We start from the raw sequence: 72,089 nt of genomic DNA, 5'->3' as shown, positions 1-72,089 counted from the left end.
AGTTTAAAGAAATTAGAACAACTTGTATAAATTTATCTTTCAAAGCACTATAATAAAAGTAAACATGCATTTATTTATTATATATATTATAATAGAAAAATAAGGTCAAAGATATATCTTGTAGACTGTGTCATTATCCAAAACGTCAATTAAAATAAAACTGGAGGGAGTATATGAAAATATGCACATGCCTTTTTGTAATTATGAAAATAGTAATGTAGCATATTGAAATACGTTCGAATTTCTTATTAATGATCTAAAATCTTGACATAACCTATTTACCTTTAAAAAGATTGTTTCTTTGCTGATTTGGGTGCTACCTAGTGATGAAGCTAGTGACCGTTACAAAATAAATGTAATCTTGTGCGCATTGTCCTTTTATTTCTGTTATTTATCTTGCATTAACGTAGAAGTAGCTATGCATGTTAAACTTTGGGATCCTTTGCATGCTTCGGCTAGGAAGTAAGCAGAACTAGAAGCGATGGAACTGAAATCGGATCGTGGGGGTGGTGCGGTCTCGCTCTGCTCTGTCTTGTTCTTCAGATATTCATTCCACTGTTCACAAACGTTCAAGCGTCAGACCTTGTGAGTTGAGCGATTTCTTCAGGGTTCAATCTTGTGTGTTTTATTGACAGTAACATCAATCTTGTGTGTTCAATCTTGTCTGATGGAGTAGTAATTTATTTTTTAGCATTTGCTTCTAAATTTGTGTGTAAGCAAAACAAAGTCATATAAAAAATGACCAAAACAAAAGTTGTAGATCTTGATGAGTTATACAAATTTGTTGTTGGCAATTTTTTTCATTTCAAATCATTTACTACCCGAAAAATTATTTGAATTTCTTATATTTTAAAATTTAAATTTTATATAGTCCAATCAAACTTGGATGGCGAAATGACCAAAAGAAAAATGGTATATCTCAATGAGTTCTACAACTTTGCTTTTGACAACTTTTTCACATGAGTTCATTTAGCATCTTAAAATTCGACTCGAAGTTCATTTAGTACTAAATTAATATTTTTAATAATCTATTTTCGCATGCGGATGGTTAAGTGGACCGCATGTAAAAATACCGCCATTTTTTCAATCCTCCTCTCTCTCTTTCCCTCCTCACCATTTCAAAATTTTTCAACCACCCCATTTAATTTCTCTCTTTATCTTCTCTCTCCCTCTCTCTTTCTCTCCTCTCCTCTCCTATCTCTTTCTTCTCTCCTCTCTTCTCGCCGACAGCGGGCATGGGTGCATGGCGATGACAGCGGCGGGTGGCGAGGGCGGCGGATCCGGCGGCGCCGTCCTCGGGAGGGCCGGATCCGTCACCCTAGGGAGGAGCTCGGCGCTCGGCACTCGGCGGCGGATCGGGGGCGGGGGTGGCAGTGGCGGTCTCTGGCGGCGGCGGCAGTGGATCTAGAAGTGGCAGCGGTGGTCTCGGGCGGTAGCGGCGGCGGTCTCAGACGACGGCGGATCCGGCGGCACCGTCCTCGGGAGGGCCGGATCCGCCGCCCTACGGTGGAGCTCGGCGCTCGGCGGCGGATCTGGGGGCGGCGGCGGCGGTCTCGGGCGGTGGCGGTGGACCACTTAAGCAAAACTAAGATGTGTCTCATTCAACCAAAAAATCTAATTTACTTCATCCGTTCCAAAATATATTGGATTTTGGACAGATGGAACATTTAATATCTTAGTACTATGAATCTGGACAGACTTTGTACTAGGAAGTGTCCCATTTATTTAAAATCTCTTATATTTTGGGACGGATGGAGTAATTTTTTAACATTTGCTTCTAAATTTGTGTACATAAGCAAAATTAATCATGACATCAAATGGAGGAGCTCTCTCAAATATATTCAGCCCCTACTGATCATGACTGGACTCCAAAACTCTAATGATACTCAAAAAAAAATTTAACCAAACCCAATTAGTACTCAGGCCTGGTTTAGTTTCTAACTTTTTCTTCAAACTTTCAACTTTTCCATCACATCAAAACTTTTCTACACACGTAAACTTCCAACTTTTCCATCACATCGTTTCAATTTCAATCAAACTTATAATTTTGGCGTGAACTAAAAACACCCTCGTTACTACAGCAGATTAAAACCTGCCAAGGTTGACCTTTCACACTGGTCCGTGCAAAGCCAAACAACAGGGTCCTGCACTGCACCCATGTGAGCAAAAGGCCAGTCAGCCAGCCCAGCCGCGGGCCCACTGCTCAGTGGCAGACCCCACCCCATTTCCTTCGTGGGTCCCTCACGTGTGGATTTTTTTTACCATTTCGGGAAAACCCAAGCGCAGTCGCGGCGGATTCCGTCCAGGCTGGATCCGATCGACGTGGCGGCCACTGCAGGTACAGGTGGCAGCGTCTGACTGGTCTGACAGTGGGCCAGCCCTCTCTGTGCAGGGAGGGGATTTTCAGGCTGAATAATTCTGTCAGATCCTGCCTGCCAGTAGTGCAAGTACTAGCTGGAGTAGATGAAAACAAAAGACAAGATTTACAATAAACGTTTCCATTGTTGGCAAACTTTTTCCCTCGTTATCATGTAATCCATCCGCTCTAAAATACAGCAATCCAGAATTAGATGCGACACATTCTCGCCAAACATATTTGGAAAGATAAAGATATGTCACAACTAGTTCTAGTTTGCTATATTTTGAGACGAAGATAGTAGAATTTAATAAACATTCGACCCCGTGGAATTTAATGGATATTTAGGGTTCATTTGGGACACATGACTGTAAAAACATAGAAGTAGAAAAATAACATCAATAAAATAAAAAATGCGTAGAACAGAGGATTTAAAAACACATGAATCCAACGCATGCGGGAGGTGGAGGCCAGCGGGAACGATGTGGGTGATGGAGGCGATGCATGCCGGAGTGAACGGCATGGACAGTGGAGGACGGAGGGAGCGATGTGATGAAGCCACGGGAGTAGCGCGGGCTGTGGAGGTCGGTGGGAGCGATATGATGAGGCAACGGGAGCAACGTGGGCTGTGGAGGTCGCCGATTTGGCTCGATGCGTGCTGATGGGAGCGTATGGGGTGCGGAGACAGTGGAGTCGATGGGAGCGATGACCAATGAGGCGGTTGCCACCTAGCCTGCTCCCGAGCCCACGCTAGCTTTTTCCAGCCACAAGGTCCTACTCGAGCACCCCTGGCTTTCCTCGAGGCCAATGCAAGGGGAGAAGGGGTGGGCGGCAAATAACGGTGGCATGGATGGCGGCGGAAGACGACGATGCTTCGATATGACTGATTGGGACAGTGGTGACCACCTACGACCTGTAGAAGAGAGAGAGAGAGAGAGAGAGAGAGAGAGAGAGAGAGAGAGAGAGTGCGAAGATGCGAAAGAGAGAAGGGGGAATAGGTGGGACCCACGGATGACAAGTGAGTTTGGCTAGTGAGGGGAGGGGTTTGGCAATCCGGATAGTTTGGGAAGTCAGATGGAGAAGATGTTGGAGTATGTTTTTTTTCAAGAATTTTCAAAAATTAGTTTCGAGAGTTATTTGGAGAGGCTATTGGAGTTGCTTTAATTAGGAGGTGAATAATGAATCGATAATCTCACTAAGTTCCTAATACAAACATATTCATATGTGTTCAGTGTAGGATTCAAGAATTTTCATCATCCTAGACAAGCCTAGCAACAAGTGAAGCATATATAAGTCTATATATGTTTCATAGATCATTTTAGCCGGAGTATTTGCTTTAAAAGTTTGTGTTAAGCACGTTTTCTGCTGTGGTGTTGCTTCATACGGCCTTGCCGGTGACTAAGCATGGTAGTTAGGCATTAATTCTTTGGTAAATTGTTGCATGTGTCTGATGGAGCCCGGGCCATTGCCCATGGTAGCCGGGCCTTGCCTCCGCCACTGTGTGTAGTCCCGTGAAATTCTTGAGCCGAAAGATGGATTCCCAAATCAAAGTATAACAAAGAGAAGAAAAAAACCACTCGATTCAAAAGTGGTTGCGAATTGTAAGAGTTTCCATGGTAATGAGGACATGCAAACCTTTTACATGTTCTCAAATGCTAATACATATTTCAGTTATGTCTAGTTTATATATTCTATAGTTTACCTTGTCATGTTTTAGGTACACTCAAATAATCACAAAAGTGCCACTATGTTTCAACAGCACATATATATATATGTCACCTACGCCAATAATGTGCATGGAGAGAGCATGGATCTCAAGTCCTCAACTCTCAATGCGACTTGGTTGTACTGTGTCCGAGTGGTTGCAATTGTAAAGCTAGCTAAGTGCACTACGAAAGAAAGTAGGGTAAAACAAACTACACTGGTGTAGTTTGTGCACTAGAAATGAAGCTGAGATGACAAATCAACTGGCTTTACTCCCTGGTTTCCCGGACAATGATGAAGGTAGTAAGGCATATGAGTGTTCCATTATCTGCTCGTTAATTAGCTTATCAGTTGTAACAAAAATTTAAATTTTAAACCTTATTTTTGAATTAATCTAGATGTTAATTATTTTTACCGTTTTATACTTTCTAGGCTTTTTTAAGCCGCGCGCGCTAACTAAAAATGCAAGTGCAAAATTCCTACCCTAAGATTATTCTTTGATGGATTATCACCCCTAGGTCAACAATCATCAGTTTTTTTCCGAATCAAGGACCAAGTTGGCATTGCGGGATATATATTGCTTATAATAAATAGTGCTACAAAATTGGTTATGGGAACATATCTTAGTTGGAATATAGTGGTAGCATGTTTCTTTGAGTTTAAGTAATTGTGTTTTGAGTTTGGAAAATTTCGAAACAAAAGTTTCAGCTAGAATCTCACAAAACCTGGAACGATTGTGAGTTCCTTCAAGTTCAGATCAAGGTGTCCTTCTGAACAACTGTGACGAGGTTTTGAATCCGGTGGATGGCCTTTTTCTCATCTTTAAATATTGCTAAAAGGTGCTGTAAATTGATTCTTAGGTATATTTAGGCTGCGGCAGTGCAGGATGGGAACCTATCCCACTTGCACCTAAAACAGAGCGGTCTATTATCACATGATTAATTAAATATTAGCAATTTTTTTAAAAAATAGATTAATATAATTTTTTTAAAGTCACTTTCATATAGAATTTTTTTTTTAAAAAAACACATTGTTTAGTAGTTTGAAAAGCGTGCATGCAGAAAATAAGAGAGGTGGGCTGGGAAGATGAAGTTTCGAACTCAGCCTTAAGGATAACTTTGGAAACCTTAACACTCGTGTGATGGGATCCAAAATTTGAGACCGGTGGACATAGGTTTCACTACCCTTTTTTAAATAAAAAACTAATCTTGAATACTCCCTCCATACTCGTAAAGGAAGTCGTTTTGTACAGTGACACGGTTTACAAAACACAACTTTAACTTATTATTTCTATAAAAGTATTTATTGAAAAGTGATATATGTATATTTTTATGAAAGTATTTTTAAGATAAATCTATTCATATAATTTTTACATTTTCAAACTCAACAATTTAACAGTTATCCATGATTTATATTTCCAGGTTTAACTTATTAAACATTGTTCTAAATAATTTTCTTTACGAGTACGAGTAAGTACTCGTTCAAGTGAATAAACTAGTATAATTTTAGCTGCAATAATAGCATGGATTGGCATGAGAGGTGACTACTGACTACACTATAGCTATGCAAATCACTGTCAGCACATTAGAGATAATTGTGTCCATCGTTCCTAGGAGTATTGTTCATGGTTGCGTGGACTAACCTCCTTCCTCAATTTCCATCGACCGGTGATGCGCATTGTCGATCTCTACTCCGACAATACCAAATTAATGACCACTGAACCACTAATTAATCCTACAGAACGATTAACAAAGATGCAGGGCATAATGTTTGATTCAATGCCATTATTAGCCTTGCCAATATTTTTTGGAGCAATGGTAAGATTTGGCCATTACAATTTTTTTTAGCAAATTTTTTGTTTGGATTGGTGGACAAAATATTTCGCAGGATTGACAAGGCTTTTAAACTTGTATTGCTATGTGCAAAATAGGAGTAATACCTTTTGTGTTTAAACCAAATAAGTGATAGAGAAAATTTCTAACGTACACATGAGTTTTCGTGCAATCCCTTCTATTATAATGAATTTTGTACCATCCACTACATGCTCCTGAGACTATTAATTTCAATATCTTTATTACCCATTTTGTTAGTTGACAATGAGTTACCCTTAATATTTCAAAATGAATATATCACCCCTTTTCTCATATTTATGTGCTAGCTTACTGAGAAAAAATATTTCAACGTGAAAAAATATTCATTCATAAGAAAAATGGTTATAGAACTTTTTTTTACCACAAATTTGAAAACTGAAATTTAAAATTTTTAAATAAATTTCAAATCAAATTCGATGGAATCTACATAACAATATCAAAAATTTTAAATCCAACAAAATCATTGAGGTTCATGTTTTTAAGTAGGTAGCATATAAGTATGAGAAATGAGTAATATAGTCATTTTAATAAATCTAACGACCAACTAATGCAATGGGTACATAGGAACTAAAATAAAAACTCAAAGGCATATAGGTGATGAGACAAAATTTGGTAACGCAAGATGTGTTATATTTGGCTAAACCCAGGGCGTTTAGTTTGAGAATATGTGGAATTAGATGATCCTTGAAAATAATATTTTCTCTATGTCAGGATTAGCTCCATCCTTAAGAAAATTGACCAATTAAACTTACTTTCTATTTCATTGATACGTGGGCCCCACTCTCCTGACAACGTAGAAGGACTCTTTCTATTCCAAATAGTTAGGATTGGCCAAACCCATCATACTTTATCCCTAAACCGAACACACGACAAAAGATTATGAAAAATTTAAGGACATACCTAAGCGTCAACATATTTGGCATGAGAATTATTTGACATGGTTGATTCGGGTTGCTATTAAAACAGACCCATAGTACCTAGTTGCACAAAGTTTATCGTGTCGTGCATATTGTCCCTGCAACATGGCGAAAAGCCATTTTCCCACAATGTGTACTTGATAAAAAAGGAAATAGGAAAATATAACTAAATTCCACGCTCCAAGTCTCCAACCACCTTCAAAAAGGTTAATCTAAGCTGGCAATGGTGGCTGATCCCTCCCCTTATAAAAGCCCATGCACTCACTCCCCTCCCTCCACAGGGTGTGTGTCCCAACTGGCCAACCCAAGTACACCTCTCCAGTCTCCAACCTTTCAGCTCACCTCTCCTCTGCTCTCGTCTTCTGCTCCTACCTCGCTAGCCAACTACATCTCCTCACAATCATAATCAAAGTGCGCGATCGATGTGCACTACCACATCTGCACCGTCCGTGCCGGAGGTGGCGACTCCGGCAGACGGCGGTGGTCACCACGTCTACGTGTCGCTGCCTCAGTGCACGGACGGCGGTGATGTGGAAGGCGGGCATTGTCGCCCCGTCGTCCACCAGGTCAAGTGTCGTGGCGGCGACGACGACGGTGGTGGAGGAGGAAGAGGGGGAGGTGTGGTCATGCCGGCGGCTGGGGAGACGGTGCGGGAGGCGGCGGCGCTGTGCCGGCTGGCGTGCCCGATCGCGCTGACGGCGCTGATGCTCTACTCGCGGTCGGCGCTGTCGATGCTGTTCCTCGGCTCCCTCGGCGACCTCCCGCTGGCGGCGGGCTCGCTCGCCGTCGCGTTCGCCAACATCACCGGCTACTCGGTGCTCTCCGGCTTGTCGCTCGGCATGGACCCGCTCTGCTCCCAGGCGTTCGGCGCGCGGCAGCCGCGCCTGCTCGGCCTCACGCTCTACCGCTCCGTCCTCTTCCTCCTCTGCTGCTCCCTCCCGCTCTCCGCGCTCTGGCTCAACATGGCCAAGATCCTCCTCTTCCTCGGCCAGGACCGCGACATCACCGCCATGGCGCAGGACTACCTCCTCTTCTCCCTCCCCGACCTCTTCTCCTTCTCCCTGATACATCCGTTACGGGTGTACCTCCGCTCGCAAGGGATCACCCAGCCGCTCGCCGTCGCCGCGGCCGCCGCCGTGGTGTTCCACGTGCCGGCGAACTACGTGCTCGTGGGGCGCCTCCGGCTCGGCGCCCCCGGCGTGGCGGCCGCGGCGTCGGCGTCCAACTTCGTCCTCCTCGCCGTCCTGCTCGCGTACGTCGCGCGGCGGGACGAGGCGCTGAGGGAGGCGGGGGGTCCCACGGCGGAGTGGCTCGCCGGATGGGGCCCGCTCGCGCGGCTCGCCGCGCCGAGCTGCGTGTCGGTGTGCCTCGAGTGGTGGTGGTACGAGGTGATGATCCTGCTGTGCGGCCTCCTGCCGGAGCCGAGGCCGGCGGTGGCGTCGATGGGGGTGCTCATGCAGACGACGGCGCTGGTGTACGTGTTCCCGTCGTCGCTGGGGTTCGGCGTGTCGACGCGGGTGGGGAACGAGCTGGGCGCGAACCGCCCCGGGCGCGCGCGCGCCGCGGCGCACGTGGCCGTGGCGGGGGCCGCCGCGATGGGGCTCGCCGCCATGGCGTTCGCGACGGGGATGCGGCACGCGTGGGGGCGGCTGTTCACCGCCGACGCCGACATCCTCCGCCTCACCGCGGCGGCGCTCCCCGTCGTGGGCCTCTGCGAGCTCGGCAACTGCCCGCAGACCGTCGGCTGCGGCGTGCTCCGCGGGACCGCGCGGCCGGCGCGCGCCGCGCACGTCAACCTCGGCGCGTTCTACCTCGTCGGCATGCCGGTGGCGGTGGTGCTCGCGTTCGGCCTCGGCGTGGGGTTCGTCGGCCTCTGGGTGGGGCTCCTCGCCGCCCAGGTGTGCTGCGCCGGCCTCATGCTCTGCGTCGTCGGCTCCACCGACTGGGAGGCGCAGGCGCGCCGCGCCCAGGCGCTGACGTCATCGGCCGCCGTCTCCGGCAAGGCCGACGCGGCGGAGGGAGGCGGGAGATGGCCGGAGAAAGGGGAGCATCAGGAGTGGGAGAAGAGGCGGCACGTGGCGTTGATCTCGAGCGAGGAGGCCGATCCCGAGACGGCCGAGGTGCTTTGAGATTGGTGAAAAAGACACGTAGCCCGTCGTAATTTTTTTCCACTGTTTTTTACCTCTGATTAATTAATTGGACAGTTGGACTACCTGAGTCCAAACTGCAACTAAGAATTGCTAATACAAAACCATCTCTCCTTTCTCATCTCATTGTGTATTATCAATGCTATTAATTCAGTCTGCAGCTCCACCAAACTACACCAAGGGTGTGTCTAGTTCACGCTAAAATTAAAAGTTTGGTTAAAATTTAAACGATGTAACGGAAAAGTTGGAAGTTTGTGTGCGTAGAAAAATTTGATGTGATGGAAAAGTTGAAAGATTGAAAAAAAATTAGAAACTAAACAAGTGCCAAAAATGTATCCCTAATTTCGACCGGCATGGCTGCGACAAGTGCAGCCATTTTTTTTCTCTTACCTTACCTCACAGATAAAAATAGATGATAACAAGTGTACAATAATAGATACGAGAGAAATAAAAACGTGATAACTTTTGGTCGAAACTCGAAAAGAATCGTAATCATGTGACCGTGGAATATTAACTCTAAAAATACTAGTAAAAGTTAGTGGGGGTGGGAAAAAAAAAGAGAGAGAATCCAAGAGGCCATAATTATCAAAGCGACGTGGTGGAGAAGGTGGATGGATGGGGAGGGAGGGAGCCGTGCCTCCCGGGAGGGATGCAAAGCTGGGCCTTGGGAGGGAAACACAACAAAAAGCTTGACTACTCCAACACATTGTTTCATCATCCATATCATCAGTGCCAAAAGGGACACATGCTCTTCTTTTCCTTTCTCCTTTTCATCATCTGTCTAATACACTCTTCGTCCTAAAAACAATCAAATCCTGCTTATAAATCTTGATATGTGCATGTGTATATATTCATAGCAAAGATCTATTTATTTATTCATTTATTTTAGAAGGAGGGAGCACATTATGGATGCAGCTTTGCAGCTGCAAACATGAAACACCCTGGATGAGTGAAGTGCACTGGTTGGTCACAGGGATGTGCAGGGTGCGTACAGGGATGGATCTCTCGAGGCTGTGGGCTTTACATTCAGGGAGCCCACCACAGACAAACACATGCATATCTGAATGCTGCCTATTGTCTCAAAGAAAAAGATCTGAATGTTGGCTCCCTAGCTACCAACCTGACCGCTTTCTCTCCTTATTTATCTCTCTGTCTCTGTGTTTGTGTGAAGTAAAATTAGCCATCTCGTTCTTTCGTTAGCAACTTTAAAGAATTACCTACTCTATCTCAAAATAACTTAACTTTAAGAATTACACTATTTTCATAAAAAAATTGGCTAGAATTTGATATTAATAGGAACATTCAAAGTGGATTGGAAGGTTAATTAAACGCCCTTTCTGGCAAACAAGGCCTGTTTTCAAATAAAGAAATTTTATAACTTCATATAAAATCGGGAATGGATTACCATGTTTGAAAGGACCTCTAAGGTGCTGGCATTTTTTATATTTATGGGAAGTAACTATGCAATATTCTATAGAAAAACTTTCAAAATGTAAGAATAGTTAGGGTGTAGTTTACATTGTAAGAATACTTTTTTTGTAGTCATTTGTCAAAGGGCGAGAAGGATCAAGAAATATTAAACATCGAAAAATAAGTGGATATTAAGTGAACTTGTCCATGAGAACATGACAAGAGAAGATCGATAAATAAAGGTGATTAAGTGCCTGCTCGTTTAGAGATTAAGAACGATATTCAATGAAACACATGTGAAAGTAGTTAAATACATTGTTTATTCTTGCTAGACTTGTCAAACCCAAATTTTCTTGATAGATATGATGAGCTCGTCACGAGTAACCTGGGAGAGCAAACCCTTACTTTTCGTAAAAGCAAAAGTGGCCCAACAGATTTAGATATTATAATTAAGCTAGCTAGGAAAGTGGCAAGCATCTTTTTCCACTGCTTAATTGCATGTTGAAACAAATTAAGAAGGCACAGAAGTAGAATTCATATTTTGTTTTGACAGCCACACATCTTGCATATATATCCATGCCTGCCTCCACTGAATGGGAAAAGTATAGCGTGCATATTTATTCTCTAAGTTAGGAGAAAGTAGCCAGATTATCCTATTTAGCTAATTAATTACGTACTCCCTCTTGTTTTAATTATACGACACTGTTGATTTTGAAAAATATTATTAATTATTTGTTTATAAAAAATATGTGTATTATGTATTTTCTTTGTTGTATCTTTTTTTAATTGTTAGAGGTGCTTTAAGCATCACTAATATATTTCATATTTATACTAAATCTTTTAATAATAGAAATGATCAACATATACCAAGAATAAACAATCTAATATATTTAAAAACATGTAAATATGTGGTGGAAACTCAACTTAGGTGAATACTCAGGTGAGGTAAACCTCGATAAAAAGTTATCTAAACTCATCGAAAAAATCACACACATAATGTTACACGACCATGTAATAAATCTTATTCAAACTTAGCGTCATTTGTGAGATATAAAATATCAAATTTCAACGCTGATAACTTTCGATTTCTCCGAAATTTGTTATTTTTATATCCCACTAATATATTTAAATGAAGTCTAGTTAATTTGGACAAGATATTTTATAACATCATCTACATGCACGTGTGATCAAATTCAGACGACTAGCTTGTTGTTTGGGTTTATACGAGTTTTCATCTAGGTTGGGTTTTCACCACATGTTTACCTTTATAAAAATGGAGGTAGTATATTCTTGAGTATATATTATATGAAAATGCGAGTAAGGGATTTGCTACTTCCCAATAGTGGTGACGGAGAAATTGTCACAGAATTTTGCTATATGAGGGGCTGAAATTCCTTGGCATTATTGAAGTAACTTTTCTATCAATATTATTCCCTACGCTCTGTTTTTGCATGATCTTGGATTTATAACATGGCTATATATAATTTTATATTGTAGTAAGTTTATAAAATCTAATAAGCTTAAGAAATTATGGAAGTATATATTTTTCAAGGAAAATCTATAGATATTATTTTTTATGCCTACTATGTATTTTAAATTTTAAAACTTTGACCGAATCTAACCCAAAGTATCATACACAAGGTTCGCAATACGAGCACGGGCTCGATCGGTTTTTCTTAAACAACTGGAGATCGATTTGTGAAAACTAGTGGTTTCAGCTGAATTTTGTAGAGTTAACCAATGGTCATCAGTTTTACTAGCTTTTGGCAAACTGGTCATTAACAATTTTCACCTAAAATGGTAATGTAAACTCTGGTCAATTACTTTTGACCAAAATGAGTTAGAAATTAAAGTCATGCATGAGTTATATATGTATGACAAAAAGGTCTGTTGTCTCTCTGTATGTAGTGATTTCAACTCTTAGGAAATCCTCTTATTGTCTGTTTCTTTTAATTTTGATCTTCTAAAACAAATTAACTACTCCCCTTCCTCAAGATTCTTTCTTTTGATCAACGGTTCCCATTGCCTCTACTCATTCGATCCTCTTATTTTGTTTCAACCAAGATAATTCAACCATCGTCAACGATAATTTGTTGTCTCACTCTTGAGAGTAAGGAGTGAAAACGGAGTGGATTTGGATATATAGTGATCATAACATATTCTAAAGGGTATTTTTTAAGCGGATTTAGAGCGAGGTGTAGATAGTGTGCAGAAGCGAATGTGGAGCAGATTGTTTCGGATGTCGGAAAGGTGCGGAGTCGATACAGACTTGGTTCGGAAACCGATTAAATTTATCAGATGTTACGTGTGTATGCAATTAATACAACATCAAGTTAGAAACGCAAGCTACAACAATATAGTAATCAATGAACGATCCATCGTAATAATTATAGGCTTAAGTGCTAAACAACATGAATACTCGATGTCCATAATAGAAAAATGTAGCTAAACAAGTGTGAGATGAGATGGTGAAAGCCTCGAACTAAGGAATCTATGTTAATGATGAAATAGGCCATTGGATGGGCCAACTCTTGTTATATGCAATAGATAAAGTGGTTACATGGGTTGATAATTTCGGATTATCCCGTAAACAACCTATTGAATAATCAACATTTGCTAGATTTTAGAGATACCATATCCGCATCCATATCTGTCTGATTTCAAAAAACTCATACCATTATCCGATCCGTTTTCGCCCATAACTGAGAGTAAACATGCCTCAAGCGATGTGTTGCCATGACGAATGTGGTTTTCAAGCAAGGCATGGCTAACCTGAGGCCAAATATGCTATGCTTCCTGAATTAATGTGCAGGTTTGGGTTGTTGTTATTTCAAGTGTAGTAATATAATGAACAAACACGTACTAAACACGCTATATTAAAACTGTTGAAGCACAAGTGATTTATGTACCTTTCCCTGTCATCTTAAGTTCTTGGTTGAATTGGCTGGTGTATGGAACTAATCAATATTATATCAGAGTTAGAGGTGTTAGTTCAAATACTTACTGACCGGCCGGAACAGTTAAATAGAAAAATTATATGTCCAAATTGTTTGAAGTGTTAACTCTAGCTAAATTGGTTGGTGCATGCAACAACTAAATAAAAACTTATTTCGATTGATTAGGTGACTCTCTAATTCAAGATCTTCTGAGAAAAAAACATGAATATGAAATTAATTTTCGTTTTCAAACTTAAATTGGAGTCATGTGTAAACAAGTAAAATAGCATGCATATATACTCCCAGTAAACTGAACAAAAATATATATGGATGGCCTGTTGATAAGAGTTTGTAAGTTAATTTATTAAGGTATGGTGCGGTTTGGCTTGGGGTTAAAACGCAAATGGCAGGAGAACTAGCTAGAAATCGGTGTGAATATGTGAAATTAATTTTATTTAACCAAAAGCCGAGTCTGTTAATTGTGATTTTGTCATTTCCATTAGACGTACGTACTGGACCACCCAATTGGGATAGATGCATGAAAAAAGGCCGGTTTAAGTTGCAAATAATTGAATGCCTGCTAGCTAGCTAGTAGATGTACAAATAATTGCAGTGAGTTGAGTCAATGAATGATCCTTGAGTGCAAGTGAGGGTGCACTTTCACGACCTGGTGTGCCCATGTGCTGATGGAACTATGAAACAGACCCCTCGTTTGGATGCAACCTGCTGCATGCTTCAATTCTTCCAACGAGATATATATATATATTCCATCTGTTCGATGTTAATCTACCGAGTTACAACGGGTTCAGGAAGAAATATGATTCAGTTTTAATTCATGCCAGTTTTTCATGATAGGTTAGTTTTTTTTTCCTTTTTAGAGCGACTTTTTTGGAGAGAAAGATGACGACTGTGTTTTTAAAGTAGTTAAAATAATTATCACAGTTTGTCTCATTTTGAATGTAAAAAATACTTTTAAATGATTATATTATGAATAACGAAAGTTGTATGGTTATATTTGTGAGGCTGTGCACATCGATAATATAATATACTTTTAAGTATTTATATATTTCTTTAAAAGGCAAGAAGTAGCAAAACTTAAACTTAAATAGTGCCAGCGTCACTTATTCCAAAATGAAGGGAGTGCAAACGATCTGCAACACATGGGTGTGCTGGCGGATCCAGAAAATTAGTTCGTTAGTGTATAACATATATCTATCAGTCTTATAGTATGCTAATTATACTTAGACCATAGTGTTATAATACATGAACAAGCAGTTTAATCATAAGTTTTGCTAAAAGTTGTCACTGTCGCCTGTCACCGGCGTTTGCACTGTAGATCCATCGGGTGTGCAGGAATAGATAACTGTATTTTTCATCTATGCAAAAAATATCTTTATCTATTATGTGATATATTAAAGCGAAGTTTTGGTACCACATAAGGAGGATCAATATCATCGTCAGACTTATACTATAAGGTTGTTTGAGAGTAGTATAGCATAAATTACAAGTATTACATACCATCCATTGTACCGAAAACGTGGGGAATATATAATTGAATGGGAATTTGTAGGATTTGATGAATTTTATAGGTAATTTCCTATTAGGCCATTTGAAAGGAACTCTAACAATGCCATGAATTCTTATATTTGAAATGGCACAAGAAAGGTTGATTTTGGTGGAAACTTTCTATTGAGTCTCTCTCTCCTCTAGTTTATGTGTTTTTCCTATAATCTACTCAAATGATCATTCTTTTTTTGTTTTTTAATTGTATGTTTTACAATTGTGTTCTTATTAAAATCATATGTTCTCAATCCTGAGCTTCAAAAGGCCCCTATATTGGATTTATGGCAATCATATTTTTAAACTAATATTTCAATAAAGTATTTAGCATCCGTATGTCTGGGTATTTGTATTATTAAAACTAGATGAAAACTCCTTGCATTATATTGTAGAAATTTTGTACAACGAAATGCTAAACATAAGATAACTAATAGGGCATGCCTATGTACAATATGCACATTTAATTAATTTACATCAAAACCATACATGCATCCAAACAAAAGAATTTAATAATTCAGATAGCATGGCTTCACAAGAGAAAGGAGAATTAGAAATAACTACATTGCTTTTGTGTAACAAGATAACATACATACTCCATATTCATAACCAATTATTAAATTATAAAATATCTATATATGTAAAATCAATAGACATCTATGGACACCTTACCGATTAGTACTGTAATATAATTTGGTTACAGGTCAACAGCTTGGGTTTTTTTTTTCTTTAAAAACACAGGACAAATGCACATATGTTCACAACGTGTGCACACCCACCTCTATGAACATATACACTATCCTTATAAGCACATCAAAAAGACTGAGCCGACAGTTTCTATTGATTCTAAGTTCTAATTATTGCTCCAGTACTGAAGTTATTTTTAGTAACTAAACGAAGATTAATAAAATAATTAATGCTATCAAAGATATAGTTGGCACTCAATTTTGTCAAGTGTCCATATGCATGTCAACGTCTTCTTTCGGACCAGAACAACCCTAGATGCATCGAATGAAAGCCTATTGCCTACACCTCAGCGCTATCGATTGCATTCAATAATCAAATTTCTGTTCACTTCGAATTGCCCAGAGCTATATATATATATTTACATATATTGATATATATGCTAGCCGGCAATTAACTACAATCACAACATGCATCACACAAAAGCTAGGGAATCTTTGTTTGGGACAGCGATAGTGTTTCTCGCGATCCATTGCCATGCTGATCCAAGATCCCAACTTAATTCCAACATATTAATTGTCACATCCATTTTGCACCATGACGTTCATAATATTTTTATTTTTATCTGCAAAGATGTAAAAGAATATATATATATATATATATAGTGCATTCTAGATCGGTCAACAAATAGATAAGAATCTTAAATCACTAATATTTGTAAAAATATTATTATTTGTTTGATCCATAAAAATGATATTACAATCTCACTATATTTATCCTATAAAAGGGATGGAACTTTATCTGTAATTGGAAAACAATTTTAAACCGTTACATTTTTATTTTTTTATAAAATTACAATGAAATATATTATTAAAAATTTTATTAATTAGAGACTGAACCAGGAGTAGAAGAAAAAAATACTCTCTCTCCATCTAAAACGTATAAAAATTTCTACTATTCTGCACAATGGTTATTTAAAAAGTACGTGAAATTAAATGAGATATGATTGCGATTAGCTGAGCTGAGGAAATAAGTAGACAAATTAAATGATAGAAAATTATGATCGTCTGAAATAAGAAAAAGCTGGCATATTTTAAAATAAAATTTAAAAGTGGTTACTCCCTTCGTCCAAAAACACATTTATTTTTTCTACCCATTCTACATATGTCAATACAAAACAAAAGAAGGACTAGAATGAATATCCTCACTCTCTTCTTTATCTACTCCTAATACTGCCATATACTTCGGTCTAATGATTACTTAAAAAAATAAGCTTATTTTGAATAAAAAGAAAGAGCTAAAAATGTACTCCATCTGTCCTAAAACATAAGCATTTTTAACATAATATCAAGTCAAATATTTATAACTTTATCAATTAATAGCCAAAAAATAAAAAAATAATAATTATGTAAAATTGATATTACTAGATTTATTATTAAACAAACTATCACAATATACAACTCTTTTTATTTAAAACATTTTACTTTGATAGATATTGTTGGTCAAAGTAGTATATCGAAGACCATGTCGAAGTTTAAAAATGTTTATATTTTAGAACGGAGGGGGTAGAAGGATGGGGGAGCATTTTACAAAAGAGAGGGCAATGGATATGTGTATATGCATGTGCCAGGTGAAGAGGAGGCTAGGACGTCCATTTCGGGAAAGGGGAGAGCAGTCTATGGAGGGCGATGGGTGCACGTGACTTGGCTTCCCCTCCTACCGGCAAAGACCCCCGGCCCCCAGCCCCAACCTTCTTGCTAGCTAATTAATCAGGTCACCTCCTACCTTACACCCGTCTCCATCTCCAATTCTAATTCCATTTCTCTACCTCCTGCAACTTACTGCACACACGGCCACACGCAGATAAGTTTTTACGACTTATTAATATTTAGGTCGAAAGGATTGAAAAAGTCAGCCATTCACAACCACTGACGAAGGATTCCTCGAAAACGCTTATATATGTATTATTACCTTTGTTTTTTTAATGCATGACCACTACTATAAGATTGATTTTTCTGGACGCCACCCTATTTTGTTTTTATGCAGTCCATAAGTTAGACCGCATGGCAAAATAGGGGGAGCGAAGCCAGGTCATCGCCCGCACACGAAAATCAATTTTTATGTGCGAATCACTTAACAGGCCCGCACACGAAAATAACCCTATTTTCACGTGCGGGCCTCCTAATCCACCCGCACAGGAAAATGGCCTTCCCTCCCATCCTATTAAAAAAAATTGACTTCCTTTTCTCTCTCCCCCCGGAACCCTTCTCTCCTCTCTCTCTCCCTTATCTTCTCACATTCCTTCTCCTCTCATTTTCCTCTCTTTCTCTCTCTCTCACCTTCTACTTCTCACCAAATATTATTATTTGTTTTCGGGCTCGACGGCGGGTGGCGGGAGAGGCGGGCTTGCGGCGGCGGTGGGTGGGAGCGGCGTGCGCGCAGCAGCGAGCTCATGGCAGCGGGCTCGCGGTGGGCGGACGTGGGGAGGCGGCAGCGGGCGAGCAGCATCTGCCGCCGATGACGACAACAACGACGCGGCGGCCGGGAGCGGCGTGCGCGCGGCAGCGAGCTCATGGCAGCGGGCTCGCGGCGGGCGAACGTGGGTAAGCGGCGGCGGGCGCCCATCCGCTGCCGATGACGACGACGAGGCGGCCGGGAGCGGCGTGCGCGCGGCGGTGAGCTCTGCAGTGGCAGGCAAACGTGGGGAGGCGGTGGCGGGCGCAAGCGGTGGCGACGACGGGCAGCCCGTGGCTCCTCCCCTCCCTGGCGGCGACGGGAGCGCGCGGGTGGTGGATTCGGCATCGGCGACAGTAGCGGGCGACGGATCCATCGCCGACGACGGCAGGGGCAATGGCGGCAGGCCTCGGCTAGGGTGGCGGTGCCGGCGGCGGCGGTGGCTGGATTAGGGTTAGGGTTTGATTTTTCTTTTTTTTTGTTTCGATTTTTCATTTTCCCGTGCGGGCAGCTTAAGCGCCCGCACGAAAAAATCGAGATTTTCGCAAGCGATTTCTTCCAGACGGTCGAAACCTCCGCACGCATAAATTGAATTCATCCGCACGGGAAAATGCTTATTGTAGTAGTGGACATATTTAACTTTTTAACCAACGTTTGGCCATTCACCTTATTCAAAATTTTATGTGAAAATAAAAAAAATCTTAATTTATGCTTAAAGAACATTTGGCGATAAATCAAAGAACATTTGACGATAAATCAAGTAATGATTAAATAAATAATAATTGTATAAATTTTTTAAACAAAATAAATGGGCAAACTTATCTTAAAAAGTCAATAGCGTTATACATTATTAAAAAATGGATGGAGTGATAATTAGTGATTTAAAATCGAATGTTTAAAAATAAAATATGAGAAAAATGTCTGAAAACTAACTACAAAGTTAAATTTTAAATTTTAACTACGAGTGATATATATAGAAAAGCCAACGAGCAAATCCATAATCGTTAGTACGTTCTAGCTAGCACCTAGCAGCTTGTTGGCGGTTGTTAAATGCCGATTCTATACCGCCAACATCTGTATAAAGTTTAGATAATAAAACATCCAACATAGTGATAGGTGTTTAATCTCACATATTCCACAAGTGTTGGTGTATAGTTGTATGCAGATGATAAACCCTGAAGTTGGGAGGCAAATCAGACTAAAGTGAGGAAAATTATGTATCCATATAAGGAGGGGTTGTGAACTTCATCGAAACATCAGTAAATCAACCCAAAACTCCGAGAAATGGATGGAGGAAGGTCCAGGGAGTCCACCGACCGAAGGCCAGAAGGGCCCAGCCCAGGTTCGGCCGAACCCTGGTGATCGCCGTTGATCCCATATTTTGGCATGGACGTCCCAGATCACTCCCTGATGGCGGTTACGGGGCAGTTCGGACATTTCCCCTTCTCACAACCGTCATAACTGCCCTATAAAAGGACCTCACTTCATTCACTCTCACACACACTTCCAAGCTTGAGCTGAATTATAAGAGGCTCTATTGTACTATATTGTATACTAGAATAGGAAGAGAGTAGAGTAGAAAAAGTTGGAAGAATTCCGGAGTTGTCGGTAATCTTTTCCTATTTTTTTTATTCTGTTTATTACTCTGAATTCAATATAATATTCTTCTTGAGTAATTTAGATTTATCTTGTGAGAATTATCTCTTGGTTAGTTCCTAAATAGCATACAGGATTATTGTTTACTCTAATCAACTAACATATAGTGATTGTTTTGGTGAGTTATAAACACTAAAGTAGATATTAACTGCATAGACGTGGTGTTTAGGTAATTATTATCCAGTAATTGCTGCGTATCCCGCAGTACGTTTGAGGTGGGTGTAGAGGTGGTGACAGCCCTCGAGATACGTAGTAGAGCGACATCTGGGAACAACGAGTTGCTAGTGCCTGAAGTATTGCTTTAGGATTAAAGTTAAGCTTTCTCTAGACACTGTTTCTCACTGGTGAATCCTCTCTATCCTGGCCTATCTTTTACTTAGTGTTCTTGGATGAACCAGAGGAAAATCTGACCACACACGTTCCCTTGGATTCGATATCCTTGGAATACTCCGTAGGAGAAGTGCTACATTGGTACATCCGTACGCTTACAGATTTTATCTGTAACCGTATCAAATACCAACACAGCTGCCTCTCGGCACACATGTACAACTTGGATGATGATCGATCGATCGACTTGTCGTCTTTAGTTAGCTCAGCATGTTTGGTTTCGATCAGATCATCACATGCGTGCGGCCCTTTTTCTGTACTTTCCCCAAAACGTAATGATAATTAAGAGTTGATCGATCTGTCTAACTAATTAAGCTTTTATGTATGGAGAAGTGTTAATTAATTAATTAGGATCAGTTTGGTCTGCTGCCGTATGTTGCCACACTTGAGCTGGCCAAATTTGATTATTTGTTTATTACCTCCATCTGTAAAACTATGTCCTTTTTAGCCACTTAAATGCTAGGTACGCACTACTACATGATTGATTTTCCTGAACACCACCCTATTTTGTTTCCATGCGGTTCATAAGTTGGATCGCACCGAAAAATGGGGGAGCATCGCCCGCACACGAAAATCAATTTTCATGTGCGGATCACTTAACAGGCCCGCACGCAAAAATAATTCTATTTTCGCGTGCGGGCCTCCTAATCTAACCGCACAGGAAAATAGCACTTCCCTCCCATCCTATTCAAAAAAAAATTTGGACTTTTCTTCTCTCTCCCCCCGCCCCCCTCTCTCCTCTCTCTCCCCCTTATCTTCTCAGTTTCCTCTCCTCTCATTTTCCTCTCTCTCTCTCTCTCACCTTCTCCTCCTCTCCTCCGGGCGCATGGCGCTGACGCCTCCTCTCCTCCGGTCGGCTCTCAGCGGAGGGGTCGACGGCGGCTGGCGGGCACGGAGGGCTTGCGGCGGCGGCGAGCGGACATGGGGAGGCAGTCGGGAGCAGCGTGCGCGCGGCTGACGACGACGATGACGGCGAGGCGGCGGCTCAGGAGCAGCGTGTATGCGGCGGCCGACGACGACGAGGTGGCGTCCGGAAGTGGTGTGCGCATGACGACGACGGCAAGGCGGCGGCCGGGAGCGGGCTGACGACATGTGCCGGGAGCGGAAGGAGGCCGCGGCCAGTGGCATGCGCGCGGCCGACGACGACGACGACGGCCAGGTAACGGCCGGGAGCAGCGCCGCCCTCCCCATGCCTAGATCCGGCGACGGCGGCTGCCCCCGGCTGGATCTGGCGGCAGTGGTGGCTGGCGTGGCGGTGGGGTGCCGGATCCGGATTTAGGGTTAGGGTTTGTGGTTTTTGAAAATTTAGTTTTTTTCGGATTTTTATTTTCCCGTGCGGTTATGCAGCCGCACGCGAAAATCGTATTTTCGCGTGCGGTTGCGCCACCCGTACAAAAAAATCATGATTTTCCCAGACGAAATGTTCCAGACGGGCAAAACAACCGCACGGAAAAATAGCTATTGTAATAGTGACATGTGCCCAGAAGTGGTTCCATTATAAAATTCATTATTTATAGCATCACCTTCTTTTTAAAATGTATGACGTCGTTGACTTTTCACACGTTTGACCATTCGTTTTATTAAAAAATAGTATAAAATGTAAAAGTATAAGTTAAGATTATAATTTATTTGATGATAAAAAATCACAATGATATCTATATAAATTTTTAAATAAGATAAAAAATTTAAGTAATTATTTATTCTTTTCATATCATTTGATTCATTTTTAAATATACTTTCCTGTACACATATAGTTTTACATATTTCACAATTTTTTTAATAAGATGAATAGTCAAACATGTGTTAAAAAATCAACGGTGTCAAATATTTTCAAATGGAGGGAGTAGTTGACATGGACCCCAACCAGGCTTTCCGGCTTTAGACAGAGAAGCTTCCTCTAGTTAGCGGCAGATGCCAGCGGGAGGCGGCCTTGGATATACAACAATTCTGTGATTTAAAGTCTCAGCGGCGATGGAGAGGAGATTGACGCATTTCGGTTAGTCGCCGGCGGCCCTTATTGGCTCTAGGCCTTCTTTGTTTCCCTCTGTTCGATCGTGGCACAATCGCCATTATGAAGATAGCATGGATCGGTATGACTAGCTATGGGACGACGATAGTGTGTCTGACCGACACCGGTGAACATGTGGGTGTTACATATCTTCCTATGCCACGATGTTCGACCTCACTTTCTTACGTTCTTATGGGTGGACTCTTCCGGCGGAAAACATAGTCCTAAATGTCCAAAATAGCAACGGTGACATCCTAGATGGTGCGACCTTCTTGAAGAGATCACATTAGGGGTCCATGTTGGTGCAGTGTCCTTGGTGGTGGTGTCTCCGCTAGATCGGCTTCGATAATTATGGTGGTAGCAAGATCTGGGTAAACGACTGAGTTATAGCTTATTAGTTACTCTCTGACGTTGTGTTCTGTTGTGGTTTGATGATGATCCATATCACCGATCGGCGCACAATAATCAGCCGCTGCTTTTAGAGATTTTGTTTCCACGATGACTACGTACAACTAACACGTCACTGATAAACAACGATTATTAGATCCTCATCAGCAATAGATAGAGGTTTAGCAATGTGTTATAGCTAGGCTGGTTTTCTAAGTAGTTTTTAATTAAACTATACAATGATTTTGTGATTCCTAGCCATTCGGTCTGTAAACTCAGCGAAATTCGGTTGTAATTTCTTTTAAGCAAAGATCACAATGAATTCTATACTATATACTATCCTTTTTTTAAAAAAAAAGTATTATATATGCAGGGTGCTGGCTGGCTTGGCGACAATTGTACTTGACTGCACTGGATCAGCTACACATGTGTTTCTCGATCGCCGGAGAAAAAACACATCTGATCGATCTAGCTAGCTGTGCATCCAGTGATGATCGACCATTCATCATTCACCGTCGTCGATCATATCGATCGGTGCATGCTAATTGCTAGCTGCATGTGCATGCATATATATATGCTAACTCGATCTCATAGGTTGTCCCTGCGTTCCCCAGCTAGGCACTGCACGTACGTACGGACAGGGATGACGAGGACACTTCAATTCATGACAGGATTCCCTGCCTTTCACGCATCCATCATCTATCTAGCCGACTAGATCGATCGATGATTGGCATATATATCAATGCATGAAACACGACGACGACAATGATCGTGCATGCGTACGTACTAGGTATACTCCCTTTATTTCGAAACATAATACTTTCTCCTTTCCAAAAAGACAAACGAATATAGAATTAGATTTTAGATAATGGAAATGGATTACATCTCCGGCTTCTGTCATAAGACACACAACCATAAGTTTAATAGTAATAAAAAGGTAAGATAAAAGTAAATCAAAATGAGAAATAATGTGATGGGACAAATCCCCAACTCCCCTTTATTATTGACTAGCGTTAAATCACATAAAATATTTTAGCCAGCAATTCTTATGGAACTACGCCACCCATAGTGGAATAAGAGACCATTGGCTACCGATTCCAAGAGTGTAGCACCATTGTGCATAGTATCCTGCTCCTCCTGTGGTAGCATTGTAGACCAAAAGTGGAGCCAGTAGGAAGACATGAAGATAACCTGCATAGGGTTAGATAATTGTTTACCATTAAAAACTTTATCATTGCGACAACGCCAAATTGACCAACATACAGCATTAACTCCAATTAGAATCATCTTCTTAATGGACCTAGATACCCCTCTAAGCCAATTACCGAAAATGTTTTTGGCGTTACGGGGTGGGGGGATATTAAAAGCAAAAAACACACATCTCTAAACAAACTGAGCGACATGACACTCAAAGAAAAGATGTTGGATTGTCTCTTGTGCATAGCAGAAAGAACAATATTTGTCTCCCCCTCATTTTCTTTTAGCCAGGTTATCTTTCGTTAGAATTACTTTCTTGTGAAGAAACAACATAAAGACTTTGATCTTTAGTGGAATTTTCAAGTCCCACAGAATTCTCTTTTTATCTGAACATTACAGTTCATGATCGCGGCATATATAGATTTGACAGAAAATTGACCATGAATATAGAATTAGATGTACAACAAATTTGTACTATGGCGTGTCACATATAGTAGTAGTAGGAGGTTGGTTTTTTAAAAGACGGAGGGAGTAAATGCTACTCTATAATTTAATTACTACTAAAACTGCACATACTACGTACCCTTTGGCTTTAATATAAGTCTCAACTAGTCTGAACCTGTAAATCACCGATCTCAAAGAGATAATCAAGGTTTATTTTAATCTCTATCCACTAGTACAAACATCCACTACTACAAAATATCAAATAGGTGTCGGTACTATGGGTGCCAGAAATGCTAAAACCGGCACCTATATACCTTTTCCCACCTCTGCGGTCTGAAAACACCGAAAACCGGCACCTTTAAGTGATTATAGGAGTCGGTTCTGTAAAAAAACGGATACCTATACCACAGTGTCGGTTTTTAGTAAAAACCAACACCTTTAATTATTATAGGTGTCGTTCTTTTAGTGCCAGTTTTTAGAAAAAACTGACACCTTTAGAATCGAGCTGAGCCGAACTGCAGGAGATATTTCTTCTCCCGGCGGGGCCCACACACGGAGGAGATAAGGTCGATTTTTCTCAACTTCTCCTCTCTCACTCTCCTTTGTGTGTAGCGGCGGTTCGGCGGCGGCAGCGGGGCCCGCCCGGCAGGGGCGGGAGGGGAGGCGCGGTGGCGGCGGATGGCATGGAGGGAAGGCGGTGGCAGCCCGACGGTGGGAGGGGTGGAGGTGGTGGCCCGGTGGCGGCCGATCCTCGGGGCGACAGTGGCGGCGGGTCCTCGGGGCGACGGCGTCAGCGGTAGCGCCCTCCGCTCCGCCAGATCCTCCGGGAGGCGACGGCGGCGGTCCGGCGGCGGCGGTTCGGCGGCGGCGGCGGCGCCCGCCCGGCAGGGGCGGGAGGGGAGGCACGGTGGCGGCGGATGGCATGGAGGGGAGGCGGTGGCAGCCCGACGGTGGGAGGGGTGGAGGTGGTGGCCCGGTGGCGGCCGATCCTCGGGGCGACAGTGGCGGCGGGTCCTCGGGACGACGGCGTCAGCGGTAGCACTCTCCCCTTCGCCAGATCCTGCGGGAGGCAGCGGCAGCGGTGGCGATGTCGGGGGGCTTTGGATCCGACGGCCTCTCCGTCCGCCTCCCCTCGCCTATGGTGGTGTCCCTCTTCCGGCTTCGGTGAGCACCCGTCCTGATTGTTTGTTGTGAAAATTTGATGAACATTTGACCTATGAACTTATTGTTGATTGTCTGACTGTGGATTGTTTTCTCTTTTTTTGATTTATTTCTGTTGCTTTGAAGCATCAGAGGCGGATTTTTTTGTTTTGCAAATCGTATACGCAAAGGTGCCGTTTTAGGAACCGGCACCTTTGAGAGCTTCTAATCAGTGCCGCCAACGTGGTGCCCGTTGGGAAAACCGGCACCTAAGGGGGTTTCCCAACTGGCACCGAAGGCCCTTTCTGTGGTAGTGATCGTTTTTTCAAACGGATAAAACATGATTTCATATGCTGCTGGGCAACCCATCTACACCTAGGTGTATGCGAAAATCAATATTTTTCCATGCATGTGGACAGCGCAATCACATGCGAAAATAGGATTTTCCCATGCGGTGATCACCTATGCCAACCGCTTGCGAAAATAATTTCTGAGAAAAAAAATAAAAATAAAAAAATATAAATTTGCCAAAAACCCTAGCTCATAATCGCCGTTGTAGCAATCGCCACCGCCATCATCGTCATCGCAGCCGCCACTGCCGCCAGAGCTACTCGCTCTTAGCGGTGCTGCTTCCGAGAGCGAGGGCGATGGATCCACCTCCAAGGCAGCCAGATCAATGTGCTGGCATTGCTCCCAAGGTCGGGGGCGACAGATCCGCCCCTAGGCCGCCGAATCTGCACGCTGGCTCCGCTCATACCTGAGGCAACCATCTCTTTGCACCTGCGCTGCCTGCTGCAGAGGCCGCTATGTCCGCTGGGAAGTGGATGAGGAGGAATAGGAAATATAAGAGGAGAGGAAAATGGAGATAAAGGAGAAGATGCACGAATGAGAGAAGGAAAAACGGGAGAAGAGGAAAAGGGGAGGCGAAGATGTTGGATGCGTGGATGAAAAAATAATTAAGTGGAGGGGTAGTGGTTACGTGAACTGCAAATGGAGGTGAAATGTCCGTATGCGGGCCTCTTAACAGTCCTGCCTACGTGATTCTTGAGCCACCCTCGGGAGAGCGATTTTCGCATGCCGAAACAGTTCGGTCTACATGCAACCTAAATGGGGTCTAGTTTGGATAATCCGATTATGAAGTAGTGATCCTTAATACGTACGCCAAAAACTAAAACTTAGTATTATTTTCTTACGGAGGAAGTAATAAATATATATGGTAGACATACGCTATCTTGCCTATTGGGCTCACACACTGCATCTAAGTACTGGTGCACCAATTATTATGCTAGCTATCTAGGCTAGTTAAGGTTGGAGTAGCAAAGAATCTGAAATTGATTTTATCTGTTTTTGAAAAATTATATGGCTTAAAATTAAATTTTCATAAAAGTTAATTATTTTGTTTTGATCAGGCTAAGGATTATTATGACCAATATTCTAATATGTTTAGTTGTAAGCTGGGTTCTTTTCCTGGGTTCTTTTCCTGTCAGATATCTTGGTATTAACTATGCATTTTAGAAAGCTTAGTAACAAAGATTGGCAAACTATTGATAAAAGAATTGAGAAGAAACTTAGTCGTTGGAAAGGAAAACATATGTTTGTTGGGGGAATATTAGTTTTGATTAATTCTGCACTTTCAAGTTTAGTTATTTTTATGATTTCTTTTTTTAATATTCCAAAAGGGGTTCTTTAAAAAATGATTATTATAGGTCACGGTTCTTTTAGCAAGAAGATGATCATAAGAAAAAGTACATACTCACATGATGAGATATCATTTGCCAACCCAAAGATCGAGGGTGTGGGGGTTTGGGTGTTCATAACCTGGAAATTCAAAACAGATGTCTCTTGAGTACATGATTGTTTAAGTTAATTAATAAGCAAGGGGTTTGGCAGGACTTATTGAAAATGAAGTGTCTTTCTAATCTTTCTATATTCCAAGTTGATAGGAAATAGAGAGATTCTCATTTTTGGTAGGGTCTCATGGAAGTTAAGATTACTTTTTAAAACATGGGTTCTTAGATTGTGAATAATGGGGAACAAGTTAGATTCTGGGAGGATAAATGATTACGTAACTTGCATTTTAAAGATAAATACCCGTCCTTATATGCTATAATTCGAAGGAGAAACTCTTCTATCCGCTGAATGTTTCTTTTAGGAGAGCTTTAGTTGGTCAGAATCTAGCAAATTGGAATGAATTGTGTGCTTCAATTGTGCATATTCAGTTGACACAATAGAATTACTGTTTTAGATGGAATTTTCATCACAATGGTCAGTTTTTTTTGTTCGATCGATGTATTTAGCTCTAATAAACAATGGTTATTAAGCTTAAATTACCTCTGAAGATTAAGATCTTTATGTGGCACATGCTTAAAGGGGTTGTGTTAACCAATGATAATCTGGCAAGAAGGAATTGGAATGATAGTTTAATGTGTTCTTTCTGCACGAAAAATGAAACTATTCATCATCTTTTTTTTGGAATGTCATTATGCAAAGTTTCTTTGGAGCAATACAGTTTTTGTTTGGTCTATACCCTCCTCATAGGCTCATAGTATATCTCATATGTTTGAAAATTGGCTACTGGGGGTTGACAAAAAAAATTAGAAAACTTATACTTATAGGAGCATCTGCTATATGTTGGGCTCTATGGTTGAGTAGAAATGATATGGTTTTTTACAATTCACCATCTATGTCATATATGCAGGTTCTATTCAATGCAACTTATTGGCTTCGGTCTTGGGCTCATCTACAAAGGTGTGATGCTGATGGCGAGTTTTTAAAAGTTGCATGTCGTAATCTTGAGACAATGGGTATGCAACTTTTTGTCAACATTGGATGGAGATTTACAAATAGGATTCAATAATTGTGCACTCTTTATCTAGTGTTGACAAGTTTTCATTTTTAAGTTTCTTTAATGGCTGCATTAGCCTTTATAAGTTTCATTGGTCTGTACTCATGTTGAGTGTTTAATTGTAATAATTAGTTGTAACTCTCAGAGCAAAGGCTAGGATGGTTCTATTCTATTGCATTATCTAAAAAAAAGGACTAGTACTCGTATGACAGCGAACTATGTGCATGAATTTTGAAGATATCCCTTTGTTTCTTATTATTATCAAATATTTGAAACACGCACATTTGAAAGAACACGGAATGTAGATGCATGAATTGAATAGAATATAGGACAAGTTGTTAACATGGACCTCACTTGAACGCATCAAACCGGTAATATGAAGCACCATTACAATGGTCATGGTTGACGGCGCTAGCCACCAATAATGGTCTTAAAAAATGAGTCTACACCTTCATCCTAGTAATGTTATGGAAAATTTGAAATGAGAGAAACTAGATAGTTTTCAAACATAAGGAACTTCAGCAATAGCTCTAACAGGAGCAAAACGACTCGAAGTTTATCCCTTAGCCTTTTTATTTCTTGTATAGTTCTTTCATTCTTGTACATTTCGTTTTTCTCTTACCATATATTCAATAAAATTGGCATGGTTAGTTAACGGAAATCTAACAATATGATATTCAACTTATAACACGTAATAGTATAGAAGAGTAACAACGTTTGTCAAAGTTGAAATAGAGAGTCAAGGATGACAGCTAAATAAACAAAATGAATACATATATTGCTAGAGACGCTGCATGCACATAGTGTATATTAAATCAGTGTGACTAGTTTGCTCTGGATCTATAATGTGGATTCTTTTCCTTGATCGGTGGATGTTGATGTTCTTATTCTTTATCTGTTTGTTGGTGTGAATCTTGTGGTTGAGAGAATGCCCAAAAGCATCGGCTTGATTCATTGAGCTGATGCCTCTTTTTTTTTTACTCGGGGAAACACATATGTGCCGGTTTGAAAACTGGCATTAACGACAATCACTACGTAAAGTTTGGTACCAGTGTGATATCGAGCACCAATAAGGCTTTTCAACTGGCACTAAAGGCATTGTTTTTAGTGGTGGCAATATTTGGTCAAAATTTCTCAATTTCTTTTACACGTTGGGAGTTATAATTCATCCTCCCATTTGTATTGTGAGCTTAACAATTATAATGTCCTATTGATTTTTACCATACTGTTTTAAGGGCTTCATTGAAACACATAATTGAAAATGAAAACATAGGAATAGAAAAAAACACTTAATTTTAATAGGAATGCAAGTGCAAAATCCGTGAATAATTGTAACACCCCAGATATTCTATTACCTAGAATGCTACACACTACGGTACATAAACCACTAAGTCCTAAGTTCATTAAAAATTTCGAAAGAGTCTCCCCTGTAAATGCGGACATCCACGACAGGCAATTAGAGATAAAACTAATAATAACATCATTCCCATAGCGCTATCCATCCATATAATCCATGGAAAGAAACTAAAAGATATCTAAAAGATTATTACAAGACCGAACCATGATATAATTTAAGTGTCATTATGGACCTAGGCAATATAGTTTGATAGTGTGCAGATAAATGTATATATAAGGGAGCTACTTCCTGCCCATGCATGTCGATCTTAATGCGTACCTAAAACCAAATAAAACACAAGAGTGAGTATAAAAATACTCAGCAAGTACAATATGGAACTAGATAACACATATACACATCATTGGCAATAAAGCATGAACAGAAGGCTTTCTTTCTTTGATAGGAAACGTATTTTCAAACACCAAGTCAAAGAAGATAGTAGTTCCCATCCCGGGCAAGCATGAATTGAAATAGTAGTTTCTATCCCGGACAATAGTGAATACATCCTAGCATTTGCCGGCAAAGCCGAGTAAGCGTGATTAGCGCTTACCCATAGGAACATGAATACAAACCAGATAGCACATCCATGACTCACATGGAACACGAATAATTGAAACCGGAAATAAAGAACCAAATTGAAATCTATATTGCACATCCATGGCAAGCATGGAACTTGAACTATTTAACCAGAACCTGAATCCGGAATATTGAAACAAGAATAACGACGTAAACAGAAGGTAAACTTGAAATCTAAATAGCACGAACAACAATATGAACATATGCAATCACAGATCACACATAAATATAATGAAAATAAATAGATAGAGCAAACACTCCAAGAATCACACAATTAGTTCGTCATACACTTGCCTCCAATGAAGGGTTGGTATCATATACGATCTGAAGGACCACCACCTAATCACAAACAAAACCTTAGCAAACACATTCAAACATGCATATGAAACAATGAAAAAGGTGAACCTACTGCCCCATCCCGTCAAAACGCAATAACAAGGAACGCTGCTTAGACTATACACAAGACTGACTTCAAATCTTTATATCTTGAAATATGAAAAGGCTATGACTGAAAATATATATATTTTGAAAATTTACAGAACAATACCTACAACTTTTATGTAGAAAGCATATTTTTATTCTGCCATTTAAATGGTCTAATTTGCGCTTGAAAGCAGGCTTCAGAATCTGTCCAAAATTTCAGAGGGTACATATAAAAACAACTATATTTGGAGTTCTACTCATCCGATCAAAGTGTATTTTACCAATATGGAAAGCTTGCAAAAGAAATGCTACATAAAAAGAATCTCAACATTCAAGGTGGCATAAACTGCTTGATGTGCAACTCCCTGACCGAAGAAAGCATGGCTCACTTGTTCTTCTCCTGCCCATTTGCGCAACAATGCTGGCAGCACATTGGCATCAACTGGAATTTGGCCTTGGAATTTATGAACATGCTCACCTCAGCCCAGAACTCCTTTCATCACTCTTTCTTCTTCGAAGTTTTATCAATTGGCTGCTGGAACATCTGGTGCAGACGGAATGATCTCATTTTTAACAATATCGCTCTCAGCTTTGCCAAATGGAAGGTTGACTTTCTGAAGGATTTTGCCTTGCATATACACAGAGCAAAAGAGATGGACAAACCCCAAGTGGCAATCATGGCTAAGCACTTTTAATTAATCTTCTTGTATTTTATTGTAACCTTGTAAATTATCCTATCTATTTAATATAGCGCAGTAGGAGCCTCTCCTGTTGTTTTACGTCAAAAAAAAAGGAAAGCTTGGAGAAAAATCTACAACTTTGTCTATAGGCGGCCTAACTGATTCCTCTGTTTAACCCCTCCAAAAATAGTTCAAACTACTGCTATCCAGATTATGACATAAAAACAACAGTCATACTAAAAAAATTATATTTCCTAAACCACTTGAGATAAAATCGCGCCCTATGGTCAGAAGATAGATCCAAACATTATCTACAACTTAAAACAAATTATATTTCCTAAACCACTTGAGATAAAATCATGCCCTATGGTCAGAAGATAGATCCAAACATTATCTACAACTTCCTTGGTATATACTTCTGCAGAAAATAACATTTAGAGCTCCGAAACATTCAAAAACTGAAGCGCTGCAAATTTGCCCACTTGCAGAACTGCAGCAAACCGAACCGCAACAACCCAAACTCCTTCTCTAGCCTTCCTTAACCACGTATTAAAGCACTAAAGCCATGCTAGAACAACTGATACAACAAGGGAAAAAGCCTCACCTAGGGTTTCTTTAGAGAACTTGTGAGGAGACAAAAAAGGAGACTATTTCAAAATTTTTAATGAACTTAGGACTTAGTGGTTTCTGTACCGTAGTGTGTAGCATTCTAGGTAAGAGAATACCTCGGGTGTTATAATAATCGTTTGAATATAGATCACGGGAATCAAATGAGAGAGATAGGCTCAAAAGAAATATTTTATATGGTTAGACCATAGCATTGACCATTAAAGAAAATAATAAAATTCAGCCCATAGTCCGAGGACTGGCCAAAACAACATGGAACAACTCAGGTGACGAAATCTTAACTCATGGTTAGGTCTGCCCTTGCTCACAACTAGATCTTCCCTGTAGCATACCACCATTAGTGATGGAGCAACACATAAGGTACGAGGTCAACTAACCCTTACATGCAACCTTTTGAAATCATCATTCTAGTTTGTCCTTTTGCATCAAATGTTTGAACTCAGTATTATATTGGTAAAAAATTCAATGTTGTTCTATAAAAAAAACTCATTTATTTTGCAATAGAAACGAAAAAACCATTTATTATTGCCATATTGTTTTTATTTAGCTTGCCCAAAAGTCGTTTGGTTGCCTGATTTAATTAAGCACGGATATATCTGAATTCTATACCTGAATCTCAATTGAGTGGTTGAAGTAATCAACTGATTCCGGAGGAATAAAAAGTTATGATATATTCCCACAAAAAAATATGATATATATGCAAGACGTAAATATTGGAGTATGTATTTATTGTCTTTTGATATAATAATTGCAGTAAAACCTCTATATTAATCAACACAAAAAGGGAGAACAAGTGAGAATAGAAATGACCTATCTTTACTGTTCTTCTAATGGAGGAGACTTTTATGACCGAACAGTAACTTTTGTGCTCGATCTATATAACATATACTCATACACCTCTGGTTGTATTGGTTCCCGCAACTATATTTTCTTAAGAAGTTGGAAGCTTCATTGAACTTAGCCAATTATATTAAGGTGATACAATTGTACTAAGAATACATCTGGCCTCTGTATAACTAAAATGCACACAACCAAATCACAACCACTCTAGTTTTGAAACTAATTAAAGAAAACATTAAACATAAGGAGAATTAAGGGCCAACAATCTGAAGACTAGATCGCCACTCATACTCCTTGGTAGAAAACACCATGGCCACCTCGTCCAATCTCTGACATGGCGTAGTAATAAAATCCCACGAACCCATATTCTGAAGGATAGCTCCAAAATATGGAGCCAATGAGTAATCAAAGAGATAATGTGCAAAGGAGAAAAAAAGAGTAAATTACGTTCACGGTATATAAACTTGGTAGGTGGGTGCGATCTAGTGTAACAACTTGAAAAATGATCATTTAGGTACAACAACTTGGCTAGTATGTGCATTCTGGTTAAAAAATCAATATTAGACACCACACCTTTTAAGCCACATAGTAAAAAAAGCAGTCGTTGTTGCTAATAATCTAATAAGTATAACGATTGTCAAATAATAATGGTCTAGATGTATTGTATTTGCTTGCTTACAATAAAAAATAACCTGTCGATTTGAAACCAAAAAATATAATGATCGTTAAAACCAAGTGCATATAAATTATTGTAACATAATTTCTAAGCGATTTTATTAGTCAAACATATTCAATTGTGCTCATGACCAATAGTCTAGTAGTTATGCTTATAATAGAACAAACAAAATAGGTTGAATCTTTGAATCATTTATATGTAACATCGTTTTGACCAAAATGCACTTGATTGCCAAGTTCATGTACCGATATGCACATTTTTCAAGTTGTTGCACTAAATCGCACCCACCTGCTAAGTTCTTGTACTACTGATGCAATTTACTCGAGAAAAAAATATTTCTGTTATCAAAAAGCACATCATTCCTATATAAACATAACAATCAGCATGTTGCAGCCGCTACTAGTAGGACAAAAGACCTCAACTCTTTTGGCAACCGCAAGCCAACTTCCAAATATATGTAAAACATTATGGGGATTGACGTGAGTTTGAATTTATTTGGATGAAATACAAAACCGAAGGAGATAAGTGACATTGGAAAAATAAATGTTTGATATTCTCTTGTTCTTTATGACAAAAGCAACATATCTACTACCTTGCCAATATCGCTTGACAAGATTATCCTTTGTAAGTACTATTCCATGGCGCAAGTGATCTTGACATTTAGAGGTACTTTTTATTTCCAAACTCAATTATTTAGATTGGGGACACCACTTTGAACTTAGAGTAAGATCATGAGATTTAACCAAGAATTTTCCATTTACGATGAGATTCTGCCTAAATTCATCTTCCTCATATATTAGCTAACGGTACGAAACAACAGGTTATTCCACACCACTAATTGTGAGCCAATATAATCCTGTTTCCATGAGAAGCTTAGAAGACATGTTTGGAAAACCTTTGAAATGGCTTTGTCTGTACCTAACAATGTTGTATAGGCAGGGATGCTGGTACTGTAAAGTTGCATTACCCAAACATTTGTCTTCCTAAAATAAAATTTGGGAGCCATATCCTTAATTTTGAAGGACCCATAACAGAGAAAATCATGCTTAGCCTTCATAAGACTAACCCAAAAATACGAATCCTTAGCTTTCCATTGAACTTGTGATAGAGGTTGTGATCCCAAATATTTGTTGCGTATCATTTGTTACCACATACCAACCGTTGTAAGCAACTTATGCAACCATTTGTTAAGTAAGGCAACAATTTTTACTTCCAAATCATGAATTCCTAATCCCTCTTGATCTTTAGGTTGACACATGATGTCCCACTTTGCATGCCGATACTTCTTTTTGTGACCGTCACTGTGACAACAAAATCTAGAGCGGAAGTGATCAAGCTTCTTAAGAATCCCTCCAGGTATGACAAAGAAAGATATCATATACATTGGGAGACTGCTAAGTACTAAATTATAAATGTAAGTCAACCCCCTAGTGATAGATGTTTTCCTTCCAGCTGCTAAATCGTTTCTGAGACCATTCTATCACTCTTTTTCAATCCGAATTTCTTAATTTCCTATAGTGTATAGGAATACCCAAATATCGGAAATGAAACTCACATGTTTTACATCTGAAAAGTTCGGTATACTGAGCTTGAAAGGCTTGCGCTTCACCAAAAGAATGCAATTTACTTTTATGAAATACTTCTTTTTGTGACCGTCACTTTGACAATAAAATCTAGAGCCGAAGTGATCAAGCTTCTTAAGAATCCCTCCAGGTATGACAAAGAAAGACATCATATACATTGGGAGACTGCTAAGTACTAAATTATAAGTGTAAGTCAACCCCCCAGCGATAGATGTTTTCCTTCCAACTCCTAAGTATTTTCTGAGACCATTCTATCACTCCTTTTCAATCCGAATTTCTTAATTTTCTGTAGTGTATAGGAATACCTAAATATCGGAAATGAAACTCACATGTTTTACATCTGAAAAGTTCGGTGTACTGAGCTTGAAAGGCTTGCGCTTCACCAAAACAATACAATTTACTTTTATAAAAATTAATTTTTAAGACCCAATAGCTGTTCAAAAAATGTTAAGCAATATTTTCAATTTTCAAGCCTTTTTGTACATCATGTTCCATAAAAAAACCGTATCATCTGTGTATCGTACAATAGACAAACCACCATTATATTAATTTGATGTGGAACGACTCCCTCAATCTGTCCATTGGCTCCCTTGATCATAATGACGGGCATGTCAGCTTAGATATACTCCCTCCATATTAATGCATGACGCCGTTGACTTTTCGATCAACGTTTGACTATTCGTTTTATTCAAATTTTTTGTGCAAATATGAAAATATTTATGTCATACTTAAAGAACATTTGATAATGAATCAAATCACAATAAAATAAATGATAGTTACATAAATTTTTTGAATAAGACGGATGGTCAAACGTTGAACAAAAAGTCAACGGCGTCATACATTAAAATATTAAAATATGGAGGTAGTATTAAAGAGTATTGAAAATAGGGGGTAGCCTTGTTATGCAATATATATCAATTCGACTCGATCTTTTGTTTATTAGATATGATGCACCCTTCAGTGATACTGTGAGTTTAGGTACTTAATTAATGAAAGACATGCATATATCTATCGTTATTGGATCGTATGGTGTTGTGTTCATGTCAGTTCGATTCACACACATAATTAAGCATGATGTGATGCCTCACCATGTTCCCCTGACAAGCCACGCACTTGGGACCATCCATGCATGTCGATCACCCAATTGGCAACGACGACGAATATAATCGAAAGCAAATTAATCGAACCACCTCTCGACATATGCAGTTGCAAGCACCGGAGGCTCGCAGGCTTTAGTTTGTTGTCTCTCCATTAATACTTTTGCATGTTTGGAAGGATGCTTGACTACATCTGGAAGGGGAGTATAATTGAACATATACAAAATTATCCCCTACTTATCAATGCTATATACAACTATAGTTAATCATCTATATATATAGTCCATCCGTGTGCATGCATATACATACATAGCATCTGTGCCGGCCTGCTAAATTAATCATGCATGAAAGCACAAACATGGCTGCCATACCTCGTAAACTATCCTTTTCGTTGGACCCTTGAACAGCTCAGGTTTCGGCTAACATCAGTACTATACATAGCTAGTGACAAACATATAGAGTGTGTAAACAAACAATATACAAATCAATCATAATGGTCATCACAAGAAAGTGCTTTTAAATATGAATAGAATGGTATTTCTTTTGGGTGAGTAAGTTGACAATTTTGTTGGATTATGCATTAAATTGGTCAAATATGAAATATCACAAAGTTTGAATCTTGAAATTACATAAATCAACAAAGGGACTACACGTAATTAATGTTTCTAGCATATATATATATATATATATATATATATATATATATATATATATATATATATATATATATATATATATATATATATATATATATATATATATATATATATATATATATATTTCCACTGTTCCAAAATATATGGATTTCTGCACACTTTTTAAAATGTATCTGGACATGTGCAGAAATCCTTATATATATTGAAATGGATATGGAGTAGTGTATAAGAGCATCACCAAGAAATAGCCAAAAATCTATCCTCAAACTTTTGTTTTCAACAATCCTAAATTTGTGGCGTGAAAATATTTATCTTTGTAACAGATTAATTGCTTATAAAACTGATAAGTGGGCTCTATTAAACTACCAAAAGCCTGCATTGAACATGATTGCCCCTCTCTACCAACACGATCCTACACGCTTCACCCTCGGATCCACGGATCGGGAGCGAGGAGGACTCTCGAGTTGTGGAGAGCAGGATACACTATAGAGATGAGGTTTTCAAGTTTTGGGTACATCTATAGCAGTACCGTTGGAGCCACATTTTTCCGCGGAAATCTAAATTTCTAGGATTAGGAGTGTAGTATAGGATAGCTACCAGGCTTTGCTCTAACAAGCCCTCAGTGCTACTATAGAATGCCCTCAGCTGTTGGGTAGCTCTAACAACCCCTGTGAAAATGTGTATCACATGTGGGCTGCCCGTAAAAATTGCTATTTTCACATACACTTAGTCCCATGAGGGGTCAGCTAACCATCAGCGAAAATACGTTTTGGCCATATGCAAAAACCGATTCTATAATAGTGCCTAACCTTATGAATATACTTAGTTTGTAGGGAAAATTTGAACCATGCCACACAAATTTTACAAAATTTGTGATATGCCACCCTGACCCACATGTCATTGACTCATGTGGGTCCTACATGTCATTGAGATACGGGTGGCATATCTCAAATTTTGTAAAATTAGGGTAAGAGTATACTTAGTTTGTAATACTCCATCTGGTCACAAAAGAATGTTGTAAGAGAGGCATCAACGCAAACGCGAATTCCTTTTAATTGACCTGTATTTTCCATTTCTTTAAATCTAAAATATTTGTAGAACCTAATAAAAAAAAGTTAAAGTAATGCTATGATGACAACTCTACCCACATCATTTTCATGTGCTCTGCATAATACTCTGTATTCCACTGTTTTGTGATCGACGGCGTATAGTAGGTTAGTTGAGACACTTTTAATTTTCCTATATCTCTCTGCATGGGAATTAAACCACAGAAGTTAATCGATCTTTTTCTTCAGTTTATGCATGGTTGGTGATAGCATGGTGGTCCTGTGTCTCCTCTCAATTGAGCTAGCCCTTTTGATGGCTGACAAACTGTCAACTGTTCAAGTCTATAGCTAGCTCAACCAACTCTACATCATGTGTCAAGTTATGTCCCTATGGAAAGAGTAGAAAAGATCAGTGCTAGAGATGACCACCCTGGTGCATACTAGACCGTTGATGATCATGCCAATGGGCAACTGTACTCAATTTATTTCACCACTAGAAATTAATTAACCTCTGTTAGATAGGGAAATTTGAAGGAGGATTACTTAGTTATGGCATTTTATACATTGCATGTATCCATGCCAGATCATGCTTTAACTTGGGTGGTTATGTATGTGTATGTTTTTATGCATGTAGAGACTTTGGCAGAGGGCATGTGAGCTACCCTGACTCAAGGCAGATTCATGAATGTCTGCATGATGATTATTAGTGTTAGTTGTATACAAGAGGGAGAGGTGGCAGAGAGCTAACTTGCTGCTGCTCAGGGGTGGCAGACACAAGGAAATAGTGCATGCATGCTTTGCACTGTGTTAGCTAGGCTGGCAAACTGATGAGCAATGCAAGCTGATCATATATATGATGTGCAGTGTAGACTGTAGTAGTAGCCTCAACTAACCAAACCAACCAACCGACTCAGGCTTTTTGTTATATATGTCGTGTGGACTGGGGAGTCATTCAATTGCTACAACATGATCGGGTTGTTTAGGTACTACCTCCCATCTAAAATATAAACAATTATATATTATTTACTAAAGACTAAACACATGTTTAGCAGAGCTTCAGCTTTAACTCCACTTGTAATACCCCATATATTAAAAGATATTTAGATTTTTTTAATTTGGGTTGATTTGTTAAAATAAAGATGTTAACAGAAATAAATAAAAGAAAAATATCTTTAGAATTGGGCCAACATGAGAAGGCCCATAAACCCAGCCCATTAGTTTTCTCCTAAAACCTAAAGAGAGGGGAACCGAATCCCACCTCCCCTCGTAGTACCACCACACCTCTCCCTGGCCGGCGCCTCCTTCCTCCCCTCCTCCTGTGTTCGCATCTCTCCCATCTACAACAAATTGCTCTCTGTAGATCTCCACCTTCATACCTTCGATCAAGAAGCGAGAAGGAGGAGAGGAGTAGAAGGAGGGGTTAGACCGGAGTCTCCCTATTGTCTCCTCACAAGTTCTCTAAAGAAACCCTAGGTGAGGCTTATCCCCTTGTTGTATCAGTTGTTCTAGCATGGCTTTAGTGCTTTAATTCGTGGTTCGGGAAGGCTAGAGAAGGAGTTTGGGTAGTTGCGGTTCGGTTTGTTGCAGTTCTGCATGTGGGCAGATTTGCAGTGCTTCAGTGTTTCGATGTTTCGGGGCTCTAAATGTTATTTTCTGTAAAAGTGTATAACTAGGAAGTTGTAGATAATGTTTGGATCTATCTTCTGACCAACGGGAGCGATTTTATCTCAAGTAGTTTAGGAGATATAATTTTTTTTAGTATGACTGTTGATTTTGTGTCATAATCTGGATAGTAGTAGATTGAATTTTTTTTGGAGGGGTTAAACAGTATAATCAGCAAGGCCGCCTATAGACAAAGTTGTAGAGGTTTTTCTTAGCTTTCCATATTGGTAAAGTACACCCTGATTGGGCGAGTAGAACTCCAGTTATGGTTGTTTTAGTGTGGACTGTCTGAAATTCTGGACAGATTCTGAAGCCTACTTTCAAGCGCAAATTAAACCATTTAAATAGAAGAATAAAAATATGCTTTCTACATCAAAGTTGTAGATATTGTTCTGTAGATTTTTAAAATGTATATATTTTCAGTCATAGCCTTTTCATATATCAAGATATAAAGGTTTGAAGCAGCAGTCTTGTGTATAGTCCAAGCGGCGTTCCTTGTTATTGAGTTTTGATGGGATGGGGCAGTAGGTTCACCTTTTTCATTGTTTTATACGCATGTTTGAATGTGTTTGCTGAGGTTTTGTTTGTGATTAGGTGGTGGTCCATCAGATTGTGCATGATACCAATCCTTCGTTGGAGGCAAGTGCATGGCGAACTAATTGTGTAATTCATGGATTGTCTACTCTATCTATTTATTCCTGATATATTTATACGTGATAAGTAACTGCTTATGTTCATATTATTGTTCACGCCATTTAGATTTCAAGTTGATCTTATGTGTACGATGTTATTCTTGTTTTAATATTCTGGATTCTGGTTATGCTTAAATAATTCAAGTTCCCTGCTTGCCATGGATGTGCAATATGGTTTCAATTTGGTTCTTTGAATCTGGTTTCAATTATTCAAGTACCATGCGCAGTCATAGGAGTGCAATTTGGTTCTTTATTCAAGTTCCTGTGGGTAAGCGCTGATCATGCTTACTTGGTTTTGCCGGCAAATACTAGGATGTATTCACTATTGTCCGGGATGGAAACTACTATTTCAATTCATGCCTGCCCGGGATGGAAACTACTATCTTCTTTGACTTGGTGTTTGAAAATATGTTTCCTATCAAAGAAAGAAAGCCTTTTGTTCATACTTTATTGCCAATGATGTGTATATGTGTTTTGTAGTTCTATATTGTACTTGCTGAGTATTTTTATATTCATTCTTGTGTTTTATTTGGTTTTAGGTACATATTGAGACCGACATGCATGGGCGGGAAGTAGCACCCTTATATACACATTTATCTGCACACTATCAAACTGTATTGCCTAGGTCCATGATGATACTTAACTATATCATGGTTTGGTCTTGTAATAATCTTTTAGATTTCTAATAGTTTATTCCCCATGGATTATAAGGATGGATCGCATTGTGGGAATGATATTGTTATTAGTTTAACTTATAATTGCTTGTCGTGGATGTCCGTATTTAAGGGGAGACTCTGCCGAAATTTCTAATAACTTTGGAAGTTAGTGGTTTGAGTGATTTTTTGGTGTAACACTCTAGGTACGTGGTTACCTGGGGTGTTACACCACTGGAGCACAACTAATACGTTTAAGCTTCACCCGAAAAGAGGGTAGAGCGGATCTGAAAAATGAATTAGAGTGTGGAACGGGATTCAGATTGCTCCATATAGCTCTGCTCAAGGCATCACTCTTATAGTTAGATTTAGATGTTGAGCCCTCTCAAACGGGCCATAAGGATAACGGAAAATTCCCTTTCAGTCACCGTGATCATTGGCTTAATTTTAAATTGCTATTCTCCTTCTAAGAAATTGATTAGCTAAAAGTACTTGGATTTACATTGTGGTTGGTGTTTCTTTTTTTAAAAAAAACAATCTTTTATAACTTTTATATACCAATTAAATTAACAGTATAAGTACTCCATATGTTAAGTCTTATGTACGTATTACTATTAAATTCATATTTAAAAATACTAACATACGGTGTTTATTTTATAATCACTGATAACAATATTCATAAACAATTTTTCCAGACGAGCCCATCTCCAACTTCTAGGCGGCGGACCATAATATCGTCTGCCCTGCGATAATATTTATTAAAAAGATACTTTAAAACAATTAACTAAAATCCACATTTTGATCATGTTCTGAAAAAGAACATATTTTGATCACTATTTTTAATTCCAGCAATAAATGTCCTTCTACTTACAACTGTCTATCATCTTTGAGAGTGCGGTACGGAACAAATTTTGATTTCTAGCCTAAAAAAAACAATATATTCCCTCCGTCCTAAAATATAAGCATTTTTATAATAGTAATAAGTCAACAATTTTTAACTTTGACTATTAATAGCAAAAAAAAATAAAAAAAATCAATCATGTAAAATTGATGTTACTAGATTTATCATTAAACAAAATGTAGCTATTTCTAACATAGTATCATGTTCCAAAATAAAAATATCTCTCCACATACCTCCTTTGGAATGGTGATTTGATTTATGCAACCATGTGATCGATTTTGGGCTAGCTAGTGATGCAATAAATATATGGGCCGACAGGTGTTGCTTTCCGGGCCCATGGCCCAAATCCTCTCTTGATTAGGCCCATCACACGACTCACCCCACAATCGAGATGAAACGGAGGAAGCCGCGGCGCGCCGTCGCTCGCCGGCGCCGCCACGGTCCGGGGGACGGACGTCGGCCGGCGCGCGCGCCCGTCATGCCTCCGCCCCAGGCGCCCCCGCGCGCGGCCTGCGTCTCCACTTCCAAGGGCTCTTGCCGGCTGCCCCTGTCGGCGGCGGGCGGTTGCCCTCGCCGTTCCCCTCGACCGGCGGCGATTTGTGGCGAAGAAGCTCCTGTCCAGGTGAACAGCAAGCATCCTTTCGGCCGGCGCCTTGGTCTATCTGTTGGTGTCCTGCCGCCGACGAAGAAAACCCAAGGTACTACTAGTACTTTTCTGTTCTGTTGGTGCTACATCAAAAAGATTTTTCATGTTTCCTCCATAATTATGTGTTCTTTTTTTTTTCTGCAATTTCTTATGTCCTCTACTTTGTGATCAATATGAGTATGGTTTGGTTTATCATGTTATCCTGAGTTACTGCTAGAATCGACTCTTTCGGTTAGAGTAGCATCTTTTGGAGCTAAAAAGATCAAAGACAAATGCAGTGCACAGCTCATTTACAAGACTGGTTCACTAGAAATATTCTACAGTTTATTACTTTGTATATGGGGAATAGTTGGCGCAGTTAAAGTGAAACCCTCTGCTTCCATTGCAAGTTTGGAACTGCTTCAGACAGCTTTTATGTTTTGTAGTTCACCAGCTATCGATAATATACAACATGTAGTAGTAGTACCCTTTTGGATAAAACATCGAACATGTTAAGCATTTCAAGACTTGTATCAAACATGCCTTTTCTTCATCTTTGTGTTGATCTCTAGCATTTGACAACATTCTAAATTCAGATAATATGTGAGCTGCATGCATGGTTTTTATTCAGCGTTGTAGGACCTGCAACACCTCCTTCATTGAAGGTCTTGATAATGGCTTTGCTCCTGTGCAAATTAGTCCTAGCTTGAACACTAATTGCACCTCCTGCAAGTAGGCTGGATCTTGTATGTCTCCATCAATTACATCAATTAATTGGAAGTCCTCATCTTGAAATCGCCTCCATGCCTATTGTGCCAAATTCTCATACCCACCCCCACCATTCGCAAACCTCCCTGTTGTCAGCTCCAAGAGAACCACCCCAAAACTGTAGACATCAACTTTCTCATTGATTTTTCTCGAGCTTCCAAACTCTTGAAAAAAAAAAGGAGAATCAATTGAGTAAGGCCATCCTAGGGAGTTTACAATAAAGGAAAATCAGAAAATTTTACCTGGTGCCATGTATCCAAATGATCCGACCATTGTTGAGATGGACTCTGGCTCTCCGGCTTTAGCCAGCGCACGGGCTAAACCTAAATCTGCAATCTTTGCCTTGAACTCATAGTCCAATAGGATGTTGCTTGGCTTGACATCACAGTGAGCTATTGGTGGAGAACAATCATGGTGCATGTAGCAGAGCCCTCTTGCTGCGTCTATGGCAATTGACATCCTTCTTGGCCAACTTAATGGTTCATTGTTATTACGCATATCTTTCTGATGCAACCATTGGTATAAGCTACCATTTTCCATATACTCATAGATCAGCACTTTTGATTCAGTGGATGACATAGAACTAAGCAACCTGACAACATTGGCATGCCGGATGGACCCAAGAATCTCAACCTCAGCTTGAAAATGCTTTTCCAGCATATTGGACCGGCTCCGATCACTAACTATCTTCTTGGCAGCCACAAACCTGTAACTGTTGTTATGAAGGCATATCTTGTATACCTTTCCTGAACCACCACTCCCGATTAGATTGTTATCAGCCAGACCACAGATAATGTCTTGGTAATTAAAATTGATGTTATGAAATGCTGTCAATTTCCACCGCGGTGTTGTAGTATTTTCGTTTTGTCTTCTGGGTAACACTTTTATCCTTAGTAATCCAAACAACCATATCAGTAAAACACTAGTAAGACCAAGGGCAAGGAAAATGATCAAAAGTCTGTTCTTCAAGTGTCGTTCATTGCATACTGGATAGTCTGCAAAGTGGTTGGACGAGCACAGCCCAAGATTGGACAGGAAACTCTGTTTAAATTTTTCATTCTGCAAGAGAAGCGGAATCTGGCCAGAAAATTGGTTATCAGAGAGATTTAGAAAAGTTAGGTTCATAAATTCAATTTCTGGTATAATAGGGCCAGAGAATCTGTTTTCTGAAAGATCTAGGACTCCAAGTGACTTTAGCCACCTAATTGTGTTTGGGAGTCTACCTGAGAATTTGTTATTGCTAAGGTCAATTTCTACCAGATTTGATGCCCAGTTGCTAGGCAATCTGCCAGATAAGTTAACCTCTTGGATCTGTACCTCGGTTAAGCCAGCTGGAAACGTTCCTGAGAAATTATTATTGGAAAGCCAGACATAATTCAAACTGTTACATCTTAAGAGAGATGCTGGAAGCTCACCGGAAAACATGTTGGCTGACATAGAGATATAAGCAAGGGCCCCCTTAGAGCAAAGACCCTCGGGTAACGTTCCAGAGAAATTGTTATAATGGGTTTCCAAATTAAAGAGTAAAGAATGCTTCCCCAGTTCTTGTGGCAGGATGCCTTCGAAGGAGTTTTGGAAAAGCTGCACATTAGTAAGTTTTGGGAGCAAGGCAACGCTATCGGGGATTGAACCAGTGAAATGATTGTTGGACAAAAACAGTCTTTCTAGTTCCTCAAGCTGACCGATATCCTCTGGGATCTGTCCTGAGAGGTTATTCGATGAAACATCAATCTCAACCAAATTTGTTGATTCAATTGGCGCATTAATCTGGCCAGACAGGTGGTTTGCATATAGTTGGAGGGTCACCAGCCTCTTTAGACTCCAAATCCAACTAGGAATCGACCCACTGAGGTGGTTGCCAGATAAATCAAAGAACATTACATTGTTAGCCTTTGACATAGCAGCTGGAATTTTGCCAATGATATTCATTTTACTCATGGATAAGTATTCCAGGTTTGTTAGATTTCCAAACTGTGGATAGATTGGCCCAGAAAGAAATGGATTGTCACCTAGGCGCAGAACTCGAAGTGCTGAAATATTCCCAATTTCTGCTGGGTAGGAGCCGTTAAATTGGTTTGCATCAAGGTATAGATTAGTAAGCACTTTAAGCTGGCCGATTGAACTAGGGATGTTCCCTGATAAACTATTCGATGCAAGGTTGAGATACACAAGCCTTGGTGATAGCCGATCGATGTTGGATGGGAGAGAATTAACTAAAGTGTTATATGAGAGGTCTAGATACCGAAGGTTTGAACAATTGTAAAGAGCTGTAGGGAAAGAACCTGAAATGCTGTTGCGAGAGAGATCGATGTGTGAAAGTTTCGTCAATGAACAGATAGCCGCTGGTAAGTTGTTGAGTCCATGGCCAGTAAGTGAGATTCCTGTAACAAAGCCATCTGTGCAATTGATACCTGGCCAATTACATTGATCTTCGTATATGACAGAGCTCCAATTCACGGTCACCGAACCTCCCCAGCTTCTTTCAAGGCTTAGGAGGACGGCCTTCTCATCATCCCTAGTGATTGTTTCACAATTGGAATGGAGGAACAAGCAGGTGAAGAGAAGCAGAGATTGTGCTAGGAGGATAGTATGAACAAGGTGGGGATTGTCCATGGCAGCCACCTTGCCCATGTCGTTAGGCAGTCAAGCTCTACTTATATGAAAAGAGAAAGCAGGTCATATTCGATCCATTAATTTATGACTTCCTGGTAGAAAATGTTGCCAGATTGGCTGGAAGGACTGGTTCAATAATACAGCACAGACTTTTCCATTGACTAGGACTCTTATTGCCTGCACGCCTTATTCTTTCTGACCTTTTAAGTATTTGAATGATTTGTCTATTCTGTGATGATCTGTATCTTTTTGTAGCTTCTGTCACACAGGATTTCCTTTTGATGAACTTGTACAGCGCTTCTGTCTTGTTAAGGCACCTAATTTAGTCCTATGGTTCTTGGAGTATGTCTGACGTCATTCTTGACCTTGTTTATGCTTGAAAATATATGGTTGTTTTATAATAAAAAAACTTGTATTTTTAATCCAAAAGGTGCTGAAATACTTGATATATGCTGCTACCTTTAAGCTTTTGCCATGTTTGAATGCATTCAAGCAGATCACTGTGTCCTCAACTAAGAGCTACCTTCCTGTGCTTGAGATCTTAAAGATTCCCCTTCATATTACGCAGTAAGTTGGTATGTTGCAATTCATTATTCATTGAAATAGCCAGGGTTTACTGTCTTACGGATCTCCTGATTGACTTTGTTAACCACTCTCTGTTTCTTGGAAGGTGTAACTAAATGCAGCTGCATCGTGCGCCACTCTTCCGATTTGTAGCTCCAGAATACAAAAGAGGGGCGTTATTGGATCTCAAGACTTGCCTCACCTGGTAACTATAATCACATTCCCTCCAACACTTTCTTAAAAAGGTTGAGAAGATATCCTAAGATTGAGTATTTACTGAGTTTATATTGAATGTGGCGAAGGTTTGAACGATGGCAAAGAACTGTAGAAAAAGAACCTACTTGCTCGTTTTAAGTTATAAGTTGTTTTGACTTTGGTCAAAGTCAAAATACTTTAAATTTAACCAAGTTTGTAGAAAAAATAGTAACATTTTCAAGCTAAAGCAAATTTATTATGAAAATATATTTAATTATTGATTTGATGAAACTAATTTGATATTATAAATATTACTATATTTATCTATAAACTTAGTTAAACTCGAAGCAGACAACTTATAACCTGAAACGCTGAAACGGAGGGAGTAATATACTGTTGTGAGAGAGATCGATGAGTTAATTATGTGCAGTACGTGGCACTCAAAGAAGACTTGCAGCCTAGTCAAGGTCTACTTACACTTTATTTTTTTTAGTGGAAGGTCTACTTACACTCGGGTGCTTCCTTTCTGCTGGCCCATTACACTCGAGTGCTTGCTTTCTGCCGGCCCATTACACTCGAGTGGTCGATCTCCGTGGCCCATTAAAAAAGGAGACCGTTGGTTGATTTCTGACAAAACAAAAAGTCCTTTTCGTTTCCCTCAACTATGGGTTAAGTTTCATCTGTGTTCCTCAACTATGAAAGCGGGTATGAATGTTCCCCTCAACTTATAAAACTAGTACAAATCGAGTCTTTCGGTAGTATTGAGAATGGTTTTGGCTAACGTGACACCTACATGGCTTCTCCACTTGGTTTTGTCCCATGTGGCACTAGAAGAAAAAAAACCAATGGGACTCATATGTTAATATTATATTACCGTATAGTTCACCAACTGCAGTCCTACACTTACATACTTCATTCATCAAATCGAGCGACACGTTATATCCGCATGCAAACGGACGTGTCTGATCGCTCCCTCACGGAACCCTCTCGACCCCTCCCTCTTACTATCCCCATGCCAATCCCCTTACTTCCGTTGTCCCTTCACACTGATCCCTCGAAACCCTTGGCATCTTTCTCTCTCCAACACTTCAGCTCCTACAAACACTATGATGCCACCAGACATCCCAGATCACACCTATTCCAAACCACTCAAGTTTTCTGTCTGCCACACAGGCTGACTCTGGAAACAATTCCCATCCCACAAACCAATTTCACAAAGCATTTACAAACAACACTACACTAAGAGAATCACCTCACATTCACCCTTGACCGTGGGCACAGTTGTTCGAACATTTTAAACTCTGCAGAGGTTGTACGCTTTACCCACACGACACGAAACTGACACCGGTCACCCCTCGGCACCGAAAGTTCATTGCAAGGTCCTTCCAAAGCTAGTTCACCAAAATCCCATGCCACATAGTCGGTCGAGTCGCATGACAAGCATCATGCAAGCCCAGCCATCGTCTACTCAGGGTACACTAGGGATGCTCGTACACCTATCGGTACCGCATCGCCACAATAGAGGCAGGCCCACATACGGCCAAAGATCTTATTACACACAACTTCGTCTCCTCATCCCCTCTGTCCCACTACAACTGGCTTACAAGATAATCATGGACTAACTAAGTACTTTTCCAGGGGTATCCCACAATACTCGTGTGGTCGCACTATAAGTTGCTCGGATGGAATTTCCAAAGGAATCAGTCCTTAACGACAATATATAGCCAACCACACAGGCTCAGCCTACATATCATCAGGGTTCGCAAACTAGCTTTATTTCACAGATACACCGACACTAAACATTAGGTTTTGAATAGTTGATTGGAAGTCCATGTTTACCACACGACAATACAATCGCAGCAGGGCTAAGCAAAACTAACTCGACGATCATACCGGTAGGGTAAGACATCGGCACGTTATTTGTGGAGCTATCTAGGACATGTTATTCAATACCCTACATAATAGAAATGCGACTAATAGGTAGGTCCATCGGATGAGTTCGCAAACCGAGGCCAAATTGTTTAGCGTGTAACCTAGGCATGCATATTTACAAACAACATAATTTTGCACATATAGGGGGAAATATAGTCAAAGGTGGCTTGCCTTGGTCCTGCAGTGGTTCTTCCTCGTCAAGAACAACTTCTGGAACGTCCTCAGGATCGGCAACTATGCGCGCAAAGGAGAAAATCAACATGAAAGCTAGTAAATTAGCTAAAACATAGCAAAATAGAGGTGACATTAGATAGATCTCATTTTTAGAAAAATTATGGAAGTTGAACGGAGTCAATCGAAGTTATGGTTTGCAAGATATGGATTTTTGAAGTTTAAATGATTTTATAATAAAAGGAAAAGGAGTTTCTTTAATTGCAAAGGAATATTGCTTGCGGAGCCCGCTGTTAGCGGCCGAGAGGAGTCGGCGCACGGTAAACCAGGTCTACCGAGTGCGTGGTGCGGCGAGGTGGCAGACCCAGCCCACGGTCCATAGCTAGCGTGTGTGGGACCCGGCGGCCAGAGACCGTGTGCGCATGGACTGGGTGCGCGGATGGATGGATTGGGTGGGGCCCACATGTAATCAACTCATGGATTAAGGAGAGGTTTAATTAGAAAATTAGTATAATGGGGCCCACGTGTCATGACAATAGAGGGGGATTATGAGGGTGATTATTGTGCAAATATGATTAAGGAGTGTTGGGTCTGACATGTCAGTGTCTCACGGCCTCCTCTTCTCTTCTCTCTCTATTTCCCCTTCTCTCACTCTCAATTCCCCTTTCTCCGTCCCACCAAGGCCAAGACAGAGATGGCGCGGGGTGGCGGTCGGCACGGCGACGGCGGCCAGCATGGGGCGGCGGTCGGCGTGGGGACGGAGGAGGGCGGCGAGGTGGAGGAGGTCGTCGCGGGCCTGGCAAACTCCAAAATCTAATCAGTTCGTGATCAGAATCGCAACTACCTGGCTCCTATCGGTGATTCATGTAAGTATACAGAAGAGTTTCGGAAAAGCGGCGTTCACGTGAACCCTTTTCCGCGAACGTTCGTGCAATAGCTTTTTCGGCTGGAGATGGGCTGGACTTGAGAAGGGTGAGCTGTGCAGTGAATAATAATAGAGCAAGAACATTCCTATGTATATAGGCAGTAGGCAGTGATTTGATTACTATTCCAAAATGAAAATTTTAGGAGAGAAAATTAAATCTAATCCAAAATTAAAAGATTTGATAATGCCTTGCAACATATGAGTAATCCTAAAATTTAGTCCAATGTACCATTTACTCTTATCGGTATGATCTACCTCCACCATCTCATTCTTTGTTGGAATGCTATTTGTACCTTATTATCTATACTCCTTTCAAAAAACTTCAATAGTGGTGGTAGAGAATCTGCCACCCCACCTACTCCTATTATAATTTTTACATATTACCCATTGAACTTGTTAATATTACATGACAACTAATGAATGGATAGAAACATATAAAATCAATGAATGGATAGTCATATATAAAATTAATGTGGATAGAGAAATATGGATAACGTATTTCATGAAAAATATAATTTATTTATTTTAAAAAATTGTGATATTTTTTCTTTATTTGTAGGAAAGCACGAACATTTAGCTAGTTTGTTCGGAAGGTGGAGTTGACTCAGCTCTTTGCACGGAAAATAGAGCGGTCTATTAACACGTGATTAATTAAGTATTAGCTAACTTATTTTATGAAAAATAGATTAATATGATTTTTTAAAGCAATTTTTTTTAAAAAAAACGTGCAGTTTAGTAGATTGAAAAAGCAAAACAAGGCAGGCAGAGGAGTTGGGATGCACGATAACACTGTCTAAGATAGCTAGCTTAAGAGTAAGTGCTCGCCGCCGTGGCTAACACTCCACCCTGCCATGAGTGGTGGGCCCTCACCAGCGACTGCTCCACTTCATTTCAAGTCACGCACTCACACACACGTACCGATTATAACTGCCGAGCCGAACAACTTTTGCCTCGATCAGGCCGCCATTTGCAAGGGAACAATGTCGAACACTTGCCTCCTCCCAGTTGTAATCGGCGGCGTCCTCCTCCTCTCCGCCGGCGAATGCAGCTCCCAGCTCGCCTCCGGCGACCGCGACACGCTCGTGGCTATCAGGAAAGGGTGGGGGAACCCCCGCCGCCTTGCGTCGTGGGATCCCGACTCCGCCAGCGACCACTGTAGCTGGGATGGGGTGACGTGCTCTGACGGCGGCGGCGGTGGGGGGGTGGTGACGGAGCTATCCTTGTCTGACATGAAGCTCACCTGGACGCTGCCCGCGGCGATGTGCGACTTCGTGAACCTGACTCGGCTCGACCTCTCCAACACCGGCCTCCCCGGCACCTTCCCCGGCGCGACGCTCTACCGATGCTCCCAGCTCCGGTTCCTCGACCTCGCCAACAACACCCTCCACGGCGCCCTCCCGCGTGACATCGGCAACCTGTCCCCGGTGATGGAGCACCTCAACCTGTCGTGGAACAGCTTCTCCGGCGCCGTGCCGCCCGGGGTGGCGGCGCTCCCGGCGCTCAAGTCGCTGCACCTCAACAGCAACCGGTTCACAGGGGTGTACCCGGCGGCCGAGATAGGCAAGCTCGCCGGCCTCGAGTGCCTCACGCTGGCCGACAACGCGTTCGCGCCGGCGCCCGTGCCGGTGGCGTTCGCCAAGCTGACCAAGCTCACCTATCTTTGGATGTCAGATATGAGCATCATCGGCGAGATTCCGGAGGCGCTCTCCAGCCTCACTGAGCTTACGCTGCTCGACCTGTCTTCGAACAACCTCACCGGTGCAATTCCGGCCTGGGTGTGGCGGCATGAGAAGCTCGAGTGCCTCTACCTGTTCAACAACAGCCTCACGGGCGAGCTGCCACGCAACGTCATGACGGAGAATCTGATTGAGATCGTCTTGTCTATGAACCAGCTCAGAGGAGAAATGTCGGAGGATTTTGGTAACCTCAGGAACCTCACTTTGCTTTCTCTTTACATGAACAACCTCACCGGCACGATCCCGGCGAGCATTGGGCTGCTTCCCAAGCTCAGCACCATCTGGCTGGATAACAACAATCTCTTCGGCGAGCTGCCACCAGAACTCGGGAAGCACTCACCGCTCAGCAGCATCGGTATCTCCAACAACAACCTCTCCGGTCCGCTCCCGGAAACGCTATGCGCCAACGGGGAGCTCTACGGCATTTACGCCTCCAACAACAACTTCTCTCGCAATCTCCCGGCTAATCTCGGGGACTGTGTTCTGCTGCAGGAACTCGTGCTCGACAACAACCGATTCTCCGGCGACTTCCCGGAGAAGATATGGCTGCTCCCAGAGCTAGAAATTGTAATGATACCGAACAACTTCACCGGAGTCCTGCCAGCCGTGCTATCGTCCAATATCCAGCACATTGAGATGGGGAACAACATGTTCTCCGGCTCTATCCCGAGGACAGCGATCGGTCTGCTTGTTTTCACGGCGGAGAACAACCAGCTGGACGGTGAGCTCCCGGCCGACATGAGCAAGCTCGCCAACCTAATTGAATTGAAAGTGCCTGATAATCGTATAACTGGTCCGATACCTGCATCCATCAAGCTGTTGCTGAACCTAAAAAGTCTTAACTTGTCTGGTAACCAACTGATTGGTGCCATATCTTAATGTTCCTATCTCTCTCTGTGCAGTTTGCAGTTGTGTCACTGATATATGAGCCATAGCAAAGTGGGTCCACATGTTAGTGACGCAACTGCAAAATGTATAAAGTCAGAGGATCCACTTCCGAGTCCGGATTTATACTTTGTATGCTAGGTCATCAACCAGCGCAATATATATGATCATTATGTTTTCAATTTTTTCTCAAGCTTCCAAATGATTGTACTATCAAATCTATTATATTATTAAAGGAATAGAAAAAGGAGCCTCCACGTTCGCTGTCATGGCCTAGAAATTCTCACATGAATCGGAGAAAAAGAAAAAGCAGAGTCCATATAGAAATAAAATTTAGAAATAGCTGAAATTCGAAATTAAAAAAATAAGGAATATTAGAAGGAGACTAGAGTCCATATAGAAATATAATTTAGAAATAGTTGAAATTCGGAATTTAAAAATAAGGAATATTAGAAGAGGAGACTAGAGTCCATATAGAAATATAATTAGGAAATAACTAAAATTCAAAATTAAAAATAAGGAATATTAGAAGTAGAGTATAGAGTCTATATAGAAATACAATTAGAAAATAGCTGAAATTAGGAATTAAAAATAAGAAATATTAGAAGTAGATTATAGAGTACATATAGAAATACAGTTATGAAATAATTGAAATTCAGATTAAAAATAAGGAATATTAGAAGTAGAGTATAGAGTCTATATAGAAATACAATTAAGAAAAAAAATAGAAATTCGGAATTAAAAATAAAAAATATTGGAAGCAGAGTATAGAGTCCATATAGGAATTTAAAACTAACTAAAATTTGGAATAAACATAATAAAATTAAAAGTAGAGTTTAGAGTCCATATAAAAATACAATTTACAAATAACTAAAATTCGAAATTAAGAAAAAACATGGGAAGAAGAAGTTAAGGTCAATATAGGAATACAATTTAGAAGTAACTGAATTGAAAAATTAAAAATTAAAATAAATTCTGAAATTCAAAATTAAAAATTAAAGAATATTGAAAGATGTGTTTAGAGTCCACATAGAAATACAATTAGAAATAATAAAATTCAGAAATAAAAAAAATAATATTGGAAGAACAATATAGAGTTTATAAAGAAATACAATTTATAAAAAAAATCAGAATTAGAAAAAAAGAAATATTAAAAGATGAGTCTAGAGTCCATATAGGAATATATATAATTTACAAATAACTAAAATTTGATATTAAAAATAATTAATAACTAATACGTATATAAAATATAATATGGATATTACACATTAGTATTAGTAGTTTTAATATATTTGAATAATATAATGAGAAAACATATGCTATTATATGAGAGAAAATATAATGATGCTAGCCACGCAATCTGCGCGGGCCACCATGCTAGTTCAAAATAATAAAAACACAAGTTAATTTTCACTTCGAGCCATGCCTCCTAAGGCTCCGATCATAGCTGAGATACTCTGGACTCTAGCTTTCGCGAGTGGATGGACTCAAAGTCGGCCATGTGTAATTCTAAAAAAAAAAAAAAAAGTCGGCCATCTTTACTTTGAACTCAAAGTCCAATCCCGATGAGGTTATTGTCTGTTAGTCCATGAATATTGTTATTTAGTCCCACGTGGCAGAGTCCAACTAAAGCAACTATTCAGTTAAGAAGCTTATTAAGAAGGACGACGGTGCGTTGCAACGAGAAGAAAACACGCGAGAAATTGAGGAATGGTGGAGAAAGATTTACATTATCTAATTAATTGAAATAAAAACATTCCATTTCCGGAATATTAGGGTTTTTTTAAGTAGGTAGATATATAATTAAATTAGTTTACAAGTAAAGTAAGTGTGAGAAATAAAATAACATGGTTAGATTTAACTTTTATTAAATTCTTCGTATTAATTACACTCTTTGAAATTTTCTTGAAATTTCTAGAGCTTAATAGCTAATTTTCATAATACAAACATTATTCCAGCATTTATTTAAAGAAAAATCCTCCTTTCTCTACATGCCATTTTCAGCCCATTTTCTTCTTCAGCCCGCAACAGAGCCGGCCCGCTTTCCTCAGGCCACAAGCAAGCGTTCGGCCCAGGAAGCAACCAATGTCTAATTGACCTCCCCCTACTCCTCTTCTCACTTACCGTTTGGGCCGTAATCGAAAATCTAACCATGTTTTGTGTTGGACCGCTGGCCAGCGCATGGCCAAGCAATGCTGCAGTCCGACGATGGAGGTCGGCCCGATGCTCGATTGATCTAAGCCGTTCGTTTTGATAGACGGCTCAGATCAGTTCTGAATCAATCAGAACCCTAGTGCCAAAAAAAACCCTAACCTTATATTCATTCCCACCACCCCCCTCACCACCGGCCGCCTCACCCCACCGGCGGCGCCTCTACCCCTCCCCTCCCCTAACCTACCCCCACCAGCAGCGGCGCTCCCTCTTCCCCTCTCCCGCCCGTCTCGCCGGCACGGCTGTTACTGTGAAAACACGGCCACCTGGGAGATCTGCTTAACTCCAGTGTAAGTCTAAGGCTTGCCTCGAGTTTGTTAAGGGCGTGCCAGCTGGTTTGATCCTGCAACCAGCAAGGAAACAACAAATAGAATCAGTCAGCTGATAGCCGATCGGCCGATAGGCCGATAGCAGATCGTTGGTGGTCTCAGCTGATGGAGTTAGACCAAATCGGCTATAGACTGAATAGATCAAAGAATATAAAACCCTAAATATGCCTCATCGGCTGTAATATTGTCTATCAGGATTGATAAAGAGGTTTAAGACAATATTATGAAAATAGCCGATGCAACAGTATTTAGAGCAAGAAAGCTAATGTACTAACTAATACTCTAGTACAGACTTATACAAGCAGATCAGTCTATATAAATATATTGAACTATGATCGGTTAGTAGTTTAGATAGCCCAGCCGATACCAATATAACTATCTAGGGTGATCTGTCTATATAAGTGGCAAATATAAATGAAACAAATAAAGAAACATGTATATTAGGTAAGATCGCCTGCTCTATCTATGCCTTTTGTTCTTCAGACAGATCTTCAATCTTGGCGGGTATGACGTTGTCTTTAACAATGTCAGTTATTGACGGTGATGACATGGTTGAATAATGAAACTCGGTCCTATCGGGCGTGCCAAAAGCATGTTGATGTGAAAACATGACGGCTTGGGAGATCTGCTTAACTCCAGTGCGGGTCCAAGGCTAGGGTTGAGTGTGTTAAGGGCGTGCCAGCTGATTTGATCGTGCAATCAGCAAGAAAGAATGAAAGTAGAATTAGTCGACCGATAGCCGATCGGCCGATAGGCTGATAGTGTATCGTTGGTGGTCTCAGCCGATGGAGTTAGACCAAATCGGCTATGGACTAGATATATCAAAGAATAATAAACCCTAAACATGCGTAATCGGTTGTAATATTGTCTATCAAGTTTAATAGATTGGTTTAAGACAATATTCTGAAAGTAGCAGATGTGACAGTGTTTATAGCTGGAAAGATAATGTACTAGCTAATACTCTAGTACAAACCTAAATAAACAGATTGATCCATATAAACATATCAAACAGAAATCAGGCATGATGGTGTAGGAATCTAGCCGATACTGACTAAAGCTTGATATGCTTATATAAAACGATCTATCTAAATAAGTGGTGAATGAAACAGGGAGTAAACACATGCATATTAGGTAAGATCGGTTAAAACCCGATTACTATCCTTATTATGTCTAATTGTAGGCTAGTTTGCATGGTTCTAAGCATGACTAGGGATGATACATCTCAAAATGACATTACTAAAATTATGTTGAATGTATTTTCATGTATCATGTGTTTTCTCTATTCATATATTATTAGAAAATTAAAGATCAAATATATTTTTATACCATGTCGATGTCCTTTATCTTCTACTTAGGCTTCGTTCTATCTAGCTCATTGGTTGAGCTTGTCTAGGGCACATCAAATCATGTAGGTCATTAGCGTAAAATTAATCCAGTATTAAATATTACATACTTGAAGATGGATTTATTTGATTTAAAAACTTTTATATCAAAAATGAATCATATGAAACTTTATATAGATTGATTAATTATCAAATATTCTAAACTTGAAAATATGCACCATGCATTTAGCAATTTGACAAACGTGCTCACGAATAAAAAAAGGAAGTAGCCAATATGATAAGCACTTTAAAACTTAATCTTAAATTTATTACTTATGTATAAAATGCTTAAAATATAGTATATAATATACTTGGTCAATCAGGAATAACCTAATATATGAATTGGTCTTGAATCGATCATTTCATTAGCCCCCTCCTTTTTATTAGCATGTCCTAAATTTAACTTCAAAAGCTGGGTCTAAAGTAAAGTTGCGGAGCGGGTGTGACATCCTGGTCCAATTAGGATGAGACCATGTGAGCTGTGTGTGCTTGTTTATACCACATTGCTAGTTTAACAAGAGTAGAGCCAACTTATAAGGCCTCTTCACTCCAACCATACCACTTCTGGGTTAACCCTTTTACACGAAGTGAGGACGAAAGTATAAGTGGAGTGATATATGTAAGTGGGCCTACCCGTCGGATGGGCTGACTACGCGGTTCTGGAGGGAGGTCTGTTACAAATTAAATGGTATTAGAGCCGACCCTCGCGGTTGCGCATAACAGTCAATGTGCAGGCATATGGTGCATGCACTGGACGTACAGACGTGCGCTAATGGGGGGGTGTTCCTGGACATTTGCCTATATGCCTATGTGACTACATGGGTAAGTTGAACCGATGGGGACGTCGGGTCCTTGAAGTGCCTATATGCCTATGTGACTACATGGGTAAGTTGGACTGATGGAGACGTCAGGTCCTTGGAGGGGGGGTGTATGTGACATCCTGGCCCTTGCTAGTTTAGCAAGAGTGGAGCCAACTTATAAGACCTCTTTCCTCCAACCATACTACTCCCGGGTTAACCCTTTTATATGAAGCGAGGATGAAAATGTAAGTGGAGTGATACGTGTAAGTGGGCCCGCCCGTCGGATGGGCTGGCTACGCGGTTCTGGAGGGATATAAGGCCTCTTCCCTCCAACCATACCACTCATGGGTTAACCCTTTTACACGAAGCGATGACGAAAATGTAAGTGGAGTGATACGTGTAAGTGGGCCTGTCCGTCGGATGGGCTGGCTACGCAATTCTGGAGGGAGAGCTGTTACAGTAGCGAAAACACAGCTCCACCTCCCACGTCATTTTGTGAGAGTATTTCAGCCAGTTTCACTCTCTTAGGGCAATAGCAGTGTAGGCCATGCATTATCGGAACTTTGTGCGTTGAATAGGCCTAGTGAAGATTTGGGTCACAACTCCCATAGTGCTAGTTGCCTCGGTTTTAAGTGGGCCCAAGTTCATTAGTACTACTCCGTAGCAGACAATAGCCAAAAGCCAGTGTCGTTTTGCCTGTTGCGCAGGTGAGGAACGTGATACCTCATAAAGACCTGCGCTACCAAGTTGGGAACCGACCCACGACGACGTGTTGCAGCGAATCCACGAGCCACGTACTCGCACTGTGAACGGTCTTAGATGGAGCTACCTACCACGATATTTTGTTAATAGTATTTTAGCCAGTTTGGCAGTTTCACTCTCTTATATAGAGCTGAAACTATTTAGTTGGGTTCTAGCTATAAGGAAGATGGAGCTGGACTGAAACTCTACCCAACATTCGCCAACTGCTGCTGCGCTGGTTTGTGAAAGAGTGAACTATCATGTTTCACAATTTTCAGCATTATAGAAGGCTCCGGAAAGCCATCCGGCCCTAGAGCTTTGTCCGACGAGAGTTGATGGTCTGCATGCACTGTTGAAATTATAGGCATATAATGATTTAATATATTCCATAAATAAATCATGGCATTGCATATGTATACTAGCATTAACACATCATTAGATCTACATATGTAAACTAAGCAGTAAAACATGAACAGATCAAATATGTGCAACATATTGAACACGTACCGAGGTGGTAGAAAGACCGGCTACTCGGCAGGAACTTTTCATGATTGCAGGCATCTACGACGGCGCGCAGCACGTGAGCGAAGAGGAAGACGAACCTTCGCGGACGAACAGGGAGCAGTCGCGCTAAGCGCTTCCCAAAAACCTTATTGCCGCCTTCTCCCAGTGTAGGACGTCGAAGCAGAGGTTCCGGAGACCTGCTCTCCCGATCGCCGGTGCACGCCGCCCAGCGGGATGGAGTAATCTACGAGCGACGGCGCAGCACACAGTAGGAGGCAAACCCTAGATTGATTTTGCGTATGTTGCGTGAAGACGGCAGGTCGGTTTATATAGAGAAGGGTCGTTTGATTAGGGCGCCCGCACGATCTCCACTGCGCGTAACCGAACCGGATAAGTCGCGCGTAACTTATCCGGACTCCATGCCGTTTTCACGCACCGGATTTTTTGGAATGTTTCCAAAACAAAAACGAATCCGAATTTGCAGCAAAACAAAACTGCAAAAGGAGGCTGCATCTGCGCAAGGTGAGGAACCAATTTTTGGCGGACCATTCGACGCGTACGTCGTGCACGCGCGCCGCCTGCCCTGCCCTGCCCTGCCCTGCCAGGCGAGGCGAGGCGAGGCGAGCGAGCGCGCGCGTGTTCCCCCTCTTCTCTCGACCACACATGCTTCAAGTGGCTAGGAGGGCATCCTCCCTTTCAAGGAGGTCCCCCTCTCCTAGAATAAGCAAGGTGGTACTAAACTCCACATGCATGCCATCCCATGAGGTGGGCTTTTGTGATTTTCCAAAGAATTAATCTTCGAGTGGGCTAAGACCCATCCATTAATTCCAACAATCCCCCACCAAATCTCAAAATCCCACTGAGATTTGCCTTTTCCTATGTACTGTTTATATACCAGCGGTTCGATGGAGACCGACTAAGGTTGAACATCCATCTAGAACTCCAAGCTACACTTACTCACAACTTGAACAATGGACTACGCCTTGAATTGCAAGTCTTGTGCAAGCAATTTTCACTCAAAGTCTTATCTGGTACTAGACCGTCTATAGACTACCCCTCGGGTGGAGCGTATAAGTCATACTCCTAGGTCTTTAGTAAGCTTCCTAGAAGATTCACTCAAAATCTTCATAGACTGCGACCAACAGTCAAGCTCACAAAGGTGAGTTCTTTCAAGAATGCTCTGCTGGACAGCATCTTCGCTAATTAAAGCCAACAGAACTCATTAAGGCATAGCCAACCTGCCTTGCAGCTCACGAGAGTACATGCATCTTCACTTAGAGAGGGTATATATCGGTACTCTCCTCTAGTTTACTAATGGTTTGTTCTTCCCAGGATCTAATTCACGGGATCTCCGATCACATAGACTGGTTACCACCATAGTATAACTCACATGGGTCTCAAACCCATCTCCTTCGATGCATTGTCTATCACATTTCGTGATAGTCCCTTCGTGAAGGGATCTGCCAGGTTTCTAGTTGTTTGGATGTAATCCAACGTTATAACTCCGGAGTTTCTCAACTTCTTGACAGACTTCAATCGTCTTTTCACATGTCTAGAAAATTTCATATTATCCTTAGAACTATTCACTTTGACAATTACCGTTTGATTGTCACAGTTCATAAAGATAGCCGGCACCGGTTTTTCAACAATAGGTAGATCCATTAATAGATCACGCAGCCATTCTGCCTCAACAGTAGCAGTATCCAGTGCCGTCAACTCTGCTTCCATGGTTGACCTCATCAAAATGGTCTGTTTGCAAGACCTCCACGAAACAACACCACCACCTAGTGTGAAGACATATCCACTAGTGGCTTTGATATCATCCACATCAGAGATCCAGTTAGAATCACTATATCCTTCCAGTACCGCAGGGTACCCAAAATAGTGAAGCCCCAATTCCATAGTACCTTTCAGATAGCGCATTACTCGCTCAAGCGCATGCCAGTGATCATCTCCTGGATTAGAGGTAAACCGGCTCAACTTGCTCACAGCAAAGGAGATATCAGGCCTAGTTGCACTAGCCAGGTACATCAGCGAGCCAATGATTTGGGAGTATTCCAGTTGATTCCTAGCAATTCTCTTGTTCTTGCGAAGCAACAAGCTAGGATCATAAGACGTTGGAGAAGGCTTACTATCAATGTAGCCAAAGCGATTCAAGATCTTCTCCACATAATGGGACTGCAAGAGTGTAATCTTATTCTCACCTCTAATTAGCTTGATGTTTAGGATAACATCAGCTACTCCCAAATCCTTCCTATCAAATTTTTGAGACAAGAATGATTTAACCTCATTTATCACCTCAAGATTTGTCCTAAATATCAGTATGTCATCAACATATAAGCACAGAATAACTCCCTCACCTCCACCATGGCGATAGTATACACATTTATCTGCCTCATTGACTGCGAAGCCTGCAGATGTCAATGTTCTATCAAATTTCTCATGCCATTGCTTAGGAGCTTGTTTCAGACCATACAAAGACTTCAACAATTTGCACACCTTGTCTTCTTGACCTTCAACTACAAACCCATCAGGTTGATCCATATAGATCTCCTCATCCAGCTCTCCATTAAGAAAAGCTGTCTTAACGTTCATTTGATGAACGAGAAGACCATGTGAGGCTGCTAGGGAAAGTAGCACACGAATTGTGGTCAATCTGGCAACAGGTGAGTAAGTGTCAAAGAAATCTTCGCCTTCTTTCTGAGTATAGCCCTTAGCAACAAGCCAAGCCTTGTACTTTTCAATGGTACCGTCAGGCCTCAGCTTCTTTTTGAACACCCACTTGCACCCCACAGGTTTACACCCATAGGGTCGCTCTGTCACCTCCCAAGTTCCGTTAGTGATAATGGAATCCATTTCACTACGGACAGCCTCCTTCTAGTAGTCTGCATCAGGAGATGCATATGCTTCTGAAATTGACTTAGGAGTGTCGTCCGCGAGGTACACAGTGAAATCATCACCAAAGAACTTAGCCGTCCTTTGTCTTTTACTCCTTCGAGGAGCTTCACTGTCATCCTCCTCAGTGACATGTTCATGTGTATATTCAGTTTGTTCTGGTGGTGTGATTGAACTGGGAATTATTTCAGAAGGTTGACTAGAACTACTATGTGTATCCTTCATTGGGAAAAAGCTCTCAAAGAAGGTAGCATCACGAGACTCCATAATTGTACCAACATGCATGTCAGGTACCTCGGATTTAACTATTAAAAATCTATAGGCAATGCTGTGGTGAGCATATCCCAGAAAGATATAGTCCACAGTCTTAGGTCCAAGTTTGTGTTTCTTCGTTATTGGTACATTGACTTTCGCCAAGCACCCCCATGTGCACAAGTAAGAAAGTGATGGTTTTCTCCCAATCCATATCTCATATGGTGTTTTGTCCTTATTTCTGTTAGAACTCTGTTTAACACATGATTCGAGGTCAACAATGCCTCCCCCCACCATGCCTTAGGTAGTCCCGCGGTGTCCAACATGGCATTCACCAAGTCAGTCAGTGTGCGGTTCTTCCTTTCGGCAATCCCATTAGACTCGGGAGAATAGGGAGGCGTCCTCTCATGTATAATCCCATATTCCTCACAGAATAAGTCAAACTCGTTTGAGAAAAACTCTCCACCACGATCAGACCTAAGTCTTTTTATCTTTCTGTCAAGTTGATTTTCAACTTCTGCCTTATAAATTTTAAAATAGTCTACAGCCTCGTCTTTCGTTTTCAACAAGTACACATAGCAAAATCTAGTAGCATCATCAATCAACGTCATGAAATATCGTTTTCCACCCTTCGTCAACACCCCATTCATTTCACAAATATCTGAATGTAGGAGTTCTAGAGGTGCCAAGTTTCTCTCCTCAGCAGCCTTGTGAGGCTTGCGAGGTTGCTTTGATTGCACACAACTATGGCGCGTATAACCTTTGACAATGGAAAACTTAGGAATTAAACACATGCTGGAAAGCCGAGACATCAAGCCAAAATTAATATGACATAAACGTGAGTGCCAGACATTAGCCTCATCATCCACACTACCACAAATATGGTTCACAGACTTATTGCAGAAATCAGAAAGGAAAAAACGGAACAGGCCTCCGCACTCATAACCTTTACCAATAAAATATCCATGTTTAGACACGGCTACTTTATTAGACTCAAAAACCAACTTAAATCCGTCTCTAGTCAGACGGGAGCCACTAACAAGATTCCTGTCGATAGAAGGGACATGCTGCACGTTCTTCAGTTGCACGATCTTTCCCGAAGTAAACTTTAGATCTACCGTGCCAACACCATGAACAGAAGCATGTGACCCATTCCCCATTAGGACGGTGGAACCCCGTGCGACCTGATAAGAAGAAAACAATGAGATGTCAGCACAAACATGTACATTGGCCCCAGTATCAACCCACCAATTAGTAGACTGATTAACTGAAAAAACAGTAGATAAATTACCATACCCCCTTCCATCTCCAGTGTTGCCAATGGTCACATTAGCAGACTTAGAAGTTTGCCCTGCAGGTGCCTTCATCCCCTTGCGCTGTGGACACTTCCTAGCTAGATGACCAGGTTGGCCACACACAAATCAAATCCTCTCATCCTGATTAGGATTGTTGTTGTTCTTCTTCTGCTTCTTGAAGTTGGTGGTCTGCTGAGCTTTGTATTTCCCCTTGCTCTTGTGCTGGGCCTTGTGCACAACATTGGCATTGGACTGCCCACCATCGCCCTTATACGCAGCATCTTTTTCCTGAGCTTTCTCCTCAACATCAAGAGATGCTATCAACCCCTCAACAGAGTATTCCTGTCTCTTGTGTTTGAGTGCAGTACCAAAACTTCTCCAAGATGGAGGAAGTTTCGCAATAATGCACCCGGCCACAAATTTGTCGGGTAAGACACACTTAAGGAGTTCGAGTTCCTTAGCCATTGTTTGTATCTCATGAGCCTTTTCGACTATAGAACGGTTGTCAGCCATCTTGTAGTCATGAATTGCTCCATGATATACAGATCATTGCTAGCATCAGTAGCACCGAATTTAGTATTCAGTGCATCCCACAACTTCTTAGCGTCGGTCATATGCATATACACCTCGACCAGACGATCGCCAAGAACGCTAAGAATGCATCCCACAAAGAGAGTAGTGGCTTCCTCGAATTGCTTTTGCTGTTCAGCAGTAAGAACTCCTTCAGGTTTGCCAATACTCACCCAGAAGCATTTCATAGCTGTCAGCCACAAAGTGACCATGATCTGCCATCTCTTAAAGTGCACACCGGTGAATTTATCCGGCCTCAGTGCATCGGCAAAATCAGCCATAGTAAAATCACAGTGCCTATAATAAGGTTTTTGGATTGTTGAAATTATAGGCATATAATGATTTAATATATTCCATAAATAAATCATGGCATTGCAGATGTATACTAGCATTAACACATCATTAGATCTACACATGTAAACTAAGCAGTAAAACATGAACAGATCAAATATGCGCAACATATTGAACACGTACCGAGGTGGTAGAAAGACCGGCTGCTCGACAGGAACTTTTCGTGATTGCAGGCGTCTACGAAGGCGCGCAGCACGCGAGCGAAGAGGAAGACGAGCCGTCGCGGACGAACAGGGAGCAGTCGCACTAAGCGCTTCTCAAAAACCTTATTGCCACCTTCTCCCGGTGCAGGACGTCGAAGGCAGAGGTTCCAGAGACCTGCTCTCCCGATCGCCGGTGCACGCCGGCGAGCGGGATGGAGTAATCTACGAGCGACGGCACAACACAGAGTAGGAGACAAACCCTAGATTGATTTTGCGTATGTTGCGTGAAGACGGCGGATCGGTTTATATAAAGAAGGGTCGCTTGATCAGGGCGCCCGCACGATCTCCACTGCGTGTAACCGAACCGGATAAGTCGCGCGTAACTTATCCGGACTCCACGCCGTTTTCACGCACTGGATTTTTCGGAACGTTTCCAAAACAAAAACGAATCCGAATTTCGGAACGTTTCCAAAACAAAAACGAATCCGAATTTGCAGCAAAACAAAACTGCAAAAGGAGGTTGCATCTGCACAAGGTGAGGAACACCATTCGACGCGTACGTCGTGCATGCGCGCCACCGGCCCAGCCCGGCGAGGCGTGCGAGTGTTCCCCCTCTTCTCTCCACCACACATGCTTCAAGTGACTAGGAGAGCATCCTCCCTTTTAAGGAGGTCTCCCTCTCCTAGAATAAGCAAGGTGGTACTAAACTCTATATGCATGCCATCTCATGTGGTGGGCTTTTATGATTTTCGAAAGAATTAATCTTCGAGTGGGCTAAGGCCCATCCATTAATTCCAACATGCACACCTCCCATCCGCTGGTTTCTTGCAGTTTTAATGCTCTTTAAAAGGACTTAACAACAGAGAATTTCCCATATTTCCACGTCAATTTATGTTTACAATTTTCTTTGAGCTCAATGGCATCGCATTTGTACCTTATATTACTCCAGACAATCAATTTTTCCCCACCCCAGCGTTCCTGTTTCACTCTGAGCTTGTGTATATAGGCCCTGTCTAGATCTCACTCTAAATTTTTTCACCCAATCACATGAAATGTTTGAACATTAAACGTTTGAACACATGTATGAATGATTAAATATAGGTTAAAAAATAACTAATTACATAGATTGCGACTTTGCGAGACGAATCTTTTAAGTCTAATTACTCCATGATTTGGCAATGTTGTGCTACACTAAACATTTGCTAATGATGGATTAATTAGGCTTAAGATGGATTTTGTAATTAGTTTTTTTATTAGTGTCCGAACACCTCATACGATACCCTATATAATACCCGATGTGACACACCAAAACTTTACACCCCTGGTCTATAACACCCCCATAGCCAAGCAACATGACAAACTTCTATGCTAGTGTCGCAAGTTTCTGTGCTTTCTATTTTACAGGTTGCATTCACCTACAGCGTATCATGCTGTTGCTTTCCATTCAATACTACTTCAGAGATTGCATGTCACCATTTACATTAGTCGATTGATTGCACGGCACTCATGTTTTTTTTTCTTTTTTGTTTTTTGTTTTTTGTCATCCTGAGTCAGCTGATGAGAGCTTTTCAACTGAGCATTACAAGGTGATAATGGTAGCTAAAAATTTCCACTGGATTTAACTCGTCAGGCATCACAAGGTGAGCACTGGCAGTACTGCATACCATATACGGTACTTCTGCCATGTAACTAACATCAGCTAGGAGGATACAACTCATGTTTCTGAGATCTTTTCATTTTCAGTGAAAAAACGCTTTGCCAAATGGAAAAGTTCTAGAAGATTGATGCTCAGTTGTGGTACTAGCGGACATCTGTGAGATGTACAAAGCTTGATCTCCTCCTGGAAAAAAAAAATCATCTTTACTTCTTCACTACCGACATTTTTCAGGTTGGCAGCCTTGTATTGTACCGTAGTATGCAAATGGAACAGTAAGTAATCATTCAGAAAACTGTACAACATTGCATTCAGGGCTTCAGGCCACCGTTTTGTAATAAAGGTTGGCCACCGGATGGATGCCAGTATGGCTGCACATGAGATAGATCCAAAGCATGTTGACGATCTGCAGTGCACACGAGTCAGAGTCATGCTCTTGTCTTGCACACTGTTTTCTTCAGAATGTTCAGTTGATTCCATCCAATGGATTTGTTCGTTTCTGCAGACCAACCTGCCCCCACTTTGAAAAAAACCTTCACACCATATGTCACATTCAGTAGCAACGAACCACACCAAGTTCGCTTCATCATGCGGGCGTGCAGTAGCAGCAGCAGCACTAGAGTCCAGCCGCCCATTTTATGCAGTCCATTCCAAAGACCGACGAAACTTTCTCCGGTTTTCTTCAGAACATCCAAATGTGCCCACAAGTTTCAGAGTTTCAGAAATGCAACTTGGAATGTTGGATGCGAATCCACTATTGCATTCTGCCTGACAGTGTTTAGCTTGGAGATGATGATTTACCTGTGATCTGTTTGGTCCTTGAGCACTACTAGGTGATGTGCTCCTTGTCAAAACCTCTCAACTTGGTGCTATTGCAAACCAAACAACCCCTGCAAGAATAGATAACTAGCTGTTAGAATATATTACAAGGATCGAAAAAGATCCAAGATCGTCTTATGATACAGTTACAAGATTACATGTTAAACATCTTGATTATGTTACATACAGATTGCAGGATGGATATTTACCTTACTGCTGCAATCTGAGATCTGAAGGGCTCATGTTTTCCGAGCTGCCACGTCATCAGAGAAAAACTCCTCTGCAAAAGCTCCACCATGGATCATGGATGAGCTCCTCTACCTATGTACTCGCTCTACAGTGCTAGTGCACACCGGGATTGCCCCCTAAACAACGTGCACCACGAAATTGCCGCTGTCATCGTCGTCGTCGTCGTCCCACCTGCCAGACTCCGAGCTCCTCCGCCGGCTCCCCTTCTTCGCCTCCAGCAGCGGAGCGGCGCCGTCGACATAGTCCAGCTGGCACGCCTCGGGTCCCTGGGCCGACATCCGGTCGCACCGGATGAGGTGGTGCAGGACCTCCTTCATGGACGGCCTCGCCGGCGGGTTCTCCCCCGTGCAGATCACGCCGAGCGTGAACACCGACATGATGTCCGGCAGACTGGCCTGCTCCCGGATGTCGGCGTCGATGACGTCATCGAACGGAGGGCCTTTCTGGTACCGCCGCCACGCCCACTCGGCCAGGCAGAAGTCGGCTGCGGCGTCGTTCGCGACCTTGCCGGTCGTCAGCTCCAGCAACACGACGCCGAAGCTGTAGACGTCCACCTTCTCATTCACCCTCTTGCTGTACCCATACTCTGCAAAATGTGAATTTTGTTTTCCTCCAATTAGTCATTCAATTTCAATCTATGAATGAACAAGAAATTTGAGGTTCTTGGTTACATTCAATTAGTCAACCTGATTAAATTGGGAACAAGAATTGAAATGGATCTTGAATTGGGAAATGAACATGAGATTTCTCACCTGGCGCCATGTACCCAAACGTGCCGCCGATGGCCGACACGGACTCAGGCTCGCCTGACTTGACGAGCATCCGGGCGAGGCCAAAGTCGGCGATCTTGGCCTGGAACTCCGGGTCGAGCAGGATGTTGCTGGACTTGACGTCGCGGTGCACGATCGCCTGCGCGCAGTCGTGGTGCATGTAGCTGAGCCCCCTGGCGGCGTCGACGGCGATGGCCAGCCTCGTCGGCCAGTCCAGCGGCGCCGGCGCGCCGTCGCGGTCGCGGTGGTGCAGCCACCGGTCGAGGCTGCCGTTCTCCATGTACTCGTACACCAGCAGCTTGGCGTCCTGGCTGGAGATGCAGCACAGCAGCTTGACGATGTTGTTGTGCCGGATGTTGCCGAGCACCGTCACCTCCGCCTCGAACTCCTTGTCCAGCTTCGCGTCCAGCTTCCTCGCGTTCCAGATCTTCTTCACGGCCACCATCCTGCCGGCGGTGGCGGTGGCGCCGCCGCCGCGGGAGGTGAGGTGGATGCGGTACACCTTGCCCGACCCGCCGCTGCCGATGACGTTCTCCTCCCGGATGTTGCCGAGCACGTCGGACTCGGCGAAGTCCAGCGGGGTGAACTGCGTCATCTTCCAGTCGGTGACGTCCTGGCTGTCCTTCCGCCGCCGGAGGAGCAGCCACGCGATGCCGGCGCTGCCGACGAGGACAATGCCGGCGAGCATCGAGAAGAGGACGATCAGGCCCTTGGAGAGCTCGTCGTGGCCGCCTCCGCCGCCGCCTCCACCGGGGCAGGTCGGGAGGTTCGTGCCGGAGCCCGGCCTGGCGCAGAGACTGTTGCCGAGGAAGCTGCGATCGTACGCCGCGCCCTGGAGCGTGAGCGGCACCTCGCCGGTGAGCCGGTTCGACGACACGTTGAGCGAGTTGAAGTTGAGGTACCCCAAATCGGCAGGTATGTCGCCGGTGAGCTCGTTGCCGGACAGATCGAGGATGGTCAGCGCCGGGAGCGTCCCGAAGCTCGCCGGCGGTATCACGCCGGAGATCCGGTTGCTGCTCAGGTTGAGCGAGTTGAGCTTCACCAGCAGCCTGATCGACGCGGGTATGGAGCCAGATATTCGGTTGCCCGGCACTGAAAAATCGGTGAGGTCGGTGAGATTGCTCATGTCGGCCGGGAGCTCGCCGGCGAGCAGGTTGTTCTCCGCCCGGAACACGGTGAGCTTGGTCGCCGAGGTCGGGATAGAGCCGGAGAACATGTTGTTCCCCATCTCGATGCGGGAGATGTTGGTGGATATCTCGGCGGGCAGAGCTCCGGTGAAGCCGTTGTTCTGGATCATCACCGTGGTCAGCTTCTGGAACGACCAAATCTTCTCCGGGAAGTCGCCGGTGAAGCGGTTGTTGTAGAGCATGAGGTTGTTCAGCAGCACGCAGTCGCCGAGGTTCGCCGGGAGCTCGCCGGAGAAGCTGTTGTTGAAGACGACAATGTCGAACAGCTTCCCGTTGGCGCAGAGCGTCTCCGGGAGCGCGCCGGAGAGGTTGTTGTTGGAGACCTCGAAGTTGGCGAGCGGCGAGTTCTTCCCGAGCTCCGGCGGGAGCTCGCCGGAGAGCTCGTTGCCGAACAGCCGGAGGTCGGTGAGATTGGGGAGCCGCCCGATGCTCGCCGGGATGGCGCCGGTGACCTTGTTGAAGTAGAGGAACAGCAAGCTGAGGTTCTTGAGGTTGCCGAAGTCCTCCGATATCTCGCCCCCGAGCTGGTTCGACGACAGGTCGATCTCGACCAGGTTCGCCGTCGTGACGTTGCGCGGCAGCTCGCCGGAGAGGGAGTTCTCGTACAGGTAGAGCCTCTCGAGCTTCTGGTGCCTGAACACCCACGCCGGAATCGCGCCGGTGAGCTTGTTCCCCGACATGTCGAGCAGCGTCAGCTCCGTGAGGCTGGAGAACGCCTCCGGAATCTCGCCGGTGATGTTCATCTTGGACATCCAGAGGTAGGTGAGCTTGGTCAGCTTGGCGAACGCGGGCGGCACGGGCGCCGGCGCGAACCCGTTGTCGGCCAGCGTGAGGCGCTCGAGGGCGGTGAGGTTGGCAATCTCCGCCGCTGGGTACGCCCCCGTGAACCGGTTGGTGTCGAGGAGCAGCGACCGGAGCGCCGGGAGCGCCGCCACCTCGGGGGGCACGGCGCCGGAGAGCCGATTCGACGACAGGTTGAGGTGCTCCATCGCCGGGGACAACCTGCCGACGTGTTGCGGGAGGGCGCCGTCGAGGGCGTTGTTGGCGAGGTCGAGGAACCGGAGGCGGGCGCACCGGGACAGCGCCGCGGCGGGGAACGCGCCGGTGAGCTGGTTGTTGGAGAGGTCGAGCCGCGTCAGGCTCGCGAGGTCGCACACCGCCGTGGGCACCGTCCCGGTGAGGTTCATGTCGTGCAGGGACAGCTCCGTCACCACGCCGGCGCCGCCGCCGCCGCCGGTGGTGGCATTAGAGCAGGTCACGCCTTCCCAGCTGCAGTGGTCCGCCGCCGCCGCCGAGGCGGGGTCCCACGACGCGAGGTGCCGCGGGTTCCCCCACCCTTTCCTGATGGCAACGAGCGTGTCGCGGTCGCCGGCGGCGGCGGCGCATCCGGCGGCGAGGAGGAGGACGCCGGCGACGAGAGCAGGGAGGAGGGGGAGATAGGTGTTCGACATTATTCTTTTCGTCGCGGAGCCGGTTTCCTCGCGAGCGGCGAGCTGAGGTTGGGGGTGGGGAGTGATGAGTGGAGTACACGGGTGGCTCGGGCTGATATACGTGTGAAAGAGGAGTGGACTAGTCAAGTCAACGGTCTTTGGTGTGGGCCCCACGGACATATGTGAGTGGCGGTCGATGCCAGGGTGTTAGATTAATTTTGCCACTGGAGTGGATTCCCAAAACTTCTGTGACTGTTCACTGATGACGAGGTTTAAGGTTAGCCGGTGAATTAGGCCCTGTTTAGTTAAAAAAAACTTTTTCCTAAAAACATAGCATCAGATCTTTGGGTTACATGCATGAAATATTAAATATAGATAAATTAAAAAACAAATTTAAATATAGATAAATTAAAAAACAAATTGCACAGTTAATAGGGAATTCGCGAGACGAATCTTTTAAACCTAATTAGTTCATGATTAGTCATAAGTACTACAGTAACCCACATTTACTAATGATGGATTAATTAGGCTCAAAAGATTCATCTCGCGGTTTCCAGGTGAGTTATAAAATTAGTTTTTTCATTCGTGTTCGACGTCCGATCAAACGTCCGATGTGACACCAAAATTTTTTTTTCGCGAACTAAACAGGCCCTTAGTGATGTTGCTAAAGGGAAAATTTTATAATAGAAGTAATAATCACTTTTAGTTTTATTCATATCATATGCTTATTAATTTAGAATTAACATATAGTACAATGTATTATCTTTATTCACACTATCCCAATACACTTACTGTCAATCCACTGCTCTCTTTTCTTTTTTATTTCTTAAAATTTATATGAAGATTGTACTTTACATGAGAAGTGGTTTCTCCTCTCTCATCAATATCATCATAATAATCTATATGACAGCTTAGGCTGAGTGATAAGGTGCACAGTACTTGCTCTAATTCTACTTGCCTGGTACTCTGTTCTTTGTTTCATTTGTTCTATGTAATGATGATTTGCACAGCACGTGAGTTAATTAGGACTTGTGTGAATCCGTTGTTAGTGGCATGATAACAGAACAGGTAAGATAACATTATCACTCGCACCTCATATGGTAGTGACCAGTGGTTTATCTTATTATCTACAAAAGATGTACTAATTGAAAATCCTTTTCATTAACCATGAACTGTATTACTAAAATCATTCACCGACAAATTGCGGATATCCGTTCTAAACTTCAACCACTACTACAAAACATCAAATAGGTGTCGTCACTACAGGTGTCGGCAGTGCTAAAACCGGCACCTATAAGCCTTTTTCCACCTCCACAGGTTAAATCGTAAAAAACCAGCACCTTTAACTAATTATAAGTGTCGGTTCTAAATAAAAACCTGCATCTATTATATTTTGTGCCGGTTTTTCTAAAAATGGCCAGAACCTTTCACACGTATATCAGCCCGCTGCCACCTATTATAAATTATAGGTGTCGGTTTTAAAAAAAAACGACACCTTTTAAACCGAGCCGAGCCGAGGAGCCGATAAGACCGAGGGAGAGGATAAGACCGAGTCGCTGAAGCCCCTCTCTCTCGGTCTCATCACTTCACATCCGCCTCTCTCTCTCTCTCGCTCTCTTTATCTCTCCCCACGGGCGGCGGGCGGTGCCCTCCCCTCCGTCGCAGCCGCCGCCTCCTCCTCCTCCGCCAGATCCGGCGGGAGGCGGCGGGAGGCAGCGGCGGGAGGCGGGTCATAACAAGGCGGCATGTGGCGGGAGGGGCGGCCCAGCGGCGGTCGTGGAGAGATAGCCCGCCGCCCTCTCTCTCTCTCACTCTCATCCAGTCCCGCCGCCGCCTCCCCCTCCGCCAGATCCGGCGGGAGGCGGCGGCTGCGGTGGAGGCGGCGGGAGGCGGCTGCGGGAGGCGGCGGGAGGGGCGGCATGCGGCGGTCGCGAAGAGGTGGCTCGCCGCCCTCTCTATCTCTCTCACTCTCATCCAGTCCCGCCGCCGCCTCCCCCCGCCGTATCCGGGGAGGGGCGGCCCAGCGGCTGCCACGGAGAGGTTGCCCAGTGGTGGCAGCGGTGGGAGGTGGTCCAGTGGTGGCAGCGACGGGAGGTGGCATGCGGCGGGAGGGGAGGTGGTGGCAGCCCGGCGGCGGGTTGAGAGGCGGTGACGGCGCCCTCCCTGTTCTGCAATGTTCTTCAATATTTCTTCAATGTTCTTCAATGATTTATGTGTTAGTGAAAGATCTCTGAGATGTTCTTCAATGCTTCTTGTTATATGATGTGTTTGATTGGGGTTGGGGATTATGATTGATTTGGGAGTTGGGGATTATGATTGATTGTGATTGTGATTCATCGCGGGGTGGATGAGCTCGATGCATCGGCTTGATTCGAGCCGATGGATCGAGCCTTTTTTTTTTTGGCTCGCAGTGGTCTCAAAGGTGCCGGTTTTCAAAATGGGATTGGTGCCGGCTCCCTAATCAGTGCCGCTAGCATAGTGCCGG

At 42.3% G+C, this 72,089-nt stretch overlaps 4 protein-coding genes across 10 annotated transcripts; 2 read left to right on the top strand and 2 right to left on the bottom strand.

The window, feature by feature from the left end:
- The first annotated feature begins 7,118 nt into the window (after positions 1 to 7,118).
- On the top strand, positions 7,119 to 9,116 carry LOC107276262 (protein DETOXIFICATION 51). The gene has a single exon (XM_015786636.3). It carries the CDS (start codon positions 7,271 to 7,273, stop codon positions 8,975 to 8,977), a length of 1,707 nt encoding a protein of 568 aa, XP_015642122.1. The 5' UTR covers positions 7,119 to 7,270; the 3' UTR covers positions 8,978 to 9,116.
- Positions 9,117 to 41,992: 32,876 nt separating this feature from the next.
- Positions 41,993 to 65,135, top strand: LOC4341293 (receptor-like protein 52). Of its 6 annotated transcripts, none has more exons than XR_010742030.1 (4): positions 41,993 to 42,306; positions 46,111 to 46,181; positions 46,285 to 46,383; positions 65,050 to 65,135. XR_010742030.1 is itself a non-coding variant. In XM_015788817.3 (4 exons), the coding sequence occupies exon 4, from the start codon at positions 50,382 to 50,384 to the stop codon at positions 52,014 to 52,016; it is 1,635 nt and encodes a 544-aa protein (XP_015644303.1). In that variant the 5' UTR covers positions 41,993 to 42,306; positions 46,111 to 46,181; positions 46,285 to 46,383; positions 50,361 to 50,381; the 3' UTR covers positions 52,017 to 52,204. The 6 variants fall into 6 exon arrangements, 2 of the variants coding, with proteins under 2 accessions (XP_015644303.1, XP_015644304.1); XR_010742031.1 differs by lacking the exon at positions 65,050 to 65,135 and adding an exon at positions 51,630 to 51,767; XR_010742029.1 differs by lacking the exon at positions 65,050 to 65,135 and adding an exon at positions 49,159 to 49,552.
- On the bottom strand, positions 42,557 to 46,017 carry LOC4341294 (receptor-like protein kinase 5). The gene is given in 2 exon segments (XM_015786872.3): positions 42,557 to 43,165; positions 43,244 to 46,017. Coding segments are annotated over 2 exon segments (2,694 nt in total). The 5' UTR covers positions 45,633 to 46,017; the 3' UTR covers positions 42,557 to 42,860.
- A 60-nt stretch (positions 65,136 to 65,195) lies between the features above and the next one.
- On the bottom strand, positions 65,196 to 69,691 carry LOC4341290 (receptor-like protein kinase 5). 2 transcript variants are annotated; one of them, XM_066311607.1, is made up of 4 exons: positions 66,970 to 69,691; positions 66,178 to 66,803; positions 65,951 to 66,039; positions 65,196 to 65,829 (listed from the first exon to the last, which is right to left on the bottom strand). In XM_066311607.1, the coding sequence occupies exons 1-2, from the start codon at positions 69,623 to 69,625 to the stop codon at positions 66,334 to 66,336; spliced, it is 3,126 nt and encodes a 1,041-aa protein (XP_066167704.1). In that variant the 5' UTR covers positions 69,626 to 69,691; the 3' UTR covers positions 65,196 to 65,829; positions 65,951 to 66,039; positions 66,178 to 66,333. The 2 variants fall into 2 exon arrangements, with proteins under 2 accessions (XP_066167704.1, XP_066167703.1); XM_066311606.1 differs by having other exon boundaries at positions 65,196 to 66,039.
- Between the last annotated feature and the right edge of the window lie 2,398 nt (positions 69,692 to 72,089).

The sequence above is a fragment of the Oryza sativa genome, chromosome 6 (genome assembly GCF_034140825.1).
Source record: "Oryza sativa Japonica Group chromosome 6, ASM3414082v1".
In the NCBI taxonomy this organism is placed as follows: domain Eukaryota; kingdom Viridiplantae; phylum Streptophyta; class Magnoliopsida; order Poales; family Poaceae; genus Oryza; species Oryza sativa.
This window is presented reverse-complemented; position numbering and strand designations above follow the sequence as displayed.

Bases quoted from the DNA above. Each gene is read 5' to 3' on its own strand.
- LOC107276262 (XM_015786636.3), top strand. From the start codon at position 7,271: ATGTGCACTACCACATCTGCACCGTCCGTGCCGGAGGTGGCGACTCCG.
- LOC4341293 (XM_015788817.3), top strand. From the start codon at position 50,382: ATGTCGAACACTTGCCTCCTCCCAGTTGTAATCGGCGGCGTCCTCCTC.
- LOC4341290 (XM_066311606.1), bottom strand. From the start codon at position 69,625: ATGTCGAACACCTATCTCCCCCTCCTCCCTGCTCTCGTCGCCGGCGTC. The intron at 66,804-66,969 runs GTGAGAAATCTC...CACATTTTGCAG, and splicing joins GTTTGGGTACATGGCGCCAG to AGTATGGGTACAGCAAGAGG.